Below are 60948 nucleotides of genomic sequence, written 5' to 3' on the forward strand. Positions count from 1 at the left end.
TGAGCCGGTTTAAATTTGTCTTACAATTACAAATGCTGAATTTAAATAATTTTTTTGAAAAAAATGATGCATTTAGTTTAAGATCTAAATTATTCAATTCGATGGGCCTTTAGGAACACAAACATTTTATGAGATTTTCTTTTTGCACCTCACAATCACTTCCGATGTATACTTTAGAAAAAGAAAAGCATACTATGTTTTTAGTATTTCAGAAATTTACTTCCAACAAAAAATACATATTTTTCCCGATTGATAACAAATATTTTCCAGTAACTTATTGATTTTTCTTGGATTACTCACTTGTAGATAAAACCGAAATTTACAAACATTTGATTCAATATTGTTATGTGGTGGACAATAGTAATTCTTTAATTGACATCTAATAATACATTTCTAGATCCGTCTCTAATCACTACAAGAAATATGGCGATTTCCTAGAAAAATTCCAAAAAAACCAACCAAAATTCCTAGAAAATGGTGGTTTCCGTGGAAAAAAATCGTATGTATTTCATGGAAATTACCGAGGAACTATGGCAACTTTCGAGGTATTCAATAAAAACGCATAAACCATTAATCTTCATCGGTCTCAATAACATATCAAACAATTTTAGATTTTTGTAAAATTCAACATGGATGATCTATACGATATAAGCTTTCAATCCAACGGTGGATTTTGTAAAATTTGTATTCGTTAAAGCGTTATTGAGCGGTGTAACATTACTCAAATGTTACACCGGTGTAATTTGATCCATCCCCATATATATATGAGGAACTTTTAAAATGAGAGGGTGAGAGGATTAAATCTCAGCCATTAAATTAATCTTTACGGTGATCTTTCATTTTTAAATTGTAATTAATTTTTGGCTTAATTAGTAAAATGGTCCCTTGAAGACATTTTTGGCTTCATATTGGTCCCTTAAAAAAAGAAGATCCGAATAGGTCCCTTAAAAACATCTCCGTTAATCAGTTTGGTCACTGATTAATGGAGATGTCTTTAAGGGACCTATTCGAACATTTTTTTTTCTTTAAGGGACATATTCAGACTTTTTTTTCTTTAAGGGACCAATGTGAAACCAAAAATATCTTTAAGGGACCATTTTACTAATTAAGCCTAAATTTTTTCATTCCTTCTTCTCTCTCTACCTCGTTACTAGTTGCTTGAGTAATAACACTACCATTCTTTGATATGCCTCGTCATTTTCGATTAATGCAACAGAAAGCCTGCATTAAAATGGTTGTTGTTCTTGCTTTGAAATTGGGTAATCAAAATAATAATGAAGATAAGGTGTTTGTGTTATTAGCTAGTCCAATTTACCGGTCCGGCCGGGAACCGGAGAGTTTCATGGGTCGATTTACCAGCAGAACCGATTAAGCAAACAAACTGGCCAAAACCGGTTTGACCAGGCCGGTTCAATGGTCACACCGCTGAACTAGAAAAACCGCTCGAAACCGAACCGAATGTTTGTATGAAAATTTAATAAAAAATACCAATTATTGTACTGGCAAGAAGTTGAACTCATGACATGTGCATGCAAGAAAGTATCCTTACCACCCGGCCAAACAAACTTATGTGATTTATATGCATCAAAATTAAATATATTTAATAGTTTATTTAAGAACCATTGATACCACCTGGATCTTCTTTTTTCTAACCATCTCATATCACATATAGCTATTTTCTTTTTGTAAAGACATATTATGTATTGATAAAATACATTAACTTAATTATTTTTGTTTATTTTTTTTATAAATGTGTGAATTTTTATTATTATTTTTTTATAGAATAATTTTTATTCAATATTGTAGCTATGAAATTTAAGATTTGAATATTTTTTATTGACTGGGTTAGTAGTTATGTGACCCAGTGACCCAATGCTTTGATCGGATCGATCATCGGTCCGGATTTTAAAACACTGAGATGAATAGGTGTTTTAAACAATATTGGCATGCACTGCATGATTCAACCATAAGTAAATGCACTAAGGTAAGCAAATTCATATTGCACTTACCGAATTGGTTGGTCAGGATGGGGGGCCTGAGAGTATTATAGGGGGCCTTAAAAAGCAATTTTCAAGAACAATTTTTTTGCAACAGATCCAACCCAAACTGAGAGTATTCTAAACTAAAGACCCAATTTTTTTCCCCAATTAACAGAAAAAGCTAGGACCTAACTCCATTATTCTTTTGGGGAGGAAAAAATTTCAGTAGAAAAAAAGTAACTAACCAAAAAATTGGTGGTGCACATGTTCACAGCGGCGGCGAGAGTCAACAGCAGGGCGGCATAGTGTCGTCGACGGTAGGAACATGGCTTGCGTCGATGCTTCGGTTATGTTAAGACTTAATGAAAAAAATTAATTAGAGAGAAAGACACCTGACACACTATGATACATGTGATTAATCAGATGAGTGAAATTGGCCTAAAGTCATCTAACTTTCTGCTAGAAAGTTAGAGAATAAGGATCCGCCAATATAAATATTGTTTGCATACAAATATTGGACACTAAATATTTTCAAGACAAACTTTTTGAGGGGTTAATTAATGACAAACTTAAGATTTTTAGGGGTTAATTTATGGCAAAACTGATATTTTTTGTTTAAAACTATCATAAACTGGAATTTTTAGGAATTAAATTGGGGCAAAACTAAAATTTTTGTTAGACTAAAATTTTGTCCAAACTCAATAATATTTCTAGCTCAGCCACCGTTTTTGCCTTAATTTAGTAATTAGCCAATACCTCAAGAAACAATATACTTAATTAGCATTCTTTAGAGTAATTAATAAATTAAAGTTGAAGGAAATTATATTTATCTTCTCTAAAAATATTAGTACGAATCGAACTTAGAATTTCTCGGATCAAATATCAGTTTTTATTTTGGTAGATTGTAGATCTATTTTATTTTTTTTATTACTAGATCAAACACTTAAAAATGGAGAATTTTAATATTATGACACGAGTAAAAAAATAAAGTGAATATGAAATGACTTTAATTAGAAATATTCATTATCATTTAGTAAATAAATAAATATTTATCATCCAAGACTTTCTTGTGTGTGTATTTGAATTGTCGAAAAACTTTGCTTACAAAAGTACAAGAAAAGATAATTAAATAAGATTTGAGTCATTTTCTTGCCATGAAAATAACTAAAAAAGGGTAATGTCAACATTATCAGATAATTATCTTCTGCTTAATTATATTGCTATCTAATGCTACCTGTGTATATATAAAACCAATAATAATTACTGGTAACCAATTACGGCTTTGCCAATTTTTTATTTTTCTTTTTTAAACGACTAAATTTTATAAATAACGCAACTGAGCACAAGACGAGTACGGTCCGTAAAATCAAGTCATACAAAAACTCTTCACAAATAAAAAATTCCAACAACACCAATGACAACCCCTAAAACCTTAAAACCATCCATTGAGAACAACTAAAACAACAACCTATAATAGTAAGAAGAAAAAAAACCCACAAAGTCAAGCAGAAGTAGATGCATCAAAATTATTATAAATACTACGAATTTTACAAAATTTATCATTGTATTGAAAGTTTATATTATATAGATCATCCATAATTTTTTTTAAAGAAATCGAAAATTATTTGATGTGTTATTAAGATCAATCAAGATTAATGATATTTAATAAATACTCATAAACCGTTAATGTTGACATAATGTTGTTCAATGATATTTTGTTCGTTGTGTTGGTATAATGTTTATTAATTTTCTGTCTTGTTATAGAGTTTATTTAGTTTAAAATGTCGTATCAACTTCGATTCATTATAGATTCAATTAATCATTTTGGGTGTGTTGCATATTCAAAGACGGTACTAATCTAGTCACTTTAATTTTGTTACATTTACTATTATTTTATGCTATTAACTTAAATGTTATGTCGTAGGTTCATACTTATAATTTTTACATGCAAAAATAACATGATTTATAAAATAAAATAAAAAGTTGAAACATTAATATGATATAGGAAAAAACTATATATATGGGTAACCTACCATCCCTAAAATCATAACCAAAATACATTTTTAAGTGAACTATAAGGGGCAGAATGAGGTCTCCAACAATGGCCTCCTCTTCACTCATTATTGTATTAGCAGTACTCTCTCTAAGCTTGGCATCTCAAATCTCAGCAGACTATGTCTCTCATCCACCACCATCACCAAAGATTCCACCACCGGTTTACAAATCTCCACCTCCACCATATAAGTACCCTTCTCCACCACCACCACCTAAGAAGCCTTACACTCCATCACCTCCACCACCGGTTTACAAATCTCCACCTCCACCTTATAAGTACCCTTCTCCACCACCACCACCTAAGAAGCCTTACACTCCATCACCTCCACCACCGGTTTACAAATCACCTCCACCTTATAAGTACCCTTCTCCACCACCACCACCTAAGAAGCCTTACACTCCATCACCTCCACCACCAACTTACAAGTCCCCACCACCACCTTATAAGTACCCATCTCCACCACCACCACCCAAGAAACCTTACAATCCATCTCCTCCACCCCCAGTTTACAAATACAAGTCTCCACCTCCACCCTATAAGTACCCTTCTCCTCCACCACCACCGCCGGTTTATAAGTACAAGTCACCTCCTCCCCCTCCCTATTAAGAGCATCGCACTTAGTACTTGTATGGTATGCTCAGTTGTTGATATATAATTATCACTACATTCTTTCTTAAATATAAGATCTTGTTGATTAAATTACAAAAATTAGAAAAGTTTGTTGCTCTAATAAATTTATTAATAATGAATATTTTTTTTATAAATTTATCCTATAAAAAAAAGTTTATTATGTTACTACCATAATATTTTTTATAAATTGTAGAAAAGAAAGATAAAATAACTAAAGGCATGCATGTTGATAAAGAAATAATTATAATTTGGTTAAAAATTTAAAAAGATCTTAAAAATTATTTTAAAAAGAGTCTTATATTTAAGATATGTCTATATATAAAATTAAACCTATATAAATTCATATTATATTAAAAAAAAGGCTTAAATGCACTTTTGGTCCCCCTATTTTCAAAAAAATGAAGTTTTGGTCCCCCTATTTTAAAAACCAACTTTTTAGTCCCCCTATTTTCATTTTTTTTGAGTTTTGATCCCCCATCCTATTTTGGGGTTAATTTTGTTGATGTGGCCTTGTAACTAATGATGTGGCAACATTCATGTAGACAAATTTAATATCCATGTCATTATTATATATTTTTAAATTCAATAAAACTTTATTTTAATGAACTTTCTTAGGTTTAATTAAATTATTTTATAAAATAAGTTTTATTGAATTAAAAACAAATAATGACATGGATATTAAATTTGTCCACGTAGACGCTGATATGCATTAGTGACAATGCCACATCAACAAAATTAGCCTTAAAATGGAATGGGGGATCAAAACTCAAAAAAAAATAAAATTGGGGGACTAAAAAGTTGGTTTTTAAAATAGGGGGACCAAAACTTCATTTTTTTGAAAATAGGGGGATCAAAAGTGCATTTAAGCCTAAAAAAAATTGTCAAAAACATGTCATTTCTTTAATAATAAAACAATATGTCAAAATTTTATCCACCGGAGACTAAAACCAAAACATAAAATTGTTTAAATTGTTTAGAGATGAAAATATATGATTATTTTTATAAGGACGAAAACCAAAATTCTTTAATTTTTTTTTTTTTTGGTGATAAAATATATGATTGTTTTTATAAGGACGAAAACCAAAATTCTTTAATTTTATTGGAATGAAAAATATATTTAACCCTAACAAATATAAAGATTCAATAGTTTTATATTATCTTTACTAATTATGCATGCCAAAAATTATGGGATTTTTTTTATTACTTTGCTACTAATTATGGAAATTGAATATATGTAGTTGTAGGATTATATGTTCAATTGAACATACTTAATAGATTATCATATACTTTTCAATATTTTTTTTGGTTACATAGGCGAAATGACAAACCATTGAAAACTCACACACAAAGTAAAGGGACCCGAGTTCGAACCCTGGTCATAGAACCCCCGGTCATGGTGTTCAACCTAACAATTTTGACATGTTTTTCAATAGCTAGGATTTATGGACGATACTTTTAATATTTTGTGAAACTTTACATTTTTTTTGGTACAAGAAAATTTACATATCTAATCTACTCATTAGCAATTTTAGATCGATGAAATTTGATGTGTGCATAGAGTTATTATGCAGTGTACAGTAACTTATTAAAAACATTATATTTAAATGAATATCATTTGATTATTATTTGAATTTGTTTCAAATTCTTCTTTACTTCCGTAGAATTAGTGTAGCAAGAATTTAAAAATATATACAAATAGTTATCAAATTTTGTCACTAAATTTTTTGAACATAAAATGGAGAGAAATTTTATTTTTCTAGTCCCATAATTTGAATTTTTTTAAATAATACACATGAATTAAATAATTATATTTTTTGAATTTATCTTCCTAAGATTTTTTATTTTTTTTGGTAGAAATCTTCCTAAGATATTTAATCTCTACTATATTAAGGATAGTTTACGATGAAATAAATAATAATATACATTTGTGTACACTTTTGTTAGGACCGAAGAATAAGAGATGATGGATGGAATAAGCACCGTATAATAATATGAGGAACACGGAAGGTGTTTAATTTGGACAACATTATTTTCAATTTGTATTATGTATTTGTCAGTAATCATTATATGGTTTGTAAGGCACTGTTCTAATCAGATCCATACGTAATCCTTCATGTCCTGCATGTATTTTGGTCATGTCTGCAGGGTTTTGTGTTTGACCAATCATAAATAAATAAATGTTGTTTTCTGTGTGATATATATGTGCGACTATTACCCTTGTCTACGTGCACTTTGAAGTTCAAGTTGAAAATTTGGTTAATATGTGTGTATGTGTACGAACAAAACTGTGACATGCAAAAAATGAGAAAATGAGAGATGAAAATGATGTGCCTAGCTGTTGAAGGATATTGTACTATATTCAGGGATCATGTTTGAACCACGGTCATCTCACTTATCTACCTCAAGCGTGAAATTTCTAACCAATAGATTATTTAACCACAGGAAAAAAGAAAGAATGTGAAATTATAATTAATTGAAAAATGCTAAACAGTGCCTCCGAGACACTCTTTAAGGATCTTAAATAGTAAAGTCAACGAATTGGAAATTGGAATATTTTATTTTTTGAATAAATAATTTCTTTAAATGAAATGCTTAAAGAGTGTCTCGTGAGCACAACAAGACCCTTAAATAATTTAGGTATTTTAATCTATACTATATATAAAGAGAATACATGAGTTTTGGTGTGAACTTTTCATAATACCAACAATACACTTGATTTTTTTAGTAGCAACAATAATCTTTTATTAAGAAACTCGCCATAATATAAGGCACATCCTTTTTTTAGCAGCAAAAATATTTTATTAACAAACTCACCATAACATAACACATATTTTTTTTTGGACATAAGTTAGACACAGGCAGACGCGGAACAACCTAAACATAACACATATTAGGATTAGGATTATTTCAAATATAAGTCATGTACGCCCATGTCTTTCTCCTTCCCTATTTGCACCCATTTCCCTATCCCTCCTCCCCTTCCCCATCCAAAACCAACACTTCAAACCTTAAAATTTGGTCAAAACTCGAACAACCTAAACTAATGATTAAACTCGAGTGATTAATGAGCTCTATATAAGAATGAATTGTTTGAAAACCCTGAATGTGATTCCTAGAATGTGTTCCCAAGAGAACCAAGGGGTTAACAGAAAAATGGAAATACTAGAATGAACTAATCTCTTAATGTAATGAAATTATTGTACAAAATAATAAAACTCACTTAAAAAACTTGACTCATGGCTTGGATCAATTATGCAGCTAAAGTTTCTTCTTGGAGAAACTAATGTTGGTGGTACTTATTCCACCATTATTGGGAAATATTTCACCATTTCAGAATTAAAAAACTTTGAGGAAATCAATTAGAAGGAAGTATTAATATACATTATGTTTCGGGTAGATTTCAACTTCGAAATATTTCAAATATTTTCTCATGTTTAGTTCACAATTCCATTCAAATATTGAGCTTTTCTTTTACCACCCTAACAGTTTTCTCATGCATCTTCTAAATTACCAAAACATTCATGTCTGCTACTTAAGTAACGGATGGGTACAAATTTCCTAAAGTTTGGACGATTTAAGATTTCACGCCCCCCAGAAACCTCACCGACTGGTCTGCTACTTAAGTAGTAGACGACATATTTAAAATTTCTCATTTTTATAACATTCGCTATTTATGTAGCAAGGGTAAAATTGAAACGAGAAGGGCGCGCGAGAAGCCAGTAGAGCGCTAAAAGAAATTCTCTCAAATATTTCTCTTCCCTTTTTTGATAACATTTTCATTTATATTTAGTTGGCTCCATAGATAGCTAGTGAGTGATGCAGAAATGAGTGTGGCAACTCAAGACATTCAACATGGAAGTAGAAATGAGCATGGGGTTGCACTGATCCGTAACCAATGTAATACGGATTATCAGTCTGATAAAAATGCGCTAAATAAAGACGGCATCACTGCCAATGGTAGAAACATGGCTGATATAATAAAGGTCGCGATATATTGCAGCTAGCACAAAATCCGCCATGCCATAATGCCATAGTGCCACCATGACACATCTTAGAGCACACAACACATTATTATAAATTTGTCATCCACAAAAGGTTAAAACACTTTGTCTTTGTTCTATAAGAGTAGCTCAAATGCTAAAAGGTTCTGGAACATTTGATATGTTGGGGCGCATCAAATCTACAATACCCATCTTTCGCACACTTAGCGTATGTGAGCTTTGCAGCTAGGCTCTACTAATGAAAAGATATGTTATTCATAATCAAATGTTCATCCAAAGTAACTTTCACAAGTAAAAATGTCCATCAATAATGATACATTCGTATGATTACCACAGTAAATATCACATTCTTTCAAAAACCTATATAGAAGTAGGCTCTTATCAGGTCTAATATATAAACCTTTCTAATAAAAACCCGGCTCTATTTTTCCGTGGCTGCAATACTACCACTAGACAGAACCAGAGCTCTCTCAATCAACAGTTTTCTGAAGAAACACCCACATAAAAATGTGATGACTTTATATGACTTAAACTACAAACAACCCTAGACATCTACCAGCCCTTGCTAAATTTAAATATTTATTTACCACTAACAATTGAGGTGTCATTCCATCCAATAGTGGATTGGTACATTAACATGTCTATCAAGTACCAATACTGAACCTAGGAAATGTTTGGTTTTAAAACCAATGGTTCAATCCACAGCAAAAGCAACTTTTTCTTGCTTTTATTGAAAGCATGGTTTGCCACTCACAAGATCAGTCAATATGGAAGTAGAAATAGGCATAGTGCTGCACTTATCCATAATAGAGACGCATCATAGATAATCTAGAGACACGTCATAGAGCACATAGCAATTATTAGCAAATTTTAAGGCTAACTAACTAAATTTCAAATTTCTCAGCAGTTTTTTGTAGCCTATATTCAGATTCTAAAAGAGGCTAAATCTAATCTACGTCATGACTCTTTTGTGAGGAATGTTGTTTACGCTTCATATCCAGCTTAACCTTTGAAATTAAAGGAAACTTGAAGTGAAAGACAACAGTTAATCTATGTAATATTGACATACATCACAAGTATGAAAACATGTAATCACAAACACTAAATTGATTCCCACTTCTTTTGTAAATCCATAAAAGCTTTCACTCATCCGTTTATATTTTAGGCTAAATGCACTCAAGGGTCCTTTAAGTTTGACATTTGTAACGGTTAAACTTTTTAGATGATAAATAGGTCATTTAAGTTTCTAAGTTGTTGCCCCGTTACCCTTCCAGTTATCCTCCGCTACAAAAACTTGTTGAACAGTTAGCCTTCCGTTTAATCTCCTCCAACATATGTGCCGTTTTCATCAAAATATTCATCATAATGGAAGTCAACGTCAATCGCCACTGTGCAACAAGGTAACGAAAGCTAATTGGAAGGGTAAAAGTGCAACAAGTTAACATAAAGAACCTATTTGTTACCGAAAACACTTAAAAAAAAACTTAACTATTACCTAAAAAATTTAAAGGATTTAACTGTTAAAAACAACGCAAAAATTAAATGACCACTGAATGTATTTGTCCTATATTTTATGTCAAAACTAGCTAATATTGGGTGAACTCAATTTTCCTTTGGTATTATGAAAAATGAACATCATCAAGTCATAAGATCAATTTATTGCTAATGGAAGTCATGCTTTCATTTTAGGATGAAGCTATCTAACCTATTCCATTGCAGGCCCACAAATAATTTTGGAATTCCTAGTGACAAAAACCAGCGTTGAAATGGAAATCTTAAACTTTTATTTGGATGTTCGAATGTATTTACAAGTATCGGTGTCTTAGGACTGTCACACAATCGGACACACATTAACAATTTAACCTAAAATGTTGATACTACATAGGATAGCCATTAGCCGATTCCCATCAAAGATTAGCATAAATTAGGTGACTGTGAATCCATTATGATGTGATAAATAAATCAAGAGTGAAGACATATTTTGATTCCTCACAAATTTCTGACTGGACATTTCAGTCCCTAACAAAAATAAAACTCAAATTAGTCCATGACATTTTTCGAGGACAAACTGGTCCCCAATTCGTTAAAACAGAGGGACTAATTTGTCCTCAGTATGAAATTTGTGAAGGACCAAAATGGGTCTTCACTCATAAATCAAATTTGTTGCTAATTGCTAACTTGAATAAAATTCACTCAACTGTACAGACAAAGAACTTTCACAAATACAAGTGGGTCATTAATGATAAATTCATTTGATTACCACAGTAATTTCTATCTTTTCTAAAATCTATATAGAAGTAGGCTTATCACTTATCAGGTCTACACAGATAAACCTTTCCTCTAATAAAAACTCACCTCTCTATTTTTCCATGGCTGCAATAGTACCTGTGGAACTGAACCAAAGCTCCATCCACCAACACTTTTCTGCAGAAGCCCCCATGAAAATGCAATCATAACTTTATATGACTGAAACTACAAGCAACCTTAGACATCTATCATGGTTTGATCCAACCCAAAAGCAATTTTTAATTGCTTTTACTTAAAGCATTGTTTCAAAACACTCAAAATCATGTTTAAATATAAGCCAACTTGTTTTTGGCATACATATTCTAATCCAAAATGCAACTGCAAAATCTAAATGTAGCAAGTCATTATAGATTTCCACACTCCTTCATTATTGCATTCAAAATCCAATGATAATATTATACATTACAAGATAGTTCATAATTATGCTACTCATCCATACGGACCATACCGAAAAATAAAAGAGATTAATTGTTACACACTTACAACAACATTAACAAATCAAATTACACTATGATGTAACTTTGTAATTTCTGTTCCTAAAATATCTCTACAAATATCTGTATAATCATATATGATTGGATGCATGTGTAAAACCGATTTTACTGCATATAAGTTTTATCCAAAATAAACATAGCATAAACAAATTAAAATACCATAACCAATGTCCAATTATGAATCCAAAATTGGAAACTTCAAGGCAATGCATCAAGCCTCCCTTCAAAGACGAATCCTCGATAGAGTCCATCACCGTTTCCCGGCACATTATCGATCCACCGCCACTCATCTCCCATCTCCGCGCCACGATCCCACAATGCCAATTTCCCAATCCTCTTCGCCGAAAAACAAACCCTATCCCCTGCACCAAAAACCTTAAACTTCCCAGCATCCTGAAAACACCGAAACATCTCCACCGGCATCCTCCCCGCCTCATCCCACTCCATAGTCCCAAGATCAAGCCTCAAAATCAAAATCGTCGAACAAGGCGAATTCAATGAAAATGAAGACTTCAATCCACCTATCATCAAAATCCTATTCCCAACTCCGCGAACAAGCCGCGGCCTCTTCAATATATCAAACACATCTCCCCATTCTTGTCGCTCGAGCCTCGACCATATCATAGACATGGTCGAGGCTACGCGACAGGAGAATAACTTCCATTGGCTCCTCCACGGGGAGCCAACATCACAAAGCGCGAAAGCCGAGTCCTCAATCAGGACCGGACTTCGCGGCTTTGACGGAAGATTCGAAGAGAATTTCTGCCAGCTTTTATTGTTATTATCATCATAATACAAAGCAGCGAGTTCAGTTAAAACCATGACTCGGTTTACTGAGTCAACTAACACCGAGCCATGTCTACACCAAGCTGATCCTAAATGAGGAAGGATCCGGAATTTGCGGGTGAGTGGATTACAAGCAAGTAATGATTTAGTATTTAGTGTTTGAGTTTGGGTTTGGGCTTGAGTATTATTGTTATTGGGCTGGGCCCAAAGATAGATGAGTCCATGAGAGGAAGCAACTGGAAGAGGGGAAGAGAAAGGAAGGAAGTTGAGAGGAAAATGAAGCCAATTATTTAGGTTTGGATCAAAGAGATGGATGTGGTGGTTGTTATGGTGGTTGTAGTGGTGGTGGCGGAGAGCAAGGAGGTTAAGAGGTGGAAGAGTGGTGGAGATGTGGTGGAGGAAGGTGGGTGAGGTGAGGAGGTTGTTAAAGAATTTGGAAAGTGAACGGCAGATGATGATTTGGCGGAGAGGTAAAGAAGAGAAGATTTGGTGAAGTGTGTCTTGTGGGAGATTGTAAATTAAGGGTTCTTCTTGTTCCATTTTTTTTTTTTGTGTGGTGGTGATTTGGTGTTGTGTTCTTGTGAGGAAGAAGAAGAGGAAGAATGAGAAAATGGGTAAGAATTAAGGATGCTTTTTTTGGGTATTTTATTTTCTTTACTTTTTCAAAGGTGTGGAGTTTTTATTCTCTTTTGTTTTTTATTGAGTTGTTTGAGATCTCTATAGATATATTTTGGTTGAGTGTTTTATTTTACTATATTTCTTTTTATGGGTTGTCTCTTGTTTTTTGTTTAGGGTGTGTGTGGGAGTGGAAGATGTGTCATAGTAGATGAGATGATTTCATACACAATGCAAAAAAAGAAAGAAGAGAGAGAATATAGAGTTGAAAAAAGAGGAAGAGGTTAATTAATTTCATCTTTGAATCTTTGAATTTGGAGAAATTAAGGTGGGTATGGGTACCACAATAGTAGTGAAAAAGTAAAATTGTTGTTGTGGGTAATTTGGTCATTTAACTTAATTTCTGATAATATTTCCATTTTTTATCTTTCTATTTTTTTTGGTTTGGACTTTTTATGTTATAAAATGTTAACATTGTTATTCATTTTACATGAATTATTTTTATAAAAAAAAAAATCAAAAAAATATAGGAAAACCCCATATCTTCATAAAAAAATCATAAGTCTAGATTTCATTATTTTGCTTTTAATGAAAGGGGAGAATTTTGGGAAAGACATAGATCAAATAGGGGATGTGTGAAAGTGAATCAACTCATTTTTCTACACAACCTTAATTATATTTTTCCTCACTCATAAAAAGAATTACCTATAACCACCACACAAGAAGACAAATGTGGTTTGGAGTTAGAGAGATAAAAGAGTTCAATAGCGATATTAGACATGTGGTGATGGAGGATGTTAGAGGAGTAAGAAAGAATGTGATTTAAACTTTAAAGTGTCATCAATTTGTTAAATAAGGGGTGAAATATGTGAGAATTAATGCAAGGCGTAACGAGACGTTTTGTTTGTGGAAAGATTGGTAATGAGTTAAAGAGGGGTTGATTTGTATTTTGATAATTAGTTTGCTAATAATATTAGTGTCGCGGCGCGAAAAATACCTCGAGTGTAAACAATCGAAAATAACAGAGTCGTCATCGAATTTTATTTATCCCAAAGAAGGGAAAGGAAAATATCGAGAAAACCTTGAGGGGAAGAGAAATGGATTCGGGAGTTGGTTATGCGAGGGGAAGGTATTAGCACCTCTTACATTCGTCGTACTCAACGGGAACCTTTTAGAGGGAAATTGCTTGTTTGCTTTAATGTGCTTTTAATGTTTGCTTAAATATTTGTTTCTTGATTCATCGATAGAAAAAGATTTTTTATTATTGTTATTATGATAATGTATTCGGGGAAAAAAGTTTTGTTTTTTATTATTATGGTTATTATTGTGCTTTTAGACCATGTGCAATGGAAAGAAAAATGGGTGTTGAAGGAGTGTTTCAACTGTTGAAACCATTGGAGGGAGTGTTGAAAAAATGATGTGGAGGAGTTGGGTGATGAAATGTTTCAACGGTGTTGAATCTGACGCAGGGGCCACACGGCGGGTTTTGTTTGGTTGTAGCAGGGCGCGTGTGATACACGCGCGGGTGAGGAGAGTGGGCGAGAGTGAAACGCGGAGAGAGAAAGAAATAAGGACACGTGTCTTCGTCTGATTGGCTCTCCGGATTCTTATCACATTAATACTTTGAACTCAATTATCTCATTGCAAATTAATTTTTTATTTTTTTATTTTTTTACCAAAATTCGTGATTTTTTTTTCTCTACAAATAGAGACTTGGTTCATTTCATTTGGACACAGAAAAAAAAAACCAAATTTTTCACTATCTTAATCTATTATTATCTTTCTAATTAGTCTTTCTTTTGAAGTTTTAATCTTTTTTTAGTGAAATGGATCCCAACAATTCTTCTATACGTTATTTGTGTGTTGTTTCGTATTTTAAGTTAATTTGCATTGTATTAATTACGTAACTTGTGTGTTGTATTGCATTTTAAGTTAATTTGTATCGTACTAATTACGTTATTTGTGTGATGTATTGCATTTTAAATTAAGAAAATAAAAAAAATATTTAAATAAATTTTGTTAAGTGTATTATTTTAATTTAATTTTAATCGATAATTATAATTTTATTTAATCATAAAAACAAAAATTAAAATTTAAATAAGAATATGAAATAGAAAGTGGTGGGGTAGAGAAAGTGGTGGGGTAGGGTGTTGAATAGAAAAACCATTGGAGAGGGTAAAAGTTGAATGTGTGTTGAATGATTAGGTGGAAGAAAGAGAAAATGATGTGGAGTGAAAAAGTGGGTGTTGAAGCTGTTTTGGTGTTGAAACCATTGTATATAGTCTTAAGGGAAATTTTTATTATTATTATTATTTTGTATATTCTCTTTTTTGTGTTTTTTTTTTGGTACATTTTTTTGTCATTTATTCGTATTTTTTGGAAATGTTGACTTTGGTCAAATTGATATTTTGATGAGTGGACCTTATTTGGGGTATAAGTGGAATTTTGATAGTGAAAAAGATGAGATTTTTTGTGGTTCTACCTCTTCAGAAAATTCAACCTCTATTCATTTCTTCACTGCTGCTTATATAGGGACAATGGGAACATTCTAAACCGAAGGAATTAGGTTATGCAAGGTGAAAAGGGAATTTGCACATTCGAGGCATTTTTGGGAATTTTAGATGTTATAGTGGTGGTTTTATTTGTCATAATCATGATCCTGATCCAATGATTAAAGGGACCACGAGATTTTGATGAGGTGGTCAGTTTCTAGAATATTCTATATGAGAATGGAGGCATGCAATAGAATTGTTTTGATATATTCCCTTTTTTGTTGTTTTTTTGTTTTGGTAAATTTTTTGGTCACTTATTCATATTTTTTGCGAATGCTGACTTTGGTCAAATTGGTAATTTGATGAGTGGACCTTATTTAGGGTATAAGTGAAATTTTGATGGTGAAAAAGATGAGATTTTTTGTGGTTCTAGCTGTTCAGAAAATCCAACCTCTATTACTTGCTTCACTGCTTCTTATATAGGGACGATGAGAACATTCTAGACCGAAGGAATTAGGTTATGCAAGGTGAAAAAGGAATTTGCACATTGGTGGCATTTTTGGGAATTTTTGATGTTATAGTGGTTGTTTTATTTGTTCTAAGCATGATCTTTATCCAATGATTAAAGGGACCACGGAATTTTGATGAGGTGGTCAGTTTCTAGAGTATTCTAGATGAGAATGGAGGCATGCAATGAAATTGTTTTGGTATATTCCCTTTTTTGTTCATTTTTTGGTCACTTATTCATATTTTTTGGGAATGTTGACTTTGGTCAAATTGATATTTTGATGAGTGGATCTTATTTGGGGTATAAGTGGAATTTTGATGGTGAAAAAGATGAGATTTTTTGTGGTTCTAGCTCTTCAGAAAATCTAACCTCTATTCCTTTCTTCATTGCTGCTTATATAGGGACAATGAGAACATTCTAGACCGAATGAATTAGGTTATGCAAGGTGAAAAAGGAATTTACACATTGGTGGCATTTTTGAGAATTTTTGATGTTATAGTGGTGGTTTTATTTGTTCTAATCATAATCTTTATCCAATGATTAAAAGGACCATGAAATTTTGATGAGGTGGTCAGTTTCTAGAGTATTCTAGATGAGAAAGGAGGCATGCAATGAAATTGTTTTGGTATATTCCCTTTTTTGTATTTTTTTTGGTATATTTTTTGGTCACTTATTCATATTTTTTGGGAATGTTGACTTTGGTCAAATTGATATTTTGATGAGTGGACCTTATTTGGGGTATAAGTGGAATTTTGATGGTGAAAAAGATGAGATTTTTAGTGGTTCTAGCTCTTCAGAAAATTCAACCTCTATTCCTTTTTTCACTACTGCTTATATAGGGACAATGAGAACATTTTAGCCCGAAAGAATTAGGTCATGCAAGGTGAAAAAGGAATTTGCACATTGGTGACATTTTTGGGAATTTTTATTGTTATAGTAGTGGTTTTATTTGTTCTAATCATGATCTTTATCCAATGATTAATGGGACCACAAAATTTTGATGAGGTGGTCAGTTTCTAGAGTATTCTAGATGAGAATGGAGACATGCAATGGAATTGTTTTGGTATATTCCTTTTTTTGTGTTTTTTTTTGTACATTTTTTGGTCACTTATTCATATTTTTGGGAATGTTGACTTTGGTCAAATTGATATTTTGATGAGTGAACCTTATTTAGGGTATAAGTGGAATTTTGATGGTGAAAAAAATGATATTTTTTGTGGTTCTAGCTATTCAGAAAATCCAACCTCCATTCATTTCTTCACTGCAGCTTATATAGGGACAATGAGAACATTCTAGACCGAATGAATTAGGTTATGCAAGGTGAAAATGGAATTTGCACATTGGTGGCATTTTTGGGAATTTTTGATGTTATAGTGGTGGTTTTATTTGTTCTAATCATGATCCTTATCCAATGATTAAAGGGACCACGAAATTTTGATGAGGTGGTCAGTTTCTAGAGTATTCTAGATGAGAATGGAGGCATGCAATGAAATTGTTTTGGTATATTCGTTTTTTGTGTTTTTTTTTGGGGTACATTTTTTGGTCACTTATTCATATTTTTTGGGAATGTTGACTTTGGTCAAATTAGTATTTTGATGAGTGGACCTTATTTGGGGTATAAGTGGAATTTTGATGGTGAAATGTGGTTTCTTGAAGGTGAAGTAACAAAAATGAATATAAAAATAATATTTTTTTTGAATTTTTGAAATAATACTAAAATAATGGAAATAAAATGATAAAAAATGTAGAAAAATAAAAAATGATAGAAAATGAGGGTACGACAAAATTAGGGTATGACAATTAGAAGGATGGTTGACAATGGAAAAATATGCGGTTTTGAAAGGATAGATTGTTGGAAGGTGATCCCCTTCATTTTAAATTTAGTAGACTTTTTTTTTTTTATCTTTAGATAAAAACATCAATTGCTTGTAGAAAAGTTGAATAGACTGGGGAAGACTGTTGAAAATGGAGGTTGGAGGTGGCGTAGGAGTAAATAGGAAGAATTGTTTGTAGAAAGAAATAAAAGGTTATTTAGGCATAAAGTCAATATTCATTTTTAAAATAGTTCAAAGCAAAGAAAAATTTATTTTGTTTTTAATTTAAATTTTTAGTGATAGAAGTAGTCAAGTATGAAAAAAAAAATGAAGGTAGAACAAAACACTTCTGAGTTTAAAGTCATCTATTTTGTGTTTGCTTTACATACTTATACTTTGCATTCCTTTACCTAAATATATTGAAAAACAAAATGCAATTATTTCTTTTGAGAATATAAAGCATGTTCACAAGTGTTGCTTGAGGAATATAAAGCAATTATTTCTTCTGAGTTTATGGTAGGTTGCTTGAGGAATCGGTTTAGAGTGACTCAACTATAATTGGAAACTTGTTCTTTGGCATCCTCACAAGTGTTGGTTGGACAGAGTCATCTTTCTCTATAGCTTTCCATCTGTAACATCAATTTTCATTACATTGATTAGGCAAAAATGAAAACATAAGATAAAAAAAGGCTTAAATAATTATGAAAATGGAATTGGTTGCTTAAAGAACATCAATAAAATCCAATTCCATAAGTCTTTATTGAGTTGGCCCTTTAATTCAAACAATTATTATTGACCAAATTTTATTTATTTTACGGCTGAATTTCATATTAATGAATGCCCTTTTCTCTAAATAATCGAAGTGTTAACATCAAAATAATTAAGTTCCTATCTAATTCTTCATTATTACTCCCTCCGGTCCTTTTTATAAGGAACATTTTGGAAAAAAAATTTGGTCCTTTTTATAAGAAACAATCATTAAATTTATTCTTACAATTCCATTTTTACCCTTATTAAATTGTATCAACTCAAAAGTTATGCATTAATTAGAGTGATATATTCCCTAAGGATAAATTAATACACCAAGGTTAGTTTTGGAATAGATTGTAAAATTTTAGAATTTTTATTAAGAAAGATAAGGTTTCTTGGTATGTGTGTTTTTTTCAAATTGTTCCTTATAATAAGGACCGGAGGGAGTATTAATTAGGGCTGATGATATTTTGGTTCATGTAATAATATTTAGAAAATAAAAACTCGATAGTCGATATACGACTCAAAGAGTAAAATCTGTATTGATTGACCCAATACATAAATTGGCGCCGGAAGAATTTAAACTAAAACCTATGTAAAAATACACTTCAAATTAAAGTCTCAAGTCTACATTTTTATAATATAAAAATAATTACTCCTTAATTACATTTTGTAATGATGATTTTAATCTTTAAAACTAAACCTTTTGTTTTGGTGGTCCAAATAGTTTTAATCTAGTTATATTTATGAACAAAAAAAAAGTCCATATCTTACTTGTATCTTGTGACAAGATGATGAATGAAGACACAAATTTCAACCTTGGCAAGGTTCATTCCAGGACACATACGTGGTCCACTACCAAATCCAAGAAAACTGAAAGGCCTCAAGTGTTCCTGCATTTCATTGAAATTATCAAAAATTATCAAATTTTGGTTCCATGAAAGTGCACATGCTAATCATAAATATTGTTTTGACATTAGAACTTTAGTGATGCAAATATAAATGGTTGGTAGTCCGATCAGAAATCTAATAACAAGTGGTTCAGCGGATTATAGAGGAGACTCTAATATCATATTAATTTTCTTTCCTCGAAACCCAAACACACTTAAATTTAGTGTATTTTATTCGATTTTTGTGTCTAAATATTACTATTATTGAATGTTAATTAGGTGGAGTCTCTTATCATGAAGGAACTTACATCAAATCTAGATGGATCAAACTTGTGAGGATCTGGGAATACTTTCGGGTCATGGTGTATTGAAACAACATCTAGGTTAACTGACCAACCTTTCTTAATTTGGTATCCTGCAAAATTCAACATCAACTTTGTTGTAAGAAAACATTCCTCTGAAACAAGAATTTGGGGATATTAACAAGAATTTGGTAGGAACATCGCATTATATATACAGAAGTTGGGGTTCGAACCACAGATACTCCACTTATTCATCTTTTAAGTACAATTTCTAATCATTAGGCTACTTGACAACAAAAAATTGGCCATCGTGTAATTTTTTGCTTACCATCAATTTCAAAATCTTGGGCTGCTTTTCTTGAAAACCAAGGTAGTATTGTGGCTCTTCTGAGTGTTTCACTTATCACCTGAAAAATAAAATAACCAATAATAATTTTAGTCTTATGTGAAAAAATTGAAGTTACTTAGAAATAAGAAAATGTTGATGCTTACTTTGGCTGTGTAAGGCATGTTATTAACCTCAGACCATGTAAGATCTGTTCCACCTTTTCTGTTTGCAATAATTTCTCTATGTTCCTCCTGCAAATAAATAAATAATCAATCTACATTTTAAAAGAGAAAGATTGGAAGGTGTATAATAATATTTAGACCATGTTTGGATAAAAAACTTAATAGGTGCTTATAACATAAGCAGTGGTGGAACCAGGATTATTATAGAGCCTGCGAAAAATTTCACATGTGACATAATATATAAATAGTCCAACAAAAAATCTCAAATTCTCAATTTTGCCATAAACTAATCCCTAAAAATACCAACAATTTTTGCCAGAGTCTGGGCAACTGTCCAGGCTTGGTGGGCCTTAGAGCCGCCCCTTAGTATAAGCGATTATCATACATATACTCCCTCCGGTTTTAAGCAGAATTCGGCCAAATGTTTTAAGCTTTGCTAAAATTTAAGACTGTGTGTAGTAAGTCTTTTATGTGTAAGTTATTTTTATAATAATAATAAGAAAAAAATAAATTAAATGTTTTCTTGTAAGTTATAAGCTGCTTTCAGAAGTTATCATGGAGAGCTTATGGAAATAAGCTGAAAATAGGTTATGGATATGATGACGTAAGTTGTTTCTATAAGCTCTCCCAAACAGTCTCACCAGAGTTTATGTCAGTAGACTGAGACAAATTCAAATAAGTCGATTCAAATAGGCACTTACTCTCAATTTTTCAAGAACATCTTGATTTTCTTCAAGAAATTTGATAAGCCATGTAAGAGCAGCAGTTGTGGTATCATGTCCTGCAACAAGCAGAGTTAATACATTGTCCTTTAACTGCTTATCAGTAAGTTTATTTTCATCTTCTTGTGCATCTGATTTTCTGCTATGTTTCATAATTAAGGATTCTAAGAAATCTTGTTGGAAATCTTGGCCATTTCTCCTCCTCGAAATTACAGAATCCAACATTTCGTACATCCTATCGCGAGCCTGCACTCAATATATACATAAGACAAAAAGAAACTTTAGTGGCAACACTTCTGATTGAAAACATGTCTGGTGTGCGACACATGTCAGTGTCTGTGTCAATGAAGGTTTTATGTCCGATGTCTGTGTCTAGTGTAAATGACTTAGAGATATTATATTCATAGATAAGAAACACAAGTTTACTCCTATGAAAGTGGATAATATATCGGCCTAATATCAATTCTTTTGTCGATTTGAATTATTTTGTTACCTTGATACCGCGCTGAAAAGCCGTTCCCGGAAGTTTAAAAGGCAATGAAGCAAATGAGGAAGAAATGATCTTGAAATTTGACCTAAACTTTTCTTGATCCTCTCCGGTTGGCTCTAAGCTCATGATCATGTGTCCAATCACTTTAAGTGTAAACTACAATATTCAAAATACTCACTTAGCACTTAGCATGGAATAAAATGTATAAAGAATATGAAACTTTCAATATTCGATATTCACATTGAATTAGGTTTGCATGCACTCAAAAATCCAAATTTCAAATTTCAAATTTCAAATTCATATAATCAGCACATTCATAGTTGTTGGATTAAGATCAGACAATCCAAATTTCAAGTTCATAATCAAAATCTATATTAAAATTTGAATCATCTGATCTCGATCCAATCAGCAAATGTGCTAACTGTATGAACACGTCAAATTTTCAACTGCAGTAAATCCAATTTCACTCAACTGTAGAAGCTTCTTCAAGAACAAAAACTTTCTTTCCATCCCATTGATCTAATGTTACCATTGCTTGTGTATTAATAAAATGGAAATATTTTTTTAGACCATCTAATGACAAAGGTTCAGCAATTAATCTTCTAAGTCTTTTGTGTGCTTCTCCAGTTTGTTGTAGCAAGCTGGTGGGGCCAAGAACTTGTTGACCAGTGTAAAATAAGTTTAAACTCACAATCCCATCTTTGCCTGTTAATAGTATCTTACTTGCTTCTCTACCAGTCATGAAGACTGTGAATCTCCCTAAGACAAAGCTCTTGAAAACCTTTCCATATCTATAAGAATATAAAATCAATCATAGTGATGAAAATCTTTGAAACTCTTTAGCACCTACATATAACGTAGGTTAAAAATGTTTATATTCCATTTAAAATTTTTAGTCCCTATATTTAACAAAATCTACGGGTTGATATTCCATATCGCACAAACTAAAAGCACAAAAATGCAGTCCCGTAAATACAACTCAGCTTGTAGCTAGAAGGACATTGTTATGCAGTGGCTCAAGTTCAAATTTGAAATTCGACAATGCTTCAAAAAAAATGTGAATCTAATCACTAGATTATTAGACAATTTTTTTTCTTTAGAAAAATGAATTTTCTGTAATTAGTAGTAACATAGGTTGATCTCAGCCTTTGATAAAAATCGAAGGTTAATTAGAATTCTAAGATCAATCTACTAGACTCAATTTTCAAAATTTAGTGATTATGGATGTAACACCAACAATTCAGTATGATGTTTGAACGCAAATTCGACCTAACACGTGTTGATGTCAACACCGACATAATACTAACATATGTGGTTACAATAAAGTATTATATTTTCTTAAATTGTTATGAGTGTCAACTTGTTAGATCAGCGACATGTTAAGTGTTTGTGTCTGTATTAGTAATTTATTGATGATTGCTGACTACGGACAACCGAATCTTGAAACCAAACAATTTTATCTTTTGGAGGGAACTAAAAATAGAAAAAGTTTTTTAAAACTAAAGTGGAACAATTTTTTTTGTAATCAATTATAAGTAAACAAAAAATTGTCATTGGAATCAAATATAAGCAAATATCAACTAACTTATCTCTACATTTAACAATACTATTCCAAAAACAGTATTACATTAATTCCTTCAAGTTGTGAGGAGATGACCATTATAGCTCTAGAATATGTTAGTAATAAAAGTATTCTTTTTTATATAAAATAAAAACAAAATTAAATGCATTTAATTTCTTTAATAATATATACAAATTTAGTTCTAAGTTTTGATGATTTAGTTTACCTCTTTTGTCTCTTGTTCATGAAGCTAAAGATTCCAGATGGACTTGAAAAATCAGAGAGAAATTTCAAACTCTCACCAATAATAGGCCAACCTAAATTACCAGGGATACCATCCATTTCTTTAGGAGAACGAGTAAGATACATCAACAACAAAATTGGTAACACTACCAAAGAAAATATCAAAGAAATTAGCATAACGATTAGTCCCATAATTAGTTCCTAGTGTTTGCAACTAGCTAATAGCATTAACTATAGTTGATTAAATAAACACTTCTTGTATATATAATAAGTTGAAATTATTGATGGTGTATCTATATATCTTGACCACCTTGTGCTTAACACATTATTATTATATATAACAAATTGAAGACTTTGGTCGTAACCAAGTACGTATTTGTATTTATATTAGACACCTATACTTATATAATTATATTTGTAATTTATTAATCTGCAGGCCAATGTTATATTTTGAATCTTATAAAAAAAAATGTTATATTTGAAAGTAACGATTGTTTTGAGGCAGTAAGTAAATAAGAAAATAATTATTTGGTAGAATATTACAGCTTCTTTGTTCTTGTTAGTGTCATTGATTGGTAAGTTGACACAACTCACAAAGTTTAATCTCTTGCTACCCTAATATTGAAAGTAATTGCTGGATGTAATAGAGATTCTTTAAATAGTAACATCTTCCTGCGAGTTTTAATGTTGTTGTACGTCCAAACTCGAGACCGAACCCGGAACATTGTTTAAACTAGAAGAGACATGTTTCGTATCATCTAAGTGCTCTTAAGCCATGTAATAAAATTTTTTTCATGTGTACCCCATTTTAGTGACACAAGTTAATTTACTCATACCTTTGTCATGACATTTTTTAAACAAATAGAGATTTTATTTGCCGTCCCTGGGTGACCATTATTGCATATTTGCTTGGCTTGCTTCAAATGTAGAACAATTTGCTTTATTATAATAAGGAGAAATTTGACTTGTTTGCTCAAAATTTAATATTCCTTGGACAAAACTAGGGTTAAAAAAATGTCAGCTGCTCTGACAAAAATCTATGGCCAAGCTGTACAATGTCAAACTAGAATTTTCTTAAACAATGTCAAGATTTTCAATAAGAAAAATCATAGGCAAAGTGTTAAAAAAAAAAAAAAAACTAAAATGTTATAAATAAATAAGATAAAGGATCGAAGTGTTACAAACAAAAAAAAATGACCAGAGTGTTATAAATAAATAAGATAAAGGACCAAAGTGTTAAAAAAAAGATAAAAAATCAAAATGTTACAAAAAAAAGGACCAAAAATATTACAAAAAAATAAGATAAATGACCTACGGTGTAATTTTATCAATTATCGATCAATCATAATATTATTATCATAATTACTTTTAAAGTCACACACATAAGCGGGGAGATTGTAATTCACTGACAATGTAAAATGTTTCACACCAACATTTTTTTGGTTCAGTCTAATTATCATTTTTGAAGTATTTGACATATTTTAATTCCCAATATAATTAATATTTTCAATAAAAATAATGAAACCAATCTTAATATTCTCATAGCATTGAATTCTTTCTCCACCTTATTGTCAGCAAATTGTTGTGAAATAATAATATTAGAACCCAATAGCATAAAAATATGCTTCAACTTTAAACATTTACAACCTGTTATGTGGTTCCACAACTACCATCTATTGCTTCTAAATCTTTATGTTAACATAAATTTCAAAGGTTGTTTCTAACCTAGAATTGCAGAAAGTACATAATAATAGGATATCGTTATACCTTAAACTTTAGAAGATAAATATAACATAAGACTTATTACAATGATACACTTCACAAGCCACATGTAATACATACATATATATACAACACGTTGCTTGTGATGAGAATATTATGTAACCAAATCATTTACTTTGATACTAGTATATGAACTACTTCTGGTGATTGAAGTCCATGAAGTTAGGGCGGCCACGACCATTGAAAGGATGATCAGAACGAGAAGGCGGCATGCTGGGTTGTGTCTGCTGGGGTTGAGGATTACCCATCTGTTGCATGGTTAATTGTGTAGCAAATTGCGAGAACATTCCATTGAAAGAAGGATTACCGGCAATGGCAGTCAAATGATTCTTTTGCGCCCTAAGGCGTTGCAGTTCTTTCTTCAATGCTTCATTGAGATCTGCAGTCACAAAGTGTGTTCATTTTTAAGTATTTAACTACTAAAATTGTCAAATTTCAAGCAATATTTTTCCTATGGAATTGAATAACTTTTTGGTTTAATATGCAGACTTGGTCCATCTATTTTGCCTCATTAACAATTTTGATCCCTCTACTTTTAAATAGACGCTTTTTGGCCCCTCGGTTATTAAAATGTTTGACTTTTTTTCCACCTGTGCATTTTGATGCTGAATTTTGATCAAGTGGCATGTGAGATGCTTATGTAGCAAGTAGCACCTCAGTTGATGATGTGGAACTGGCTAGGTGGATTCTCACTTAACAACGAATTTTCAATTCATCAAAATATACACTGACTCTCTAGTTGGATTCTCACTTAATAACTCTTTTCCATGTTATCAAATCAGTTGTTACATAAGTATCTTGTCAAATCATCAAAATTCAACCCTAAATACATAGATGGGGGAAAAGTCGGATATTTTGGAGAACTAAGGGACCAAAATTGTCAATTCAAAAAATTATTTAGCATATTTTTGGAAATGGTTAAAATTGACATTAATGAGGACTTATCAGATCCTGTTCACACAAGAAACAAGTGTAATGATTGAGCCGTTTTTTTTAGTCCGATTCAATGCGATGTGATAAAAGGGGGAGCACAAATCCACTTTTTCATGCAGCAATAAATATGAAATGATGCATACCTTCTCTAAGCTGTGCTTGTTGCTCGAAAGCCTCTAACTTCATCTTGAGCTCCTTATTCTGAGAAGTCAAATCATTGGTGTCTCTCTGCATCATATAACTTATTGATAAGTTTACTTGATTTTTATTCTTTTGCACATTATGTCAAATGTACACAGATCGAATTTAACTAAAAAAACAAAGATTGTGCGTGCATGCGACATTCACTAATAAATTTATCAGAAGAGGATATTCGACGAGTTGGAGTGGTGGGGACTGGGGACCAACCATCCATCTAAAAATCACTTGAAAAGGCATCAATTATGTTGAGTCTGTAAACCAATAAGCCAAAGGGGACCATATTGGTTGGATGCCTAGATAATTATTACTACTTGATAGAAACCGATACCAAATGTAATTAATTATGAATTATAAATACACAACAGAATAATATTATTGATCTGATCTCTGGAGAAGGGATTCTCAATCAGCGATTCACACAAATACATATACAATATTTATGCAGAAACTGTTACAAAGCACGTAGAGAGCATGGCCTCTCCCTCCTAAAAACCACTTAATTAACTTCCCGATAATCAATTATCCCTTGTCTTTTATTCTTTATTCTAAAACAGAAACACATGACTGCTATGCATAACCGACACTATAATAATAAAAACATAACTGCACAATAACTAACTTTGCACTATCCTCTTATAATGTTCTCTTATAAGAGGTCTAACACAACTATACTCAAAAACAATGTCTCAAGCACATGATAATTTGTAAATTTCTTTTCTTTAGTGTGCTACCGCTGTGGTACTAAGTAAAAACAATTGGTGCCTCACTTTTATTTTACCCGAAGAAATTCATCAGAAATGAGGATATATAAGATAGGATATCCTATAAATTAAGTGAAATGAGATATCCTAAACCCTAAATCTTTTTTTTTTTTTTATAAACCTAAACCCTAAATCTTAATCATCTCATTTCACTTACTTTTTTCTCTCAAAAAAAAAAATATTGACAAAACAATAGTTAATGTTGAATTGAACTTTGAAAACGGAAAATTAATAGGAATAAAATCATTTTACAAAAGCAACGGCTAAAGGGCCTGAGGGAGTACACTCAAAAAACCTTGCCATTTTCACTCATCACAAAACCACAAAATTGTCATGTGAAATGATTCTCTGAACCCAACCAAAAAACCCAGTTGTAGTCAAACACAATAAGATGTATGCACCAGTAAAATTTTGCATTTGTATACTGTAATAGAACCTAATTAATTTGATAGGAAATCATGTCATATATCCTTGCAATGATATGAATACGGTAGCTTCCACTACATGTAATTGATTTTATTTTTGAAAACTAGGCACTTTGGCCTCTGCATTGTGGATTTAAGTGTTAAGCAAGGTAGTACAAGGAAAATATTGCTACCAGATTAAGGAGCTGAAAACAAACCAACCTACTTCAATGATGTAAAATAGTTTTCGGGAAATGCTGACAACATGATGGGTTCGTGTACGAAATATATGAATGAAAACAGTAATATGAACTGAATTGAAATGAAAATACTGTAATTGTATTAGAATGGATGAACAATTACAAGAGAAAAAGTAATGGAAAAGATAACAAACTGATAACAATAGCTATCAGCCCCAAGAGCTCAAAGGCTCCCCCAATCACCAAGATGGTGACCCATTCTTTCAAACAAAATCCTTCGATGATTTATTTTCTCTCTATGGAACAACTTATATAGCCACGCTCTCCATATCTTAGGTTTGGGCCTAAAGTCAAGGCCCACTTCATGATCCATGTTTCTATCAATACCCACCCCTTCAAACAACCTTGTCCTCAAGGTTGAGTTTCACATCCATCAAAATTTGCCTCTATCAAATACAAAGTTAAACCATCCATGAAAAGTAAGTAGGCCACCCAAGCAATAGTCATCAGTTGCAATAAGAAAGTTGAGTTCTCCTGAATCCCATTGTATGAATGCATATCTACACATAATTTCCAAAACAACCCCAACCTTCATTCCCTCCAAAGATTGCATAAGCATAAGCATTTCAATCCAAGCAAATTGAGCAAGTGTTTCGACCAAGGCAGTTGACAGCAATTCAATTTTATCAACCAAAGATCTCAATGAACACACATTTATCTCCTTCCCCTTATTATATCTATCCAAATTTGGCTGCATCATGTGATGAATTATAATAATCTCCCTTGTATATTTCTCCACTTTCAAGCCTAACAAATACTCCCTCAATTTTTTCAAATTCTTCATAATAAGAAATATTGCAAAAATGTAATTTTCCTTATCAGCCGCCACTTGAGGTTTTGAAAAATGACCAAGGTTACTAATCTTTGTCATGAACTTCATCAAATTTATAGAAAGACTATTGATCTTTCCTTCTTCAATTTTATGGACCCAAAAGTTCAGTGTTTGTCCTTCAAAGACTACAGAATAATGTTCCCCGTTCATTATATGCTCCCAATCCCAAACCTTGCAATGGTGGTTGTAAAGAAATAAAGGGTATTCATTAATTGTAGAACCTGAGACAATTATCTCTCCCGTGCCAAGACACTCTAAAAACCTTATTAATAATATCCATGTTTCAAAGCAAGTTGATGATAGAGTTGGATCAACCAAATCAGAGGCTAAGAACCCCCGTACAACTCCTTTAACAATACGATTTGGAATTGATGTTTCATGAATTGAACCCACTGATATTAAACATGAATTAAATTGGCTATTTAATTCCATTTGTTTCTTAATCCATATGCTATCATGAAACTGGCCCATTATTATATTTAAATTTAAAAAGGAATTAATAGAAATTACCAAATTTGCCCTTACTTTATCTGGATTCTTCTCACCAATTGTCGGTTTTACCCCTATCTTCTCTAACCCCTTCCATCCTTCAACGAAGACTTGAAAATTTGCCTCCGTTTTCTTCTCTCCCTTTCCGTTCCCTAAATCTCCACTATCCGGTGGTTTCGGCGGCGGATCATGCCACAGCAGTGAACCCATGTCCGGTGGTTCTGGCGGTTGTGGTGGCGGGAGAACAGTCCAAACTTGTGCACCCATATCCGGCGGCTTGGGCGGTGGAACTCGCCGTAGTAGTGTCGTCCCCGATCGAACGGCATCCGGTGGTTTCGGTGGAGGTTGTATTTCAACCAAAACAGCTTGAGTTATTTGCATCTCACTAACCACCATTTTCTCTCTTCCTCTGTGCGCCTCACTCATCTTCACATCACTGTCAACTGCTTCCAACCCTACTGACATTGTAGTAACCATCGTTTCAGATCCAGAGTCAATTACGGATGTCTCGATCGCTACTTCAACTTCATCATCCTTGGACTCATCAGTAATCTCTTCTATCCCTTCAACCACAACCGTGTGATTTTTCATGATTGATGGTAGTTCCGATGAATTCGTAAGCGATCCAGAATCTATCGTTTCCTCCTTTTGAATCTCTTCTCTCATCCTTCCGATCTCTTCACTCAACACGAGAGTTTGTTGATACATTTGCTTTGTTAGCAATTGCATCGTTGCATTCCCTTCTATCAACTTCTTTACCAACAACGCAATCCTATCTCCCATCGTTGTTTGTTGCACCTATTGTGAAACAGGAGGGTGGTTTTGATCCGGTAGGTCGGACCAATTGATGGGTTCGTGTATGAAATATATGAATGAAAACAGTAATATGAACTGAATTGAAATGAAAATACTGTAATTGTATTAGAATGGATGAACAATTACAAGAGAAAAAGTAATGGAAAAGATAACAAACTGATAACAATAGCTATCAGCCCCAAGAGCTCAAAGGCTCCCCCAATCACCAAGATGGTGACCCATTCTTTCAAACAAAATCCTTCGATGATTTATTTTCTCTCTATGGAACAACTTATATAGCCACGCTCTCCATATCTTAGGTTTGGGCCTAAAGTCAAGGCCCACTTCATGATCCATGTTTCTATCACAACATAAGGTGAATGCTCAATCTATATTTATTTATGTATAAAAATAATGAGATTACTGTACAGAGTATTACACACTGCAGCACATATAGTTGGGAAAGAATGGAGCTTGACAGCATCGAAAACCAAATTTTCGTAAGCATGATTGTATAGCTAAATTCTGGAAAAGAAGTTTGTGAAAATTTATTGAAAAGTTCAGATGATGGTGTCAATTTCAAAGCCAGTTCAGAGTAGGTTAAGGGAGTTATGAGTAGTGTTAGTGTAAGGGATGCTTGCGTAGTAAAGGAAAATACCGAGGATAGTAATTAAATCTAACTTACACCAAACTGTATATTTGCTTGTATGCTATGTTATCAATCTTGGATAACGGTGCGGCGCGGGCAGCAAACCCCAAAATTGGAACGGTGTGGGGGCGGGCGCAATTTAACATCGAGGACACTGAGGCATTTAATGCGTTCAAAAAATGAATGACACGTTTCAAAAACTAACAAAAGTGAGAAATTAAATGCATAGTGGGTTATACTAGTGGGTTAGAAACTGAACGACACGTTTTTATATTTTTTTTAAAAAAACCAAATGGCTTCATGTGTTTTAAATGCATTATTTAGGGTTTTTAAAGTCAATGTTGTTTTATTCGCAAAACAAAAGTCAATGTTGTTTTCAAGGAAACGGGCGAGCCACTACTTCTGCGCAGACATCTAACCTATCAAGAATGCAGAATCGCTAATAGCGGACGCGTCAACACCGATCCGACACGGCTAGGTGTGGTGACCTAATTTTTTCCGCACTACGCCGCGATAGCGGCCGCTCCCGTCGCTTTTAACAACAGAGCTTGTATGTGTACTTAAATACACACAGTCACCGTCACACATAACCATATACACATACACAAGTAATACTTATTCCTATCATTTAATCATCGAGGAACAGACTTTACCCTACTTTACATTTCATGAAAGTGAAACATAATATATTCAATATTTACAAATCAATTTTTGAAGTTTTGATCCATTTATACAGATATTCACAAAATGAAAATCTGTTTCATATGAGAACCTCTTTGGAATAGCTTCTCTTAAAAAAATTTCATTATGGTAAACAAACACAAAATAGCTTCTACTTTATAATAATCTCTAAATTATTGAACATCAAAATCACCTTTTTTTTTTTATAATCCATAATAAACTGACCCTATGTGGGTTCCATAAACAGTTGTAACCACTGACCATACAACAAACAATCAGACAGAGGATAAATCTATGTCATTCTTAAAGATGGAGGGCTCCATCAACCACTGACAAGAACAAGTTCCGAACAAATTCACGTCTATTCATTTAAAAGCTACAATTCAGAATTGCAAAATGACAAGAATAAAACATACCTGAAGAATGGTAAGTTGTGCAGAAAGGTTAGTTGCTTCAGTTTGAAGCGTCTGCACCTTCCTCTCCAGCTCACTTGTATATCGAGTTTTCCTCTCCTTCGATCGAGCAGCAGACTGCCTATTCGCAAGAATCCTGTAAACACACACAATATATTTTAAGCACCAAACCAAATTCCCCATAATTCAAACACCCCTTCTTTTTTTCATTATTAAGAAAATCATGTTCATCATACAATTAGAAAACATTATTATTAACAGACACAACATATTTAAAATTATCTATTACTAAATAAAACACTCATACAATGATACAAATTAAAAATAAAATTTAACATAAGATCTGACTAGATCTGACTCAAACACAGTTGGTTTTATATATGTAGGTTTAACCATGTGAAAAATAGGCCAAATTTTTTTTTTGAAGAAGCTAAATTAACTCACCCAAATTGGCACCGGAGAGAATCAAACCTGAGACCTTGAGGAGAAGCAGACTCTCAGGTCCCAAGCCATTACCAAAAATAGGACAAAAATTAAAATTAATTAACTAAAACATGATATTTTCGTGATGAAAAAAACTCTTAATAAGTTGCAAATTTAAATATAAACTTAATTGCTTTAAAAGTTATCAATCACAAAATAAAACACACATAAAATACTAAATCAAATCTATGACAAGATCAAATTCACAAACACAATTAGTTCTACTCTTTGACCAAAAATTCCAAATTCAAACCCCTGAACTTAGAAACAATCATAAACACAAATCAACTCTCTGGTTCCTAGGAAAAATGATCCTAGTAAACTAGACTTCACTCAGAAGTTAAGTAAAAGTCTGACTAAAAATTGTTCCAGCAACTCCGGGTGCTCCGGTTGATTGACTGAATCTTAACTTTGACCTTAACTCACATTCATTAACTACTTGAGTTCATTAACTACTTGAAAATCGAAATAAGTTACAAATAGTACAATTTAATTACACACAATAAATAATTTAAATTTAATCATTTTCAAAATTAACTTAAATAAAGTGATTATGCTTGTGATTGTGATTGTGATTATGATGATGATAATAAACCTTTTAGCTCTTTTAGGATCAATAAGAGCAAGTTCAGCAAGTTTCTCAGGAGGCATAGATTTCTTCACACCATCAATCATCACCATAGAATTCTCATCAACATCAAACGACGTCGTTGAAGAACCATCCATCGAATTACTATGCCTATGCCTATTCACCTTCCTCTCTTCAATTTTCTCCCCACCACCACCACCAAACCCTAATCCATCAAAAAACTCAGAATCAACAGACAAACTCCGTAAATGACGCGCCGCCGAAGTAGACTTCCCGTTCGACTCATCCGAATCGACGGTCATCGGAACGGCGTCGGAGACGGGAGATGGAAGTGGGAGATTGGAAATATCGAAGTCGGACGGGTCGAAGAGGAGAAGGTCATCGAAGTTGGCGGCGAAACGGAAAGTAGTGTCGGAGTGTGATCTACGGTGGTGGGAACCACGCTCCGGCATGTTTTCTAAGTCGATTATTACCGGCGGTGGTTTTCCGATGAACTTTGGGTCCATCGAAAATAAAGAATAAAAAAAATGAAAATTCGAAGGTTTTTTTTTTATATGAGTGTGTTTGAGTTGGAAGTGGCGGTGCGGTGGTTGAAGTGGAACGAACAAGTTGTGATTGTTTGTTAAGGTGGTTGTGTGAAAGTTAGTGAGAGAAAAAAGTGTGGGAAGAAAAATGAAATGAAACTTGACAATGGTGTATGATGTACCTAAAGTTGAGGAAATTGTCTTTAGTCAATTAATCTAAAGAGAATCATTAGTGATGAGATTATGCTTTAGATTGGATGTTAGTGACAACAATGTCCAATAATCTTAAATAGCTAAATATAAAATGATTGGAGTATTATTATATTATTGTTGTGTCTAGTATTATTAATCCAAGTCCCCATATTTAGGGTTGTAAATTGATTGGTAAAAAATTGATTAAATCGAAGAATCAAACTAATTAAAATTAGAAAAAACTAATATGTTTTGCTTCGATTCGAAAATCGAACTGATGAAAACTGACTTGATTTGATTCAGTTTTCATTTTTTGAAATCGATGAATTGATATGTATAATAATTTTATTATAAATGTAATTCATTTTTATCTCAACTCAACCTGAAAAGTGAATAAATTGGTGGATCTTTGTTAACTTCTTTTTTTGTAAATGGATCTTTGTTAATTTTTTTTGAGTTGAGGCAAAATGAGATGTGAAAGTTGAAAAAAATGAAACTTGAGGCAAAATAAGATGTGAAAGTGTGGTAAGATTTTGTTTATGGGTAATTCGAAGTTATTTTTAAAATAGGGAGCATAAAATAGTTTGTATGAAAAAATGATAGTTTGAAAAAAAATAATAGTCGAGAATACACAGACAAAAATGATAGCATGAAATACATAGGATTAATGTATTGTTTAGAAAAAGAAACGTTTTAAATCGATCAACCGAACCAAAACGAATAATTTTGTTTGATTCTATTTCTGAAAAATCATTAAAAATCGAACCAAATCAAACCAATTCGATAGAGACTTTTCATTAAAAAAGAGAGTTCCAAATTGAACTGATTACACTCCTACCCATATTGAATATTCTTATAAAAATGATAGAAAATTATATTGAATTTTCTCCGTCACAACAGTTTTTAATCTTTTGAGTGTATTGAAAGCTTAGATATTTGTGTATTTTGACTTTAAGATATATAGTGTCATGACTATTTGAAGTTTGATGCAAGGAAGAACTCATCCTTATGACTTTCACAATCCAAGACTATGTAGTGCCTAATGAATTTTAATCTAGTATAGTCTCTAATTTTAAGACTTCTAAGGGTCGATCTACCCACTTAATTTTATGGTCTATATTTCCTTCACTAATATTTTAAGAGCTCTCAGATGAATTTTAGGGGTGTTGTAATTCCATTGAGACTTGATGTTGTTGCCGAGGTTCAAAATCGTTAAAAATAATTTTTAGCCACCGAAGAGATTACTGGATTGAGTCGCGGGTCGATACGCTCTTTTTAAGACGTTTCGCGGCACTGCCCAAAATTGTGCAAGGCAGACGATCAACCACGAAGTCCCCAGGATAAAACAGCCCAGTTCTACTGATACCGATAAATACTGCACTGTAGATATCGGGCAAAAATTACACCCTCAAATATGGTACTAAAAACCATTGCGCTATGGTTTTAAGTCCATTCTAATATGGTACTATGACCATTCTAATATGGTACTGAGACCACTCTCTTATGGTACTTGGACCATTCTTAAATCAAAGGGATTATGGTACTATGACCATTCTTAACTTGAAGGAACTGTGTGTTGGTGTAAGCCCTAGAGGCCAATTATTTATAATTGCATGATACTTGTAATGGATAATTTACTTATTAAATAAAGGCTTTTCTTTATTATGTTTATGTGTTAAATAATAATAGAGTCCCTAGAATAGTAAGTTCATTGAATGGAACGTTAAGTGTGACTTAATCGTGAGATTCCATTAAATATAAGAACACTATTCTTAAACATATCCATAGTCAAGCTTTATTGTGAAATGGGATAATGTTAAAGCATAAAGACTATTATGTTGGTAGACTGATGATCATATCTCACTGATCATGGATAATGAGTTATCAAGTCTTCACATAGATATAAATGTTAAGGGTAACTTTATATCGGATTGACCCACCATGAGAATACTACATAGAGTGTTATGAAATGTCATAAGTTTTCTCATAGTGATAAAAGGTGTATCCCACCCTTCGACCTGAAACCACTATATACCCTAGATGCAGGAGTGTAATACCTTGTTGCCATTCAAACGTTATCCGTAACTGGATAATTATAAAGTTGGTTGATGGGTATCCCACGAATCATGCTGAGGGACATGAGTGACCTAGATGGAATTTGTCCCTCCTACATAACGGGAGATATGTCTATGGGCCCAATATTGAACTAGACAAGGATGACATACTATGTCTTGTGTTCAATATAGACATGAGGGCAAAAGGGTAATTGTGCACAAGATATTTATCACGGAAAGGTTAGTCAGATCACGTGACATTCCTGTGATTTGGGTAACAGTGATGTGTTGCTAGATACCGCTCACTGTTTATAATATTACGATTAATATTATTGCCAACGTCATAAGAACCTACAGGGTCACACACATAAGGACAGTTAAGAAGGGAAAAATAAGTAAGACTTATTGCGGGGGTGCAGTTAGTGACAAACGGTTATTGGGCTTGAGAAGCCCAATTTCGTGTAAACTAAAGACCTCATAAGAAACTCTATAAATAGAGCCTTATGAAGTTCAGTAGTTACGTTTTTACAAACCCTAACCGAATTTAGAGAAATTCTGAATTTCTCTAAACCCTAAACCGCACAAAATTCCCTCAGCCTTCATCCAAGAACAGCTAGCACTGTGAGATCGAAGGTTCCTGTTCGTGTGGACTAAGTGGAGGTGCTGCAAGTGCGGTGCTTGTGATCAAGAAAGGCGGCCACAAATTTGTTCTTCAAAGGTAATATTCTAGACCTGATCATGCTCATTCACAAGAATCCATTGATGGGAAATTTTAATTTTAAAATTCCGCTGCGTTTATAAAAGTGTTTATGAATCGATTTCCCAACAGTGATACTTTGATCACTCTTAAGACAAATTAATACTAATACAAGTACTAATATGAAAAGGTCTGATTCTTACTTGTGTAAATTATCAACAACCTTACTGGTTAACACAATAAAGAATTAGACAAAATCTAGTCCACTTAGTTGTTGATAGGAAATAAAAGCTTATAGTATATTTCTTCACAATCCATATAGTCATATAATTCACGGTTTATGAACCACACAAACTATCTGATACTATCACTCGACAAAAACAAATGATAAAAGGTAATCATAAATCAATTAGCAAAAACTCTATGAAATAATGACATATATTCAATTAGTCTATATATGAACCAAATGATATAAAGCATGAGTACAACATTCGGTTTTTTAACTAATGCCATTATCCAAACCGTATAAAAGAAAATGAGTATACCAACCTCACTGGCTGAGCATGATCGAAATTGATTAGGCAACTTTGGTTTTTGAGGTTTTCTCTACAATCTACCCATTTTCCATGTTAAGCTTTCCACTAGTGATTGATATATTGTGAGTGCACAACCAAAATTTGCCAAAACTAGTTGAATACCCTTTTTCAATGTGACTAATCTTGTGTTCATGTGGCGAACTCTGTGTAACAAGGAACGGTTGGTACTTCCTTTTTTTTCTTTTGTGAGCCGCCACTCAAATGTGGTGTTATTATTAATTAGGGTTAATTTTTTTTCAACCCACTTAATAGTTAACACTTATATATTAAAAGAAAATATCAAATGCTTCTTAATAGGAACACATGCTTGACCTTTTCTACTACTATTTCTATTATTAATTTTATACTCAAAATACACATTAGTATATAATACATACTAATATGTTCTAGTACCCGATGTGGGACTCAAACATTTTATTTCAATTCACACACAATTGTGCTATTTGTTCCAACACTTGAGAGTGGAGACTATGGGTGAGAAAGGTTAGAAATGTCCTCCATCAGGGGTCAATTTGCAGTCTACACACACCGCAATGCCTAAGCCCGTAAGACATAAGACTCAAATGACTAAAAAATAATTGCTTCATTGGTTCTTTAACTTCTTTTTAAGTGTCATTTGAGGTTGCTTACACATATCAAAAAAAGTTAATAAATTTTGCTGGTAAATTATTTGGTATCAAATTTGTCTATGGGGGTACCGTTACCCACAATGTATGTTGGGTAATGGAGTTTGATTTACGGGTGCGGTTAACTTGAAGCTTGACGTTTTACGTTTATCAAAATGGACCAATGATTTTAACTCTTGTAATCGAAATCGAAAACTAACTCATGCTCAGATTTGGATTCGACTTACGGAATTACCGCAAGAGTAGTGGCAACAAGTGCTTTGTTTGGAATTGCGAGTGCAATTGGTACCCCCCCCCCCCCCCCCCCCCCGCCTTAGATTATGCGACGTTGAGTGGGACTTTTGGTCATTTTGCGTGCATTTTGGTTGATATGGACCTGTCGAAACAGTTGTTTGATGAGATATTGGATGAACATGATAGTTATGCGGTCAACCTGGCAGTTGTCTATGAACGTTTACCGGATTTTTGCCATCATTGCCATGTTATTGGTCATCACATCGCGACTTGCAAATGGTTACATTCGCCGCGAATTGATAACAAGGAAGTGAATGAAAAGAAGTTGCAACCGGAGATATTTCATAAAATTATTAAAAAAGAGTATGCTGCCAAAGTAGCTCATAATTCTAAACAACGGATACCAATATCCGCACTAGAAGGGGATAAAAAACCTCAGGATAATGATAAATCTTTCACGACTGTTGTCTCCAAAAATCAAGAGAATTGGAATAAGAAATTAGCTCACAACGCGGGGCAGCCATATAACACACCCGCTCACGAGGTGCACCATCCCATTCAACAATTTTTTTTTTTAAAAAAAAATTCTTTTTAACTTCTATCCTTATTTTAATAACTTCGATCTTAATAACATCTCGCCTCAAAAAAAAAAATAACGTCTATACTTTTTTGTTTTCATAAAACCATTCATGTTTTTTAACATGTTTTTGTATTCATAAAATTGGATCACACAGGCGAGAACGTGCCCGTCTGAATGCTAGTTTATATAACTTTAGAATTTTTTAAATGTGAAGAATTAGATATGAACTTTTAAAATTTCAAAATATAACTATAAATGTAAAGAAAATTTTGACATAAAAATTAAATTGAGTTTATTTTTTCGAAGAACTTTTTTTTTTACAGGTTTTTCAAAGAACTTTTTACAATGTTCTAAACATATCTACGAAATAATTATTTAAAAATATGCATTAGTTTAACAATAAGAACAAGAACCAAAACATTGCACTTTTTTTTCTTTTTGGTCAAGTAGCTTAGTGGCTAGAAATTCCACCCATAAGGTGGATACGTGGATGATTGAGATTCGAACTCCGACCCCCTTACATATGTAATGTAATGTCCTGCTAATTGAGCTAATTTCATGAGACTACATGCCAATTTTTTTTAGCGAGACAACAAAAAATAAAATTTGATAATTACAAAGACAAAAATATATATATTTAACCCTAATATTTTTTTAAAAATAAACAAATACAGTGTAAAAGTTGGTAGTAATTATTACAAAAAAAAAAAAAAAATAAATCAAACGGCCCATTAAGTGAAGGGTTTAAATATGTGTGTGCTTTTCAATTTAACGCTAATTTGTGATTTGTTATGTGAAAAGAAATTTGTGTGTGAAAAGAAAATAAAAACTCATTCTTTCTTTCTTCTTCAAGAAACGAATGAAACAAAAACGCAAACATTATGTTTGAGATTATTGACACAACTTGTTGTTGCTTCTGCAGTGCTGATGAAACTCAGCAGCACCTTATGTTTGATTGTAATGAAACAAGAGATATTTGGAGGAAAGTCCTTGAATGGATTCAGATTGCTCATTATCCACTGGGCTGGTGTCAAGAAGTGGAGTGGATTATGAAACAGACTAAAGGTAAAGGAGGTCGTGCAAAGATCCTAAAATTGGCCTTCACTGAATGTGTCTATGAGGTTTGGAGGTATCGAAATGATATTAGTTTTGGTAATGCTGTACAGAACAATCATACTGATGAGAAAATTATTGATACTATTGTCTATAGGGGTTGGACCAATAGAAAATTAAGGACATGCCTAGCTAAACTCATGATGTAAATAGTCCTTTTCTTTAGTTGTTTCTTTTGTCGTTTTTGATCCTGTGGGCTGGATCCTTGCGATCGCCTTGTACCTTTGGTTTTTGAATTAATCAAAGTTTTCTTTTTGATTCAAAAACGCAAACATTGTGGATCGAATTCGACACATCCATTCTTTCTTCTTCAAGAATCGAATGAAACAGAAACCTGTGTGCGTGGATGTTCGGTGGTTTGCTTAATCAACTTTATTATTTGCGACATCAACGAACAACATTCAATTTCCTGCTTGAAAAAAGGTACAAACTTTACCCATTTTTTCGCATTCTTGATCATTCAAGAAAATTCAATCTTCTGCTTTAGAAAAACAAAAGAACCTTAATTGTGCAAAAGGTGTTCTGTTTTGTCCCAAAAAACCTTAAAAGACAGTTTTTTGTTTTGAATTTTCATTCTAACATATTTGCCCCAATTGAGACATGTTGGGAACGATGGTGGGTTTCCTGGAACCCTAAATTTTCATTTTGTGAAGGAATTTGTTTTCATTATCTGAAAAGGGGTGGAGTATATTGCCCTACTAACCCTAAATTTGACCGTTAGAATCGATAAATATACTTTGTTTTATAAATTTTGTATGGATGGATCATAGATGCCTTAATGACCCAAGTCCCAGAATGTGAAATCTAGTTGTTGCCTATTTGACCGTTGGAATCGATGAATATATATACTTTATTAGATATATTTTGTAATGGATGGATCAGAGATGCCTCAATGACCCTAGTCCCTGAATATGAAATCTAGTTGTTGCCTATTTGACTGTTGGAATCGATGAATATATATACTTTGTTGTATAAATTTTGTAATGGATGGATCATAGATGCCTCAATGACCCTAGTCCCTGATTGTGAAATCTAGTTGTTGCCTATTTGACCATTGGAATCGATGAATATATATACTCTGTTGTATAAATTTTGTAATGGATGGATCATAGATGCCTCAATGACCCTAGTCCCTGATTGTGAAAGCTAGTCGCTGCCTATTTGACCGTTGGAATCGATGAATATATATACTTTGTTGTATAAATTTTGTAATGGATGGATCATAGATGCCTCAATGACCCTAGTCCCTGAATGTGAAATCTAGTTGTTGCCTATTTGACCGTTGGAATCGATGAATATATATACTTTGTTGGATAAATTTTGTAATGGATGGATCATAGTTGCTTTGAAACTATGGGGCATCCTATTTTCATGATAAACTGCACCACATAATTGATAACTTTTGCTTTTGTTTTGGCACAACTCGTGTAGTTTGCATAATATTGATTTTCAGCTTGAAGGCAATTGAAAAAGCCATAGTTAACTCTGATGTTGGTATGACTCCAAATAATGATGGAGAAGTGATACTGTTGAGTATCCCTCAGTTGACATCTGACTGACGGAAGGTAATTCCAACTTCCATGGATAAGTTGGAGCATATATATAAACTATCTGAAGTCCTTTTAATGATTTATTGAAGATATCGAACAACTGATCCTTGGAGCTCACAAAAGAAGTCTTGATGATGTCTGAGAGGATCTTTTTCTCTAATGAAATGACAGTCAACTTCTATGCATTTAGTCGTTATTTTGAAAGAAGATACAACACTAAATGTTTATTACACACAAGCTCTATGAGTGAGAGAACCAATTCTGTCAACTAGGATCTAAGAGTGAGAGATAAATAGTAGAATTTTCAGTATGAGCTACAGGGGCCAAGAAAATGCCTATTAGGCTACCTTGAACTGAAGGTATTCCTTATATTAACTGGAAGAAAATAGATGATATCCCCTTAAACTCGGTCTTCTGTCTTCGTTATGTTGGTGGTTTTATTCCGAAACCTATGAAAGGAATAACAATGTTTTTAAGTGTACCAATCTAACATACAATAGAACAATTAAGGTTTTCTCTGCCACCCTTGTATCAATGAGATTTGGTAGTGACCGTAAAGTAGTATGTGCAGTTGTGCACCTCACGTGCCTTATAACAATGGACTGAAAACTTTTTGCATGTAAGCGATGTGAGCGCATGAACCAAGATTTGGTGATGGCACACAGAGGTGAGTTGTGTTTGCAGCTTTTGAGATGATTTTTTTTTTTTTGGGGGTGTATCAATTAAGTGAGCAGTCAAGTACTGACAATGGACCAGTGTGCTCACAACGGCTGAAACCGTAGACTGGAACTATGTCAGATGAAAAAATTGAGGTAGGTATCAACTAGAGAGCTTATTGACCCCGCATGTAAAATTTTGATTTCCGCCCCCCCGCCCTCTCACATTATGTAATAATTGAAGGATCTAATTTATGTAAAGAGTGTTTTTTTTCCTTCTTTTTCAATGTAAATCATATAGCTTTACATGCCATATGCTTCTAGAATATATAATTTTGGCTTAAATTGCAGTTTTTGTTACTATCTTTTGAATGGGCATGTTCACTTCTTTTATAGGTGGCGTTGAGGAACATACGAAGAGATGCTTTGAAAGCTTATGAAAAACTTGAAAAGGTTTATTTCCTTGAATTGCTTATCTTTCTTTCTTAACTCCCTTCAGTAATTTCTTCCTTGTCTGCCATTCTACCTTTTCTCATGGTAATTGTGCTGTTTTGTAGAAGCTGACAGATGATTACATAAAGAAAGGTTGATGCTATCTACAAACAGAAAGAAAAGGTATTATATATTTCTACTTGTTTAGTTTATCTAGAGCTTAGGCAGATTGTAGATTAATGAGATGCTTAAACACAGATTACACTCTCAAAGTCATTTTTCAAATGAGATTGTAGATTAAAGAAAAAAAAAAGAAGTTTCTCAGTTAAAACGAGTTAATAGTTTGTCACTTACAAAAGTAGTTTTTATGACATTTAGAGAAGTTAAATGAGTGCTTAAAGCACTGTGCTTTTGACTTGATTGTGTTCAATATTAATAACTTAATGAAGATTTGAATGAATAGGCAAATTGGTCAAAATAATCGAATTGGCAAATACATTCATGAAATTATAACACATCAGTCAAAAAGGTTCATCCCTTAACTACTGCCATTAGGGGCTATAATGTGGGGGTGGTAAAATGAATATGTTGTTTTCCACATGGATTTTAATTTCGTATAGTCTCTAATTTTAAGGCTTCTAAGGTCGATCTACACACTTAATTATATATATGGTCTATATTTCCTTCACTAAAATTCTAAGAACTCAGATGAATTTTAGGGGTGTTGTAGTTCCATTGAGAGTAGAGACTATGGGTTAGAAAGGTCAATCTTCTGCAGTCTACACACGCAGCAATGCCTAAGGCCTTAAGGCATGCCTTAAACAGATACCAAACATCTAACAAATAACACACATGTGAAATCTAGTTGTTGCCTATTTGACCGTTGGAATCGATGAATATATATACTTTGTTGTATAAATTTTGTAATGGATGGATCATAGATGCCTCAATGACCCTAGTCCCTGAATGTGAAATCTAGTTGTTGCTTATTTGGAATCGATGAATATATATACTTTGTTGAATAAATTTTGTAACGGATGGATCATAGATGCCTCAATGACCCTAGTCCCTGAATGTGAAATCTAGTTGTTGCTTATTTGACCATTGGAATCGATGAATATATATATACTCTGTTATATAAATTTTGTAACGGATGGATCATAGTTGCCTCAATGACCCGAGTCCCTGAATGTGAAATCTACTTGTTGCCTATTTGACCGTTGGAATCGATGAATATATATACTTTGTTATATAAATTTTGTAATGGATGGATCATAGATGCCTTAATGACCCTAGTCCCTGAATTTGAAATCTAGTTGTTGCCTATTTGACCGTTGGAATCAATGAATATACATACTTTGTTATATAAATTTTGTAACGGATGGATCATAGATGCCTCAATGACCCTAGTCCCTGATTGTGAAATCTAGTTGTTGCCTATTTGACCGTTGGAATCGATGAATATATATACTTTGTTATATAAATTTTGTAACGGATGGATCATAGATGGCTCAATGACCCTAGTCCCTGAATGTGAAATCTAGTTGTTGCCTTAATTGCTACTCAAGCAATTGTCTCTATCGGTGTCCGCTTTTCTATTAAAAAAAACTTTGAATTTTTATTCATAATAATGCATGAATGGGTATATATTTTGCTTTGATGACCCTTAGTCACTAAATTCGATTCTGCAACTGCAATTAGAAGTGATTTTGCATTATGTTCAACATTCAATCTTCTGCATCATAAAAAAAAAAACAAAAGAACATTAATTGAGCAAATGTGTTCTTTTTGTCCCATGACCCTTTTGTTTGTTTGGCACCAATTTTTGAAAGATATTAACTTTTTGTGTTGGTATGGTAAATTTTGGAACTTTCATTTCAATATATTTGCATTCATGAATTCATGAATCATATATGATGAGATATCATATATGATGAGATAGCCATTTTTTCATTTTTTATTTTGTCAAGAACATTCAATCTTCTGCTTGAAAAAGAGGTACAACTTTACCCATTTTTCTGGTTCTTGATCATTGAAGAACATTCAATCTTCTGCTTGAGAAAAACAAAAAGAACCTTAATTGTGCAAAAAGTGTTCTGTCCCAAGATTATGTTTGGTACCAATATTTTAAACAAACAGTTTTTTTTGTTTGTTATGATAAAGTAGTTGCACAGGTTTTTGGAATTTTCATTCCAACATATTTGCTCCATCTGCATTATAATCAATACCTGTTGGGAACGATGATGAGCTTCGATAAAAACTTTTAATCTTCTGCTTCGATAAAAAGTGATTGGATGTCTTGATGCCAAAAAATGCTGGATAAATTACTTAATGACCCTAGTCTTTGAATGCGAAAGCTAGTTGTTGCCTTAATTGCTACTCAAGCAATTGTCTCTATTGGTGTCCGCTTTTCTATTAAAAAAAATTATGAATTTTTATTCATAATAATGCATAAATGGGTATATAGTCTGCTTTGATGACCCTAAATTCAATTCTACAGGTGCCTATAGCAAATGCCATCTTTTTCTGTGGTGATGAGTTGAAAGGACCGGTAATCCAGTAATTGAGAAGCTATCTGATTTACAGAAACTATCTGAAATTGTTGTGTCCAAATTCGGTTCTTCCATCAATGCTTGGGTTATTGAAGCTTCTGTTTTCAATGACCTTTCGCTGTCTACAAAGATTTCATATCATCTGTGAATCAATATGGTGAGCCAGGATCATACAATCCAATTGGATTCCCGGCATCTATATCAACGGCCTCACTTCTATCTAATTGCATTGAAGAAGTATGAACTGTTTCTTCCCTTTCTTATTATATGGACACATAGGCACTGTATTGTTTGCAACCTTTGTTTATTCCTGTCTGCTATTGATCATTTTGTCTAACATAAGTCACAGCTCAAACATATCTCAATCCTACATGCCATGTGTGCAGGGTTCATAGAACTTAAATCCTAATCTTGACCCTTATTAACATAATCTGACCTTAGTAAAAGTATGTGGCCTAACTATTTTGATAGGAAAATGTTAGTTATTAGTAGTAAATTAGTGGATATGTTAGTCACGCAAGCCGCTCGAGCTATCAAGTATGTCTTCTTTGGTTACTCTTGTGTCCAAAAATGATATCGGTGTTACTCTCGTGTCCAAAAGGGATATTGGTGTTACTCTTCTTCTACACACCACTTCTACAAATCTACAAATGTTACATTCTTTGAGGACATACCATACCCACAACCCGGAAGGGTCCCAATAGAACCGGGAGGAAAAACCACAATGGGATGAAAAACGGCGGCTCAAATGGATGGCTATAGTGTGGCGTGCGATAAACACGCGCCGGAAAATTTTGGCTATATTATGTGAGGAGAATGTACATGGCCTCCAAATCGATGGCAAGAATAAGGGAAAGAGTTAACTAAGAAAAGAAAGTTAAGTCAATATAATCAATACAAATTCACACACTGTCCTCCTAATGGACACTAATCAAGAGGTATATGATTCTTATCTCAGTTTCTTATGTTTTGATTTCATGAGTGGATGTATCAATTTTCCTAGTTTGTATATATTTTTCTTCATAATAATTGTTTGAGTTTCAATTTATTAAATAAATGGAGATTGCAGTTGCTACTGTAATTGGAACTCTAGTGGCATTTCTTTTAGTTCCTATGAGATCTCTTGGTCCTGACAACTGGAGAATAGCAGCAGCACTAATGGGAAGCTATATTGGTCGACAGTCGCATGGTTTGTTCGCATCAGTTTTAGCTGCAGGAGTGGCCACAGGTAATGTTATCTGTGCTGTTTATTTTATGGTGTTGCTTGCATTGGCTTCTAAAATACCTGCAGAGACCGCACCACCAACCACTGATAATGCAATGCATATGAAGTCAGAAAATGAGGGTAACATTCCACTGTTACAGACAGCTACTACAGTAGCTACATCATTTTTAATATGTTGAGCTGCTACATACTTCATAGAACAATATGGTATAACAAGGAGGAACTCTTCCAGGAGTAACTGCAATCATACTGATTAGTCCCCTTATACCTGCTGGTCATACTGTTGCCTTGGTTTTGATGCAGGTATTTTTAGTGGTGGTTGGAGCTAGTGGAAGTATATTGAATTTGATCAAAACAGCCCCAAGTATATTCATATTTGCATTAGTTCAAGTAACTATTCATCTTATTGTTCTTGGATTAGGCAAGTTATTTAAGCTTGATTTGAAGCTATTACTTTTAGCATCAAATGCTAATATTGGAGGCCCTACAACAGCTTGTGGAATGGCTAAGGCTAAAGGCTGGGAATCTTTAGTTGTTCCTGGAATTCTTACAGGTATTTTTGGTGTTTCAATTGCAACTTTTTTAGGTATAGGTTTTCGAGTAATGGTTCAAAAACACTTGTAGAAATTATTGTTTCTAGTGTTTAGATATTTACTTCCAACTAATTGGAAGTTATGTTGTTAACACAGTTTTAATGTACAATTTGACCATATTTCACATGAAAAAAAATAATTATTAGATAAATCAAACACATTTTTTTCAAGAACATTCAATCATTGTGTGACAGAATCTTTTTTCATTATCTGAAAAAGGGGTGAAGTATATTGCCCTAGTAACCCTAAACTTGACCATTGGAATCGATGAATATATTATGTATTATATATTTTGTAACGGATGGATCATAGATGCCTCAATGAGTATAGAGTAAAATGTTGGATGAACTTAATTACCCTAGTCCCTGAATGTGAAAGCTAGTTGTTGCCTTAATTGCTACTCAAGTATTTGTCTCTATCGGTGTCCGCTTTTCTATTAAAAAAAATTTATGAATTTTTATTCATAATATTGCATGAATGGGTATATATTATGCTTTGATGATGACCCTTAGTTCCGAAACTCAATTCTGCAACTGCAATTAAAATTGATTTTGCATTATGAACTTAATCACACTAGTTCCTAATGTTTTATAAAGTAAAAGTTGGATGGTGGCCTTTAAAGAAATTTGAATAATGAACTTTTATTCAAAATGTGTTTGGTCTCTATTGTCTTATTATGACCCTAATTGTGAAAATGTCACTGGGATGATTTTTCTTTTTCTTTTCATTATCTATATAGGGTGGTATGGTATACATGAAGCCACTAACTCCAAATTCGATAATAAGATGGTTTTACTTTTTTCCATGATTTTTGTAAGGGATTGTCTTGTTGTTGCCTTAATGCAAAAGCTAGTTGTTGCCTTAAATGCAATTGTGCTTTGATGAAAAATATAAGGCACAAATGTAAGGTACAAATGTTTGCTATTGTGCTTTGATGACCCTAGTCCCTGTATTCAATTCTGCAAAAATGCAATTAGAAGTGATTTTGAATTATGAACTTAATGTCCCTAATGTTTCGTAAGTTTTGTAACGGAATGTGAAAGTTGGAATCGATGAATATACTTTGTCTTATGAATTTTGTAACGGATGGATCGTAAATGTTGGATGAACTTATTGACCCTAGTCCCTGAATATGAAAGCTAGTTGTTGCCTTAATTGCTACTCATGCAATTGTCTCTATCGGTGTCCGCTTTTCTATTAAAAAAATTATGAATTTTTATTCATAATTATGCTTGAATGGATATATATATTCTGCTTTGATGACCCTTAGTCCCTAAATTCAATTCTGCAACTGCAACTAGAAGTGATTTTGCATTATGAACTTAATGACCCTTGTCCCCTAATGTTGACTGATGCCTTAATGTGAAAGATAATATTGTTACCTCAATGACTATAGAGTATCAGATGAATGAGATACTATGGAGTCGATGAATATACAATGTTTTATAAATTTTGTAATGGATGGACCATAGATGGCTCAATGACTATAGAGTAAAATGTTGGATGAACTTAATGACCCTTGTCCCTCAATGGAAAATGAATTATGAATTCTTTATTCATAATGGAAAAGGTTGATGGAGGTTTTCAAAGGAAAGCAATTTTAATATAAAATTTTATTCAAAACGTGGATGGTGTCTACATGAGATCACTAACTCCAAATTCGATGGATATACTTTGTTCCTTGATGTTTGTAAGGGATTGTCTTGGTGGCTCAAAAATGTTGGATGATGCCTTAATGTGAAAGCTAGTTGTTGCCTAAATGCAATTTTAATATAAAATTTCATTCATAATATAAAGCATGAATTATTATCTATTGTGCTTTAATGACCCTAGTCCCTAAATGCAATTTTGCAACTACAATATGAACTGATTTTGCAAATGCAAAAGGCATTGTGTCCCTGTGTTTGATTAGCCTACTGATAAGGGTTTCAAAGGCATTCTCTAAGGAAATGTTTTATAAATGTTCTAGGTGGAATACTATGGATCACCAGTTGGTTTGAAGACCATTGCTCAAATAAGCACTCCTGATGCCAGTTCTCTTTTGGTACAGCCATATGACAAATCAAGGTATGTTATGCACTTATATATGACAAACCAGAAAGAATGAAATAGAGAAACAAAATCAAAATTATCTTATTCAAACTTATTGTATGTACTTGTGTTCTTTTTAATGTGCGACATGCTCGTAATGATTTGTACGGCTTACTTCTTTTTCTCTCCATTGAATTGAGTCATTGATTGAGAGTAAGAGTAGAGTAGTATGCAATATTGCATACTATCCCTTCTGAGATATTTTTCAATATCATGAGAGAAATAATTTTAGTTTTGATTGTATTATTCATTTATTCTTTACAAATGAATGTTTAAAACTATATATTCAGGGGATATATAATTGAAATCCCTCAAAATTAGTAACAAAATCAATAACAACACTTCTCCTTTTAACGATTTATTGAAGATATCAAACAACTGATCCTTTGAGCTCACAAAAGAAGTCTTGATGATGTCTGAGAGGATCTTTTTCTCTAATGAAATGACAGTCAACTTCTATGCATTTAGTCCTTATTTTGAAAGAAGATACAACACTAAATGTTTATTACACACAAGCTCTAAGAGTGAGAGAACCAATTCTGTCAACTAGGCTCATAAGTCTCATTTTAAAAATGACAATGTTTTATGCTATCATATAAGTATATGGATAATTAGTTGCCTCGGAATAGTATGATAATACTACCTAAAAATACACCAAGAGCTATTGAATATCAAACTCAAATCTGATTGAGATTAAGTTAGTTTGTAGTTATAACATCTTTAAATACTGACCAATAGTTGTATAGAAATCATATGGTCAAATGGCAAGTATAGTTAATTTTCCCTTTGATTATTATTCCCTATTCTTCTAAGTACAAATTTTTCTGCAAAAAGATATCCTATATTGCTTGATTCTCTAATAAGCTAAATGGTAGTATAATCTCACCTCAACAATTATAAAACCGAGTCTCGGTGTACAATGTGAAAGCTACTGCAGTTATTGGTTGAAAATAATATTGCTGTTTTGAGCCTAATGGTCACACTATATACTTAATAATTAGTGACTATGCTATCAAAGTAGTTGATGGAGTTCTTCAAAAGAAGAAGCGATAATAGGCAAAACGCCATATAGTTATAAGCTCCAACAATTTAAAATTCTTGTAGTTTGGATTTTGGAGGTATTTTCATTATTTATGTTTTCTAATTTGGTTTATGTGTTTAAGCAAATTGAAGTTGATTAATTTGGCAACCTTTTAGATTCATTATGAGAGACTTGACTAGTATATTGATGCTTTGGTTGTAGGATATGAATTCAAATAATGTGTGTTCTAGAGTGGACTGTTGGGCTAGCCCAAGCCCAATACCACCTCCTCGACTGTATAAGCCTCAGATCATCACCTATGAAGGTATGTCTCATTCTAAGCCTCGGATCCTCGACTTGCTAGCAATGTTGTGCTCAATATTAACAGTGCTAGAAACATCATAAACAGGAATTCCATCATAACTATCCACATCATATTCATTTGCATTTTCATTAGTCCCCGGATAACTTACTTGCTCTAAAATCAGTTCACAACGCTGCACTGGCACCTCGATTGACGTTTCTTGCACAACCATATATGATCCTTCTGCGCAGCAGTTTGCTGGTCTTGCACAGAAACAATATCCCTGCACGGGAACAGTTTGTGCTTCCGTCACCGAAGAGTATGTTCCGTCACAGAAACAGTAGCTACTGCTGGTTGTGTATGTTGCGGCTTGTTAGATAGCGCTGCAGAATTATTATTATTATTAGCCAGCTGTAGCTACAAAATTGTTGTGTTGCGCTGCAGAACTATTACTAGCAACTGTCGCAGCAGAGTTGTTGTTATTAACCGTAATGATTGCATCGTCCGCTGTCATCGCTGGACAGGCATTTTTATTATTATTCATATCTGAATTGTTAGCACCCGGATCTTGTCGTTTCAGTGGCTGTTCAGTAGTATAAGCTCTGGCATTATTTTCTTTCGCGACGTACTGTTTTTTGGCATGGGTCGACTGAGCCTTCTGTAGTATATCATTGTTTTTCTGTACCTGAGGGTGTAATTTGTTGCAGTTGTGAATGGCATGACCAATAGTCTGACAGTGCGTACAAAACTCTGGTAGTTTTTCATACTTAATAATATCCACGTAGAACGAGTGTCCGTCCCTTTCCACCATTAAATACACGCTGTGATAAATCAACATCAACCAAAATTCGTGCAAAGTACCCGAAGGTTCTGTTTTTCGTGTTCTCATCAAGCACGAGGGGTGTACATGTACCCACTCCACTTGCTATTTCAAATAAAGTACACGGTCGCCAATATTCCTGAGGGAGATCATAAAAACATTCCCATGTTTGCACATGTGATTGCTTAGTAGATAACAAAGTCACGCTCCCATTTCGATAGATGTAACAAACCTGGCTTGAGATTATAAGTACCAATGGACTATGCCCTTCGTTTGTCATAAGCAGAGAACGTAAAATCAAAGAAGCCTCCCCCCAAGGGAACAAGTTTCCAAGGGCCAATTTGCTGCCAAATTGATTTCAATTTTAACGTTAAATCACATGTTGTCAAAGGTTGATTTCCTTTATTCATTACCAATCTACCAATAAGATGATTCTTGCATTAGTCGACCCCTTTTTGATACTGTTCTTGTGTGATTTTAATGCATATAGACTCCCCCCTAAAATTTGGTTTCGGGAGAGGAGAGAACAGGCTTGCTTCCTCTTGATTGCTTAACGCCTGCGCAAAGGTCTTCGGCTTTGGTGGTATGGCTGGTGTGAGGGTTGCCATGCAAGGCCAATCACAAATCATTAAAATTCCAAAAGTTATATGTCTTCCCTTCCCCCCACCTCATTTCTCACAACCCCATGAATTCCAAAAACGCCCCTAATAGTACTTATTGGAAGATATCTTCCATTCGCTACTTACCGGTAGATATCAAAATATAAGACTAGGTTTGCCTACAAATCGATACCTGGCCAAAAGACATGTCTTTTGACTGTATTAAGAGCTTAGATATTTCTAACAAATACTAACATGTTACATATATCATATATGACTCAAACTCAAAAATAATTACTTCATTGGTTCATTTTAAGTATCATTTGAGTTTGCTTACACATATCAAAAAAGTTAATAAATTTTGCTGGTAAATTCTTTGGTATCAAATTTTTCTATGGGGTACCGTTACCAATAATATAAGTTGGGGAATGAAGTTTGGTCTACGGGAGCGGTTAACTTGAAGTCTGGCGTTTTGTGTTTATCAAACTCATGCTCAGATTTGGATTTGGATTCGACTTATGGAGTTACCGCAAGAGTATTGACAACAAGTGCTTTGTTTGAAATTGCGCGTGCAATTGGTACCCCCCCCCCCCCCTTCTCTCGCCTTAGATGATGCGACATTGAGTTGGAATTTTGGTCATTATGCATTTTGGTTGATATGGACCTGTCGAAACAACTGTTTGATGAGATATTGGTTGAACGCGATGGTTATGCGGTCAAGCTTGCAGTTGTTTATGAACGTTTACCGGATTTTTGCCATCATTGCCATGTTATTGGTCATCACATCGCGACTTGCAAATGGTTACATTCGCCGCGAATTGATAACAAGGAAGCAAATGAAAAGAAGCTGCAACCAGAGATAGTTCATAAAATTATTAAAAACGTGTACGTCGCCAAAGTAGCTCAGAATTCTCAACAACAGGTACCAATATCCGCACCAGAAGGGGATAAAAAACCTCATGCTGAGATCGCTCATGATAATGCACAACAAGTTCATTAGTTAGATAAGCTTAGAGATGATATTATTGAGTTGAAGCTAAAACCGGTGCCTGCCAAAGAGGAGGCCCATGAATTGATACAATTACATGATGAGGTACCTAAAGGTTGTGCATCGAGCGCTAAGCAATAAGCACAATCATCGATTGTGACGGTACCAATAAAGGTAAAATGCATCACTTCTAAGCAACCAACACAATCACCATTTATGACATCACCGATAACAATAAGAACTTAAAGTAAGAACCAAAACATGACACTTTTTTTTTTCTTCTCTTTTTGGTTAAGTAGTTTAGTGGTTAGAAATTCCACCCGTAAGGTGGATAAGTGAGATGATTGAGATTCGAACTCGAACCCGCTGCATACATAATGTAATGTCAATGATTGAGATTCGAACTCCAACACGCTGCATACATAATGTAATGTCCTGCTAATTGAGCTAAGTTCACGAGACTACATGCCACTTTTTTTACCGAGACAACAAAAAATAAAATTTGATAATTACAAGGACAAAAATCTATAATATATATATATATAATCCTAAGATATAAAAAAAAAAAACAAATACAGTGTAAAAGTTAGTAATTATTAAAAAACAATCAAAATCAAACGGCCCATTAAAGTGACGGGTTTAAATATGTGTGTGCTTTTCTTTTCTTTTTTTGGTTACAGTGTGCTTTTCAATTTAACGCTAATTTGTGATTTGTTATGTGAAAAGAAATTTGTGATGCGAAAAGAAAATAAAAACTCATTCTTGCTTTCTTCTTCAAGAAACGAATGAAACAAAAACGAAAACATTGTCGATCGAATTCGACACATCCATTCTTTCTTCTTCAAGAATCGAACGAAACAGAAACCTCTGTGCGTGGATGTTCGGTGGTTCGCTTAATCAACTTTATTATTCGCAACATCAACGAACAACATTCAATTTCCTGCTTGAAAAAAGGTACAAACTTTACCCATTTTTTCTCATTCTTGATCATTCAAGAAAATTCAATCTTCTGCTTTAGAAAAACAAAAGAACCTTAATTGTTCAAAAGGTGTTCTGTTTTGTTCCAAAAGAACCTTAAAAGACAGTTTTTTGTTTTGCCCCAATTGAGACATGTTGGGAACGATGGTGGGTTTCCTGTAACCCTAAATTTTCATTTTGTGAAGAAATCTGTTTTCATTATCTGAAAAAGGGTGGAGTATATTGCTCTAGTAACCCTAAAATTGACCGTTGGAATCGATAAATATACTTTGTTTTATAAATTTTGTAATGGATGGATCATAGATGCCTTAATGACCCTAGTCCCTGAATGTGAAATCTAGTTGTTGCCTACTTGACCGTTTGAATCGATGAATATATATACATTGTTATATAAATTTTGTAATGGATGGATCATAGATGCCTTAATGACCCAAGTCCCTGAATGTGAAATCTAGTTGTTGCCTATTTGACCGTTGGAATCGATGAATATATATACTTTGTTATATAAATTTTGTAATGGATGGATCATAGATGCCTTAATGACCCTAGTCCCTGATTGTGAAATCTAGTTGTTGCCTATTTGACCGTTGGAATCGATGAATATATATACTTTGTTATATAAATTTTGTAACGGATGGATCATAGATGCCTCAATGACCCTAGCCGCTGATTGTGAAATCTAGTTGTTGCCTATTTGACCGTTGGAATCGATGAATATATATACTTTGTTGTATAAATTTTGTAACGGATGGATCATAGATGCCTCAATGACCCTAGCCGCTGATTGTGAAATCTAGTTGTTGCCTATTTGACCGTTGGAATCGATGAATATATATACTTTGTTGTATAAATTTTGTAACGGATGGATCATAGATGCCTCAATGACCCTAGTCCCTGAATGTGAAATCTAGTTGTTGCTTATTTGGAATGGATGAATATATATACTTTGTTGAATAAATTTTGTAACGGATGGATCATAGATGCCTCAATGACCCTAGTCCCTGATTCTGAAATCTAGCTGTTGGCTATTTGACCGTTGGAATCGATGAATATATATATTTTGTTATATAAATTTTGTAACGGATGAATCATAGATGCCTCAATGACCCTAGTCCCTGAATGTGAAATCTAGTTGTTGCCTTAATTGCTACTCAAGCAATTGTCTCTATCGGTGTCCGCTTTTCTATTAAAAAAAATTATGAACTTTTATTCATAATAATGCATGAATGGGTATATAGTCTGCTTTGATGACCCGTAGTCCCTAAATTCAATTCTACAGGTGGCCATAGCAAATGCCATCGTTTTCTGTGGTGATCGAGTTGAAAGGACCGGTAATCCTGTAATTGAGAAGCTATCAGATTTATAGAAACTATCTGAAATTGTTGTGTCCAAATTCGGTTCTCCCATCAATGCTTGGGTTATTGAAGCTTCTGTTTTCAATGGACCTTTCGCTGTCTACATGTGAATCAATATGGAGAGCCAGGATCGTACAATCCAATTGGATTCCCAGCATCTTTATCAACGGTCTCACTTCTATCTAATTGCATTGAAGAAGTATGAACTGTTTCTTCCCTTTCTTATTATATGGAGACATAGGCACTGTTCTGCTTGCAACCTTTGTTTATTCCTCTGTCTGCTATTAATCATTTTGTCTAACATAAGTCACAGCTCAAACATATCTCAGTCCTACATGCCGTGTGTGCAGGGTGCATAGAACTTAAATCCTAATCTTGACCCTTATTAACATAATCTGACCTTAGTAAAAGTATGTGGCCTAATTATTTTGATAGGCAAATGTTAGTTATCAGCAGTAAATTAGTGGAGTCTAAACTGTTTCTTATAATATCTATCTGGTATATATGGCATTATGGCCATGAGGTTGTATCTGTTGGTATTTTTTACCGCAGATCTATTGTGAAATCTGATAAAATTTGGTGGGTGTTGGTATAAGAATAAGATAGCACAATATTTGTGTTGATAATTATAAATGTAAGTCTTGGGTTTAGTAACTAAAAAAGATAGAAACTTACCTATTTTTATCATTCTTGGTGGCTCAAAAATGTGAAATGTGTCAACACAGACAGCATGAAATCTGCTTTCCCTTAATGACCCTTGTCCCTCAATGGAAAATGAATTATGAATTCTTTATTCATAATGGAAAACTTGGATGGAGGCTTTCAAAGCAAAGCAATTTTATTCAAAACGTGGATGGTGTCTATTGTCTTTTTATGACACTAATTGTGAAACTGTCACTAGTGGTATGATATACAAGAGATCACTAACTCCAAATTCGATGGATATACTTTGTTCCTTGATTTTTGTAAGGGATTGTCTTTGTGGCTCAAAAATGCTGGTATGATATATATTGTGCTTTAATGACCCTAGTCCCTAAATGCAATTTTGCAATTACAATATGAACTGATTTTGCAAATGCAAAACGCATTGCGTCCTTGTGTTTGATTAGCCTACTGATAGGGGTTTCAAAGGATTTCTCTAAGGAAGACACGAATCAACTGAAGCAAAGTACAAAGAAACCAACTCTTTGGAGTCTAAACTGTTTCTTATAATATTTATCTATCTGGTATATATGGCGTTATGGCCATGAGGTTGTTTCTCTCTAGAATCGAATTTGGGTTCTCTCGAATTATTCCTCCTAGGGGGAGCTCATTAACCACTTGAGTCCAATCACTTGGTTTAGTGATTGCTACTTGTCTGTCATGACTCATAATTACTTTTCATTGCATGATCTCTATCTTATTATCAGCTTTTGCTTCTGTCATTTACTTCCTTTTAGTTGATTTGAATTGGTTTCAGACTTTAGTGTTGTCAAACAGCGGCTATAGTAGCAGTACAATGATGTGTTTAGTATTTTTAACTATTGCTATGTCTGATTATCCATTGCTCTTTAGTATTACTAATATATAATGAAACTATGGGGCATCCTATTGTCATGATAAACTGCACCACATAATTGATAACTTTTGCTTTTGTTTTGGCGCAACTCGTGTAGTTTGCATAATATTGGTTTCAGCTTGAAGGCAATTGAAAAAGCCATAGTTAACTCTGATGTTGGTATGACTCCAAATAATGATGGAGAAGTGATACTGTTGAATATCACTCAGTTGACATCTGACTGATGGAAGGTAATTTCAACTTCCATGGAGAAGTGCTTTTAACGATTTATTGAAGATATCGAACAACTGATCCTTGGAGCTCACAAAAGAAATCTTGATGATGTCTGAGAGGATCTTTTTCTCTAATGAAATTAAAGTCAACTTCTATGCATTTAGTCCTTATTTTGAAAGAAGATACAACACTAAATGTTTATTACACACAAGCTCTATAGGTGTGAAATATGAGGAACCAATTCTGTCAACTAGGATATAACAATGTTTTAAGTGTACCAATCTAACTTACTATTAACATTGAAAGTTTTCTCTGCCACCCTTGTATCAATGAGATTTGGTAGTGACTGTAAAGTAGTATGTGCACGTCACGTGCCTTAGAACAATGGACTGAAAACTTGTGCATGCGATGTGAATAATCCATCTCAAGGTGCAAATATACAATAAACAATGCTATGCATTTTGCTCTCCATTTTTAACTTTTTGGTGTTGCAGACACGTGGTAATTTTATCGTCTTTATAACTTAGATATTGTAGCAACTAGCAAGCAGCTAAATTTTTGGCTATCTATCTGTTCAATATTAGTGTGAATTTTTCCTGTTAGGACAATTTTCTGTTTTATATCATTATTGATGGATGATGGATTTATATTGGTAGCTTATTATTCAAAAGTAAAAGTAATAATTGATTTTTTCTCATTGTAATTGTGCTGTTTTGTAGAAACCGACAAATGATTACATAAAGAAGGTTGATGCTATCTACAAACAGAAAGAAAAGGTATTATATATTTCTACTTGTTTAGTTTATCTAGAGCTTATGGCAGATTGTAGATTAATGAGATGCTTAAACACAGATTACACTCTCAAAGTCATTTTTTCAAATGAGATTGTAGATTAAAGAAAAAGAGAAAAGAAGTTTCTCAGTTAAAATGAGTTAATAGTTTGTCACTTACAAAAGTAGTTTTTATGACATTTAGAAAAGTTAAATGAGAGCTTCTGAAATATATTGAGAAACAGAAAATAATTTAAAAAGCCGTTGTTACAAGATTCTTTTAGTGTTTTGGAAATACTTCTATGATTTCCTTGATGTTCTCCCCCTTCTCACTTTCACTGTATTATGTTCTGAGAATTGGCTATGTAATGGTCGGCAAAAGATGTTTCATTTTAACATGGTATAATGGGAAAAGGATTCCCTCAGTTCATGCACATTTAGAGTAACTTTGGTGCTTTTGACTTGATTGTGTTCAATAGCAATAACTTAATGAAGATTTGAATGAATAGGCAAATTGATCTTCAACATTGTGAGTATCGATCAAAATAATCGAATTGGCAAATACATTCATGAAATTGTAACACATCAGTAAAAAAGGTTCATCCCTTAACTTCTGCCATTAGGGGCTATAATGTGGGGGTGTTAAATGAATATGTTGTTTTGCACATGGATCCTACACCTCTAGAAACATATGTTAAATTCATGCATTTCATGCCAACTTCGGAGCTCTCACCTTGGGATCCAAACACGTAAAATAACTTTTACCTCATAAATTTCATATGCAATATAGTCCTTAGTGATGCGAGATCGACGCAGTAGGTCTCACATTCATTTAACGTGCCACGTCCTAGCCCTACTAACGGCAGAGGTTAACAGAGGGACCTTTTTGACTCATGCATTATAATTTCAGAAAAGTATTTGTCAATTCATAAAATTCAGTAATCTTTTTATCGAAGGTCACAACTTGGATGACTAATTTGCGTATTCACTTATTTTTGTGGCTGGGAGAAAAAATGATATCAGCAAACAAGAAGTTATTAGTTGATTAAATATTTATAATTACATCTCTCAAAATCAAAGTATTATAGTCATCGCTACGAGCTTTTTCCTAAACTTAATTTCTAGTGATTTTTTTTGTGTGTATAGGGTTTGACAAGTAACTTCTTTCAATCTTTCTTTCAGGAGTTGCTGACTGTTTGATCCTTTGGTACAAAAAAGCAATCTTACTTGGGTTCTATCTAAAGAAGTTCAAATTGTGTTTACTTTGCGTAGTTTTTGTTGTTGATATAAGCTAAGTTTGATTATTGATGTATTTTTTTGTTTGTTATATGGAAGTCAACTTTTTTTGTTAAATATATGCTTTTTGAAATTGAAAAGGTGAGCGTTTTTTCATATTGAAAAGGTGAGAGTTCATGCATACAAATTTGGATTTCTTCACAATTGCATAATTGGAATTAGACTCCTAGACTAGTAAGAGTAGTACTCAATTTGGAACATATTGGTTCACTGGAACGACTATTGCTGGGTCATTTATATGAGGTCGATGGTCATTTATAATTACAGTCCCCCCCGGTAAAGGAAAGGTTGATGGTTCAGGTGTTGGTGTTGGTGTTGATGTGACTTCATGCACGAACTAGAGCAACTTTCTATCCCAAATTTGAAAATGAGGTATATGATTCCTGTCTCAGTTTTCTATGTTTTGATTTCATGAGTGGAGGTTATATTGTTGAATTTTGTCATGTATCAATTTTCCTAGTTTATATATTTTTTTCTTCATAATAATGGTTTGAATTTCAGCCTTATGGGATATTATATATTAGATAATCAAAAGAAACTGATATGCTCTGTGCTGAGACCCTAAATTTGACCATTGGAATCAATGAATATACTATGTTTTATAAATTTTGTAACAGATGGATCATAGATGCCTCAATGACTATAGAGTAAAATGCTGGACGAACATAATGCATGAATGGATATCTATAGTGCTTTGGTGACCCTTAGCTCTAAATTCAATTTTGCAGTGATTTGAATTATGATCTTAATGACCCTATTACCTAATGTTTCATAAGTTTTGTAAGGAATAGATGCCTCAATGAAACAATGGCGTCAGAGTAAAATGCATTATGACCCAAATCGTGAATCTATCACTGAGATGAATTTTTTTTCATTATTGATAATGTGTTGTGTGGTAAACATGAGCCCACTAACTTAAAATTCAACAATAAGATGAATATACTTTGTTCTGTGATTTTTGTAAGGGATTTTCTTGATGGTCCAAACATGCAAGATGATGCTTTAATGTGAAAGCTAGTTGATGAGAAGGAATTCTCAGGTGATGAGCTATTCAAGTTTTTTGTTTTTTATTTTTTATTTCAGTGTGATTGTTTGTATTGGTTTTATGATTTCAATAATGGTTGAATTATTCATTTTAGATTCATATAAAAACATATTCTTATATATAGAACTTTGTTCAACAGTAGTACACTAGTGCAGTTCTGTAATAGCCGACTTTTGTCCTTTTAGATTCATCATGAGTTCAATGTCCCATAAACGATTAGAGACTCTGGTCCAGAGTCTCTGGAGAGATGATAGAAGCTTTGGTTGCAGGATAGAAACTAGGGAACAAATACAATGTTAATTTGTTAACTGGGCAGACTTTTTATGTTGGAAGTAAATGCGGGAACAAGTTTTCTTAATATGGTATAATTCTATGATTTGAGCCGCCTTTTCACCCTATAAGCTCAAAGAATTTAAAATTCTTGTAATTTGGATTTTGGAGGTATTCTCTATTTATGTTTTCTAATTTGGTTTATGTGTATAAACAAACTGAAGTTGATTAATTTGACATCCTTTTAGATTCGTTATTAGATACTTGACTGAAATATTGATGCTATGGTTGTAGAGTGGACTGTTTGGATGGTCCAAGCCCAAATACCTCCTCCTTCTCGACTATATAAGTCTCACATCATCACCTTTGAAGGTATGTCTCATTCTAAACCTCTCTTATCGTAGTGAAATTCTCACTGGATTCCCTCATGTGTTAATCTCTGCCCTCAATTGTTTTTTATTGGTTGACCAACTTGTAGAAAAAAAAAAGTGAATGGTCAGGATTTCATGGGAGAGAAAATTAATGGGAGAGGATTCATTCCCCTTTAATGCATATAGACTCCCCCCTAAAAGTTGGTTTCGGGAGAGGAGAGAACAGGCTTGCTTCCTCTTGATTGCTTAACGCTTGCTCAAAGGTCTTTGGCTTTGGTGGTATGGCTGGTGTGAGGGTTGCCATGCAAGGCCAATCACAAATCATACTCTGGTCTAGCATTAAAATTCCAAAAACGCATTAAAATTCCAAAAGTTATATGTCTTCCCTTCCTCCCACCTCATTTCTCACAGTCCCCATGAATTCCAAAAACGCCCCTAATAGTACTTATCGGAAGATATCTTCCATTCGCTAAGACTGGGTTTGCCTACAAATTGATACCTGGCCGAAAGACATTACCAAAAACACAGGTCTCCGCAAAGTCGTAAGACCATGTATGGGGGCTGACGCCTGCCCAGTGCCGGAAGGTTAAGGAAGTTGGTGACCTGATGATGACAGGGAAGCTGGCGACTGAAGCCCCGGTGAACGGCGGCCGTAACTATAACGGTCCTAAGGTAGCGAAATTCCTTGTCGGGTAAGTTCCGACCCGCACGAAAGGCGCAACGATCTGGGCACTGTCTCGGAGAGAGACTCGGTGAAATAGACATGCCATATGTCTTTCACTAAACCATTCACATTGGTAAATAGCTTCTGGTAGGTTGTGAGTAGTAGTATATAAGACAGAACTTATATTTTGAATTACATCTTCAAAACTCATCCTCCAAAAATCCTTCCAAAGTTAATTTTTATATACAAAATTTGTATTTCTTTACACGATCCATTTCTTCCATCTACTCTATCTTCACTATTTTCGTCCCCAAAAAAAGGCAATGCATAAATTCCTCATTTTATATCAGAATAAAGAATCTCAAATACTTTTTTTTTTATTAAAAAAATCTCAAATACTTGAATCCCACAATTCGTTATTTTATACTCCTGTAACCAAAAAAATACTTAATGTAACCAAAAAATACTCCTAATTTACTAATACTATTATCTTCTCTATGTTTTTTTTTTTGAGGCCCCCATTTGAGACCCTATGCCATGACCCTGCACATGGATAGGA

The 60948-nt window shown here is 33.4% G+C and overlaps 5 protein-coding genes across 19 annotated transcripts; 2 read left to right on the forward strand and 3 right to left on the reverse strand.

Moving 5' to 3' along the window:
- Nucleotides 1-4025: 4025 nt before the first annotated feature.
- On the forward strand, nt 4026-6860 carry LOC123905798 (extensin-1-like). 3 transcript variants are annotated; one of them, XM_045955531.1, is made up of 3 exons: nt 4043-4223; nt 4311-4666; nt 6610-6860. In XM_045955531.1, the coding sequence occupies exons 1-2, from the start codon at nt 4066-4068 to the stop codon at nt 4639-4641; spliced, it is 489 nt and encodes a 162-aa protein (XP_045811487.1). In that variant the 5' UTR covers nt 4043-4065; the 3' UTR covers nt 4642-4666; nt 6610-6860. The 3 variants fall into 3 exon arrangements, with proteins under 3 accessions (XP_045811486.1, XP_045811487.1, XP_045811485.1); XM_045955530.1 differs by having other exon boundaries at nt 4026-4666; XM_045955529.1 differs by having other exon boundaries at nt 4043-4661.
- Nucleotides 6861-11317: 4457 nt separating this feature from the next.
- On the reverse strand, nt 11318-13093 carry LOC123905797 (SKP1-interacting partner 15). Its single transcript, XM_045955528.1, has one exon. It carries the CDS (start codon nt 12791-12793, stop codon nt 11666-11668), a length of 1128 nt encoding a protein of 375 aa, XP_045811484.1. The 5' UTR covers nt 12794-13093; the 3' UTR covers nt 11318-11665.
- Nucleotides 13094-17950: 4857 nt separating this feature from the next.
- LOC123905799 (abscisic acid 8'-hydroxylase 3-like) lies at nt 17951-23366 on the reverse strand. The gene is made up of 9 exons (XM_045955532.1): nt 23134-23366; nt 21819-22137; nt 21350-21502; nt 20836-21102; nt 20117-20203; nt 19953-20031; nt 19631-19737; nt 19207-19325; nt 17951-18311 (listed from the first exon to the last, which is right to left on the reverse strand). The coding sequence occupies exons 1-9, from the start codon at nt 23340-23342 to the stop codon at nt 18221-18223; spliced, it is 1431 nt and encodes a 476-aa protein (XP_045811488.1). The 5' UTR covers nt 23343-23366; the 3' UTR covers nt 17951-18220.
- A 1363-nt stretch (nt 23367-24729) lies between these two features.
- LOC123905800 (transcription factor VIP1) lies at nt 24730-33228 on the reverse strand. Its single transcript, XM_045955533.1, has 4 exons — nt 32429-33228; nt 31354-31486; nt 26009-26093; nt 24730-25311 (listed from the first exon to the last, which is right to left on the reverse strand). Exons 1-4 carry the CDS (start codon nt 32926-32928, stop codon nt 25067-25069), a joined length of 963 nt encoding a protein of 320 aa, XP_045811489.1. The 5' UTR covers nt 32929-33228; the 3' UTR covers nt 24730-25066.
- A 6091-nt stretch (nt 33229-39319) lies between these two features.
- LOC123905801 (uncharacterized membrane protein YjcL-like) lies at nt 39320-60483 on the forward strand. 13 transcript variants are annotated; one of them, XR_006808505.1, is made up of 7 exons: nt 44338-45166; nt 45291-46006; nt 48016-48113; nt 55879-55990; nt 56693-56749; nt 57926-59078; nt 59649-60483. XR_006808505.1 is itself a non-coding variant. In XM_045955534.1 (2 exons), the coding sequence occupies exons 1-2, from the start codon at nt 45751-45753 to the stop codon at nt 46926-46928; spliced, it is 399 nt and encodes a 132-aa protein (XP_045811490.1). In that variant the 5' UTR covers nt 44328-45750; the 3' UTR covers nt 46929-47227. The 13 variants fall into 13 exon arrangements, 1 of the variants encoding a protein (XP_045811490.1); XR_006808504.1 differs by lacking the exons at nt 44338-45166; nt 45291-46006 and adding an exon at nt 39320-39461; XR_006808503.1 differs by lacking the exons at nt 44338-45166; nt 45291-46006 and adding an exon at nt 41388-41400.
- Nucleotides 60484-60948: the final 465 nt, after the last annotated feature.

This window comes from Trifolium pratense, linkage group LG2 (genome assembly GCF_020283565.1).
Source record: "Trifolium pratense cultivar HEN17-A07 linkage group LG2, ARS_RC_1.1, whole genome shotgun sequence".
Taxonomy (NCBI): domain Eukaryota; kingdom Viridiplantae; phylum Streptophyta; class Magnoliopsida; order Fabales; family Fabaceae; genus Trifolium; species Trifolium pratense.

Excerpts from the sequence above, each read along its gene's own strand:
- LOC123905799 (XM_045955532.1), bottom strand. The coding sequence starts at position 23,342 with ATGGGACTAATCGTTATGCTAATTTCTTTGATATTTTCTTTGGTAGTG. Across the intron at positions 20,204-20,835 it reads ATGTTCTTGAAAAATTGAGA|GAGGAACATAGAGAAATTAT; the intron begins GTAAGTGCCTAT and ends ATTTATTTGCAG. Across the intron at positions 19,326-19,630 it reads TTGATCCATCTAGATTTGAT|GAACACTTGAGGCCTTTCAG; the intron begins GTAAGTTCCTTC and ends AATGAAATGCAG.
- LOC123905800 (XM_045955533.1), bottom strand. The coding sequence starts at position 32,928 with ATGGACCCAAAGTTCATCGGAAAACCACCGCCGGTAATAATCGACTTA. Across the intron at positions 31,487-32,428 it reads GATCCTAAAAGAGCTAAAAG|GATTCTTGCGAATAGGCAGT; the intron begins GTTTATTATCAT and ends GTGTGTTTACAG. Across the intron at positions 26,094-31,353 it reads CACAACTTACCATTCTTCAG|AGAGACACCAATGATTTGAC; the intron begins GTATGTTTTATT and ends TATATGATGCAG.
- LOC123905798 (XM_045955530.1), top strand. The coding sequence starts at position 4,066 with ATGAGGTCTCCAACAATGGCCTCCTCTTCACTCATTATTGTATTAGCA.
- LOC123905801 (XM_045955534.1), top strand. The coding sequence starts at position 45,751 with ATGCAGGTATTTTTAGTGGTGGTTGGAGCTAGTGGAAGTATATTGAAT. Across the intron at positions 46,007-46,785 it reads TGTTCCTGGAATTCTTACAG|GGTGGTATGGTATACATGAA; the intron begins GTATTTTTGGTG and ends TTATCTATATAG.
- LOC123905797 (XM_045955528.1), bottom strand. The coding sequence starts at position 12,793 with ATGGAACAAGAAGAACCCTTAATTTACAATCTCCCACAAGACACACTT.